Source organism: Vicugna pacos, unplaced genomic scaffold, assembly GCF_048564905.1.
Source record: "Vicugna pacos unplaced genomic scaffold, VicPac4 scaffold_20, whole genome shotgun sequence".
Lineage (NCBI taxonomy): Eukaryota > Metazoa > Chordata > Mammalia > Artiodactyla > Camelidae > Vicugna > Vicugna pacos.
Window position 1 is genome coordinate 14,496,733 of NW_027328741.1, and position 72,089 is coordinate 14,568,821.

The 72,089-nt window shown below is 33.1% G+C and overlaps 1 long non-coding RNA gene across 1 annotated transcript; it reads right to left on the reverse strand.

Annotated features, from left to right (window-relative positions):
- Positions 1–35,220: 35,220 nt before the first annotated feature.
- On the reverse strand, positions 35,221–36,718 carry LOC140694167 (uncharacterized). The gene is made up of 3 exons (XR_012069919.1): positions 36,444–36,718; positions 35,829–35,970; positions 35,221–35,441 (listed from the first exon to the last, which is right to left on the reverse strand). It is a non-coding gene; the product is annotated as an uncharacterized lncRNA (long non-coding RNA).
- Positions 36,719–72,089: the final 35,371 nt, after the last annotated feature.

A 72,089-nucleotide genomic window follows, 5' to 3' on the forward strand; every position in this document is an offset into this window, starting at 1 on the left:
TACTTTGTCTCCTGTAACTTCCTCCAATTTCTGTCTTGCATGACTAGTCCTTGGACTATGAAAAGAGCTAGTTTGTGGTGAAGAGTAAAGACCATAACAAAATAGTTGGTAAACCATGAGAGTTTTATTGTTTCAAGAAAGTGGATTTTGCTTAAAGTCAACATGTATTTTTCATTCACTAAATAATAAAATGCATCCTGTGGCATGTGCTGTGCTTACTGTGCTGATATCCAAGTTAGACAAGGAAAGGGGGATAGACAGAAAACTTCTGAAGGAGGTAGTTTCTGTACTGAGACTGGGAAAATCAAAGTAGGTAAAAGGAGGACATCTTAAGTCCAAGGGTGAGCTGGAGCAATAGTTTTGAGATTTGAGCTAAAATTGTTCACAAGCATTTGCCTGGATGTATCTCCAAATACAGTGAAACATAAAGATATGCCAAGGTAGTCAGATGCCAGATCTATAAAAAAAAAGACTAAACTATGTTGAGTTTGTGGGCTTAGAGTTGGAAAGGCATTAAGTGCCACCCTGAGGACGTAAGCTTGTCTTTGGTTGGAACACAAAAGCAACATAAAGTATTGACTAGAAAATATAGCGTAGACTCTTCAGGGCAGGAAATGAAAGCAACAGTTGGAATGCTTTGAGAACAGCACAAAGAAGATCATAGATAAAATTAATTTTGAAATTCTTCCACATGCTGAATGTGCCATCTGAGACTACACCATGTGACCATTATGATACCAGGGATGACATAAAAGAGACCATGATCCCTGGACAGGTTCCTGCATTTATGTCCTGTTCAAACCTACCCTAACTTAACAATTTTAATACTTTCCAGGATGAACCAGGAACCACTTAGTACTTTTCCAACTCTCTATGTTTTAGTCCTTTTCCAAATTCTTCCATTTTCTCTTCTTCCTTCGAAGAAATTATTTAAATTTACACCCATGTTTTTTCATCAAATGATCATGTCAATTCAATAACTCTTTTTTTCTTAAAATGGTAACTTAGACTCCTGTTTAACTCTTTAACCTATTCTAAAAAATATAAGGAAAATACAAGAACACATCTATGTTTATTGTTCAAATAAGAAAATTGCAGATATTTGTCAACATTTGCCAACATCAATATTAAACTTTGTTATCCTGCATAATCTGGTAGTCCTCTGGTAAATAAGTTGTAGGTAGGATGACGTTCATAAACTGAAGATGGCTGATAAGTTGACCTTGAAAGAGAGGTAGCTGATGTATCAGCTATCACTGGCACTGGAAAACATGGGTTGCTCCCTGGTTGAAGTTTAGAAGAACGACCTTCATTGGCAGATATGTTGTGATATCTATTTGGAAAAGTAGAAGGCTCCACCATCAGTCCAAATAATTCCTCTGTGTGGAAGACAAGATGCTGTACTGAGAAGTAGAAGTTATAATTGTAATGAAGTTCACAACACGGCCATTAGCTTCAGTGTAGCTGCTTTGATATTGCCCGTGGACAGTGGTGAACTGATTTAAAACAGCACATTGATCCACAGCAAATTGTTATGCTGGTCTAACTGACATTGATGATGGAGGAGAAAACTCACCTCTGATTGGCATTGTTGTATCACCAATTATGTGGCTAGTAGAGGGCTTCCTTATTAGTGGAATGTTTAAATTTGGAGAGGGTAAAAATTCACTTTCTCCACTAGTGTCAGCCACAAAATTAGAATTATGATTATGCACAGTACCCCCTGCTTTAAAGTGCTTCTTCTTGAAATCTTCAGCCAATGAAGATACCAGAGAGGCATTTTTAATCCCAACTCTTCTTTTTATTATCACTAAAAGCTGGGGAAAGCCTTGTTTAAGATTTGGATTATGGCAGAACTGCAGCTGCAACTAATGGAGAAAGATTTTAGTAATATTTTAAACGAAAATACAAGACTACAATAAGCCTATCCTATAAAACCTCAGATTTAATGTTGATTATGCAAAGATAATATCATCAAAATATGAACATTGCTGACTATATTTTGAAATTATTTGGAATATACACATTTAAATAGTATATCATCAAATTTAATAAGTTAGTATTTGCAATAACGGTGAAAGCCTTTTTTTAAAAGCAGCTTTAATACCTTTATTTAAAATTCTGGTAAGATTCATAGTCACTGGGAAAGTTTCTCATAATCTTGAATACTTAAGGCATTGTCCTCATTTTTAGAAAAAGTAAAGAATTTTAGCCTTTGTAGTTTTATACAATTTTCAAAATCTAGCTTTACATTTATATTACCATAGGTTGATGTACAAAATAAAATATTATATATGTTACCAAGTCATAACTACAATTACTGAATACCTTACTTAAAACAGAGACTTCTTTTCCTTCTACCAGAAAGTCATCAGGAGAAACAGATCTTTGAATATTCTGCCGCACTTTACTAAACCCATAAATGCTAAGCTGTCTAACTAAATTTTCATACTTCCAGTTTCAAATATTATGAAAGGGGCCCTTCTTTCCAAAATTTCCTTCTTAAAGACACCTTCATCAATCACTATGGAAGTTCCATTATCATCCCACCATATTGATTTAAATTGGTCACTGCCAGCCATTTTCCAGAGTTTTCTTGGAAATGTCAGAGAATGAAAATCATTATCTTCACCTGGTTCCAAGACACAATGTGTGTAACATGGACTTTTAAACCAGGATTCCTCAGACAAAGTCTGAAAATCATTTTCTTCAATCATAGGCCTCAAGACAATACCCCAGAGAATGTTTGATAACACAATAGAGATCTACAGGAGATTCTTGAACCAGTTTGACCATTTTTATGAGACACATCTTGGATTTCTGAAGGATCATGTGACATCTCAAATAACTTTTTCTACAGCTATTTTTCTAATCTGCATGATTTTGAGCACTGCAGCTTCATATGCTGCTCTGGCAGGCCTGCAAAGGTAAACTGCTAGGCCATCACAATGTATCTCAACTTGAGTAGATGTGACATCACAAAACGACAGATCTCCTACAAACTCAAGTGTAACATTCAGCCAGTGATTATTTCTCATTCATCCAGTTAAATTGAAACATATATGATGCTTATTTTTATAGTGTGATCTGCAAATATTATCCCATCAAAATCCTTTTAAATAATTTAATTTTGGGGTCTATGAAATTAAACCAATCTCCATACTTTTGTACAAAAATTTATACCAGATTTGTGAACAGTGTATAAATAATGCACAAAATATATAAAAATAATTTTAAAGTTATGGAATTTAAAGTGAAATTTGTGTAAAACCTGTACAGAGAAGGTATACCTATTTCATTATAATTTGTAATTATAGTGAAACTGAATTTGATTTGGAAATTGAAGAATTTACTTATCTGTTTATTTTACAATAAGTAGCTCTATATTCAAAATATGAGCAGAATAATTATCAGTATATTTGCAATGTTTATAAGTAAATGATAAATATTTATGAAATAAAACTTGATTAAAATAGTGAATCAAATTTAAGAAATCTCAAATGGGGTAATTTTTGTTTTAAATTGTAATTCAATGCTATAAGTAAAACAAGTGAAATTAAGTATTCTACTTTAAAATTACAAAAGAGAAAATCTTATAATATACTTACAAATGTTTACTTTTAACGTTCTTTTACTCAGAGGTTTTTCAGTCCCTAGAAGGAATAAACTTTCTTGTCATCTTTATAATCCATACTCTTGGGGCTTCTGTTAAGTGTTCCAAAATGATGTTGATAAATACACTTATACACAAGATCTTAGTTTCAATAAACAGTGCCTCCATTAATGGGCAAACAAACAATCAAAATCAAAGAAATAACAGTATATGTGGGTTCGGGTGGAAAAGACCAGGTAATGCATTTTAGGAAGCAATATATTTCTCAGTCCTGAAACAGTTGGCATTGATATTATAATGCGGCATTTCAAGGCAAGTGTTTTGTACACTAATTGTTAATAATAGTTAGGTTCTGTATCAATAAACTGTAGTAAATCCAGTTCTACCAAAGTTGTATTCTTTATTTAGACATAAATTCCATAAAACATAAGCCAAATTCAAAATGAGAGATAAAATTTTTAAATAAATAAATGTTCACTCAAGCTACAATGAAAATTTTTCCTTCAGTATGTGTATATTCCATTCTAAGTAAACATTATCAAGCTGAATTCATGGTATATTATATAGCATAGATAAGTTGGAAATAATCCTGATTCATAAATTTTATTAATCATACACCAATATATAAATTTGATACCATCCCTTAAATAACAAAGAATTCAAAAATAACAATCTCAAAATATGTAGGAAAATTATTCACAGATCTGATCTTAAATTTTTTATATAAAAATTCTTAACAAATTTGCCCTTGATAGAATATGACTAAACGTAATAAAAGCCATATATGAAAAACCCATGACAAACATCAAGTTCAATGTTAACATACAGGAAGTTTTTCATTTAGTCCAGTAATAAGAAAAAGGAGCTCATTCTCACAAGTCTTAATTACACTACTAAAAGTTCTAGCCAGAAAAACTAATCAAGAAAAAATATAAAAGGCATTCAACTTGTAAAAAGAAGTACAATTTTTACAGATGATATATTTATATATAGGTAAAAAAGCCCATACACTCCTCTAGTGACCGTTAGAAATAATGAACAAACTTAGTAAACTTGCAGAATACAAAATCAATATACAAATCTCCATTGCATTTTTATATAGTAACAGCATATTATCAGAAAGAGAAATTAGGAAAACAATTGTGTGTAAATTTATACCAAATAGAATAAAATAGGAATACATTTGATAAGTGAAATAAAAGATCTAAACATAGATCTATAAATTACAGGTGGAAGAAATATAAGTAAACATAATAAATAAAAGATATTCTGTGCTTACTGATTGTATACAATGTGAGGAAATACTATAATCTATCTTTCACTTGTTCAATCTCCCAAGCACTACTTATTGAGGAGAATCTCTTTTCTTCATTTCATACTCTTGTTTCTGTATTCATGGGTTAATTGATCATAGGTGTGAAGGGTTATATCTGGTTGCTCTATTCTCTTCTATTGATTACTGTCAGTTTTTGAGCCAGTATCATGTTTAAATTACTAAAGCTTTGTAGGACTGTTTAACATCAGAGAACTTTACACTATTATATTTAATATTCTTTTTCAAGATTATTTTGGCAACCCAAGATCTATGTGGTTACATATAAATTTTGAAATAATTTCTTCTATTTAATGGAAAAATCTCATGGGTATTTTGCCATGAATCACACTAATGTAGATTCCTTTGTGTAGTATGGTTGTTTCAACCACATTGTTTCACTTCATTAACATAAGAGATCTTTTCATTTCTTTTGATCAGTTTTAATTTCCTTCATCAATGTTTTCTATTTTTTAATGTATAAGTTTTCTCCTTATTTGTTAACTTCATTTGTAGGTATTCTTTACATATATATAATTAAATGCATTATATTTTTAAACACGTTTCCCACACAAATGCAACAGGCAGATGGTAGTGGCAAGACATATTCAAAGTCCAGAATGAAAGAAAGCTGTTATCTAAGATAGTATATCAAGCAAGGCTATCCTTTAGAATAGAAGGAGAGATAAATAATTTCCACACAAGCAAATACAAAAAGAATTTAGCAACAGAAAAAGAAATAATGAAACACCTACACTAAAAATAAAGAAGCAGAATGCTATAGAAAAGAGAAAGGCATAATTAGAAAGGCAATAGCTACAGTGACTTACAACAGAATAAACATGATGTTGTAAAACAAGACATCAAAATTTTTAAGGGTTAGAGAGTGCAACAGGACAATACAGAGTATTTTATTCTCATTTCTGTTCTCTTTATGATGCGTTTGAATATGTATTCCTTTCAGGTAATTTAAACAGATATAGTAACGGGTCAATATACATACAAAACAGGGTAACCATAAGTCAAAATCCTACAATGAATTCACAAAGCCAGAAAAAACCCAAGATAATAAAAGAAAACTTATAAAGCCACAAAAAGAAAAAGAAATGAACAAAAAGGAAATACCAAATCAACTGGAAAATGAAGTTCAAAGTGGAAAAAAACACCAGTCTATAAATAATTATCACAAATATTAAAGAACTTACTGCTTCAATCAAAAGATATATATTGTCAGGTGGGATAATATACCAAGACCCTACCTTATGAAGCATACAAGAGACCCACGTTAGAAAGAGGAACACACATCAATTCAAAGTCAGAAGATGGAAAAATATATATTATGCAAATGCACATGACAAGAAAGCAGGAATAACAGTACTGACTTCACACAAAAAAGACTTTACAAGGAAGGCCATAAAGGAAGATAAACAAGGCCATGATATAATGATTAAAGGAGCAATACAAAATGAGGGTATTATACTCATTAATATATATGCACTCAATACAGGAGCACCTAAATACATAATTCAAATACTAATAGATAAAAAGGGAGACATCGATGGGAACACAATCACAGTAGGAGAATATAACTCCCCATTACCATCACTAGACTGGTCTTTCAGACAGAAAATTAATGAGGGAACAAAGATACTAAAAGCTATGATAAAATAATAGGATTTGGTTGATATTTTCAATACACTACTTCTCCCCAAAACAGAATATACATTCTTTTCCAGTGCACATGGAACATTTTCTAGGAAAGTTTATGTACTGAGGCACAGAAGAAGCCTCAACAAATTTAAACACAAAAATCATTTCAAGCATCTTTTCTGAGTATAATGTCATGAAACTAGAAATCAATCACAGAAAAACAGGGAGAAACAATGACAGCATGTAAATTAAAAAACATGGTACTTAAACAAGGGGTGGAGGTAATGAATTAAAAGAAGAACTTAAAAAATATCTTGAGGAATATGACAGAACACTACACATAGTTTTTGGAATACAGTTAAAGTAGGCTTAAGAGGGAATTTCATAGTGACAAGGTCCGCCCCAAAGTAGAAGAGCAATTTCAAATAAATAATCTAACGTTCTTGTAATCTAATCATGAAGTGAAGAGCAAACACAACCAAAAGTCAGCAGAAAGTGGGAAAATAAAGATCAAGGGAGAAAGAATTGAACTAAAGATTAAAAAATAGAAAAAAATCAATCAAACTGTTTTTTGAAATAGTCAACAAAACTGACAAAACTCAGGAAAGGCTCACCAACAAGAATAGAGAGAGAACAGGAATAACATAAGAAATGAAAATGGGGAAACTACAAAGAGTTCATCAAATTTGCAAAACACCATAAGGGAATACCATGAGCAACTGCATGGAAACAAACTGGATAATCTAGAAAAAATGGAGAAGTTTCTTGAAACATTCAGCCCACCATTATTGCATCAAGAAGAAATTGACCATTTGAACAGACAGATCACCAGAAATGGAATAGAATTATGAATAAAATAAAAAATCTCTGCAAACAATAATTCAGACCCAAATACATTCACTGGGGAATTTGACCAAACGTACAAAGAAAAATCCATACCAGTCCTCCTCAAACACTTCCAAAAGCTTGATATGGACAGAGTACTCCCAAACTCACAACATAAGGCCAACATCAACCTGGTAACAAAACGAGACAAAGACACTACCTAAAAAGAAAACTATAGGGGAATATCATTGATAAACATAGATGTAAAAGTCCTTAAGTAATTATTAGCAAACAGAATTCAACAGCATGTAAAAAAAGATCATACACCATTATGAAGTTAAGTACATCCCAGAAACACAAGGATGGTGTAACATATGCAAATCAATCAATCAATTGTGATACAACATATCAACAAACGAGAGGACAAAAAACTACATGATAATCTCAGTAGATGCAGAAAAAATGTTTGATAACATTTAACACCTATCTGCAAAAAAAGTTCTTATCACAGTGGGTAATGAGGGACCATATGTCAAGATAATAATAGCGATTAATGACAAATATGAAGCCAGCAAAATACTCAATGGTGAAAAACTGAAACCCTTCTCACAAAAACCTGAGACAAGACAAGATTGCTCATTCTCACAATTTCAATTCATTATAGTCTTGGAAATCCTAGCCACAATGATCAGGCAAGAAAATTTGATTTCCAATGAAATTATGCAAAACATTTCTTTTTAGGACTGAAACAAATGATCCTAAAATTTACATAGGGTCATTAAATAACCATAGTTTCCAAAGCAATATTGAAGTAAAAGAAAGAGGCGGGAGGAATAACCCATCAGGTCTCCAAACACTATTGCAGAGCTCCAATAATGAAAATCACATGATATTGATACAGAAACAGGCATATGGACCAATGGAACAGAATAGAGATCCTAGGAATAAATATACAGGCCTTTGTTCAATTAATCTTTGACATAGTAGCCAAGAATATGACAGAGAAAAGACCATTACTTCACCAACTGGTGTTGGGATAACTGGATAGAAGCATCAGAGCAATGGAGTTAGAACAATCCTTCACTCCAAACACAAGAATAAACTCAAAATGGCTCAAAGAATTTAATATAAGCAAAATCCAGTAAATCTCCTAGAAGAAAACATAGACAAAACACTCTGAGATAAATCTCAGCAATGATCTCCTAGTATAGACTACCCAGGGAAGGGATGTAAGAGCAAAATTAATAAATGGGACCTAATAAAACTTATAAGTTTTGCACAGCAAAGGGAACCATAAACAAAGTAAAATGACAACCTACAGGATGAAAGGAAAATTTAGAAGTGATGCAACTGACAAAGTCTTAATTTCCAAAGTATAAAGACTTCATACAACCTAACAATAATTAAAAAAAGCAAGAAACCCAATCTGAAAATGTGCAGAAGCCCTAAACAAGCAATTCTCCAATAGAGACATTCAAATGCCACACAGATATATGAAAAAATAAAAATTCTCACTATTATTATCAGAGAAGGGCAATTCAAAACTATAATGAAGTATCACTTCACGGTAGTCACAATGCTCATCATTCAAAAGTCCACTAACAATAAATGCTGGGGAAGCTGTGGAGAAGGGGAAGCTGTGGAGAAAGGGAACCCTCCTACACTGCTGGTTGGAATGCAGTTTGGTGCAGCCACTATGGAAAACATTGTGGATATTCCTCAAAAGAATAGGAATAGACTTACCATATGACCCAGGAATCCCACTCCTGGGTTTGTATCCAGAAGGAAATCTACTTCAGGATGACACATGAACCCCAATGTTCATAGCAGCACTATTTACAATAGCCAAAACATGGAAAGAGCCTAAATGTCCATCAACAGGTGACTGGACAAAGAAGATGTGGTATATTTATACAGTGGAATACTACTCAGCCATAAAAACCGACAACATAATGCAATTTGCTGCAACATGGATGCTCCTAGAGAATGCAATTCTAAGTGAAGTAAGCCAGAAAAAGAAAGAAAAATACCATATGAGATCACTCATATGTGGAATCTAAAAAACAATAACAAAAACAAACAAACAAACACAAACAAAGGATAAATACAGGACAGAAATAGACTCATGTACAGAGAATACAGACTTGTGGTTACCAGGGGGGTAGAGGGTGAGAAGGGAAAGACTGCTATTTCAGTATTGTAAAATAGATAAACAAGATTGCACTGCATATCACAGAGAAATATACAAAAAATATTATGATAAATCACAGAGAAATAAATGTGACAATTATGGTGTATATGTCCATGAATGACTGAAAAATTGTGCTGAACACTGCAATTTGACACGACATTGTAAAATGATTATAAATCAATAAAAAAAGTTAAAAAAAGAATCTAGGAGAAAACAGAAAGAATAAAGAAGAAAATTGAATCAATGTGAGTAAGACAAATAACAAGAGAAACAATAGAAAAGATAAAAAAAAACCAAAGTCTGTTTTTTTTAAACATAAAGTGGACAAAAGTTTAGGTTGGCTAAGAAAATAAAAACTCAAATAAAATTAGAAATAATAGAGAAGATATTACCATTGATGTTTTAGAAATGCATAGCATCATAAGAAATTAACACTAACCAATGATTTGCATGACCTAGAACAAAAGACAAATACCCAGAAACATATACCTTTCAATACTGAATCAAGAAGAAATTAGAAAATTAAATAAAGCAAAAGTGTGCATGAGTAAATCAGTAATCCAAACCTCCCAAACCAGAAAAAATTTACAAGATGACTTTACTGGTGAAGTGTGTCATACATTTGAAGAGAAGTTTTCACCAATTCTTCCAAAAATCTTCCAAGAATTTGAAGGGGGTGATAGATTTCAAACTTCTTTTATGATGCCAGCTTTATTTGCATAACAAAGCTAGAAAGGACATTAGACGCAAAATATGGTATATTACCCCTAATGAATTTATGTGCCAAAATTCTCAACAAAACACAAGCAAAATTAATTCAACAACACATTTAATGTATCATACACATACATGAGTAAACGGATTTATCCCTGGGTTTAAGGATACCTCAAAATATTCAGATCAGTAAAGGTGAAATGCCACACTAATAGAATGAGAAATAAAACTCACATAATAATTTCAATAGGTGCAAAAAGAGCATTGTATATAATGCAACATAATTTTAAGATACTCCCAACAAATTAAATTAACCCTGTCAGTGGCACGATATCATATATACATAAACACTGTGTGGAGAGAAGCAGAGCAGTTCTCTTTTTATTGATTCCAAAAAAATGGTTTATATAGGACATGCACAATACCTCACATATCATCTAATTTATAACAATGTTAATAATTTTAAGATATTTATGTCCCCATGCTCCTGCAGTAAGCACAGGATGTAAATGATCAAGGATTGTTTTAAAGTTCATCACGGAACTTCATTAAGTAGGCCATCTCTTATCCAGCCGGCTGTGCTTGTCTTAGGTTGTCCTTCTATTAGGATTTTACCCAGCATATGCTATCCAGCCATCCATAATGGATACAATGAACAGGTAATTTCTTATCCAGCCTGGATATGTGACATTCCTCAAAGCTTGTTTATCAGTTCAGCCCATGGGCTTATTCTCTAGAGCCTCCAGACAGGAGCCTACACACCCAACATTCCTCGACAGAAAAATGGATGAAGAAAATTTGATGTATATATGCAATGGAATCAATACTTTGCATTAATATCAACAGTGTCAATGGTGTTCCTTTTTTTCCACAATCTCACCAACATATATATTTACTTTCTTTTTGATGAGAGACTTCTGACAATTGTGAGGTCTTGTCTCATTTTTGGTTTATGACTTTCCTAATAATTTATAACTCTGAACATATTTTCATGTGTCATTTAGCCAACTGTATGTTTTCTACAGATAATTGATTCAGATGTATCTATTCAGTTCCTATGAACAGTTTTTTTAATTGCATTGTTTAGTCTTTTTTGTTGTTGTTGTGGGGTAAGATTTTGCCACATATTTGGATTTTAACACTTGATTGGAAATTATCACTTGCAAATATATTCTCCCAATGTGTTGGTTTACTTTTCGTTTTATTGATCATTTCTTCTGCAGTGTAAATCTGTTTAGAGTGATACAATCATATTTTTTTAGATTTGCTTCTGATTCCCTTTTCAGAGGAGGCATATGTAGAATCAATTTAACTCCAATGTCAGAGTGTACTTCTTATATTTTACCCTAGGATTCTTTGTTTTCAGGTTTTATGCTTTATATGCTCAGGAGTGTGATTGCTGGGTCATATGATAGGTCTATTTTAATTATTTAAAGGAACTTCCATACTGTTTCCAAAGTGCTTGCATCAATTTTCATTGCCACCAACAGTGTTGGAGAGTCCCTTATTCTCCACAACTGCCCCAGTCTTTATTATTTGAAGACATTTTGATGACAGCCCTTCTCACTAGTGTGAGGTAAAATATTATATTATCTTTGTCTTGCATTTGTATAATGATTAGCTATGTGAGCATGCTTTTATGTTTCTGATTGTCATCTGTGTGTCTTCTTTAGAGAATTGTCTTCTGCTCATTTTCTGGCTGAGTTGTTTGTAGATTTTTGAAATGGAGTTGTATGAACGATTTTTGTATTTTAGAAATTAGCCTCTTGCTGAATGCATAGTTTCCTAATATTTTCTCCCATTTGGAATTTCATCTTTTCATATTGTTTATTTTGCTGTGTAGAAGGTTTTAAGTTTAATTAGGACGTATTGGATTATTTTGCTTTTATTTTTCTCAGCTTGGGAGATTGACATAAGAAAATTTCGCTACAATTTATTTCTTCATTTGCCTATGTTAGATTCCAGGAGTTCTATTGTGTCATGTATTAGATTCAGATATTTAAAACATTTTGATTTTTTTTGTAAAGTGTGTGGGAGTATTCTAATTTCAATGATTTACATGTAGCTCTCTAGCTTTCTCAACATCACTTGCTGAAGACTGTCTTTTAGGCATTGTATATTTATTTCCCTTTGTCATAGTTTAGATGACCGTAGGTGTGATGTTTTATTTCTGCCTCTGTGTTCTGCTCCAATGATATAGATGTTTGTTCATTTTTCAGAATTGTGCTGTTTTGATTACTGTTTTTGTACTATAGTCTGATATCTGGGAGGGTTATTGGTTATGACTCCAACTTTGTTCTTTTTCCTCATTGATACTTCTGAAGTTCTGGTAATTTTGCAGTTCCATACATATCTTCGGACTGTTTAAGTTCTGTGGAAAATATCATGTAGTTCGATCTGAATCACTTTTTATCTGCAGACATCTTTTGTAGTATGTATATTTTAACAATATTTATTCCTCTAAACTGAGACCTTGAGATTTCTTTCCATTTCTTTGCATCATCTTCAAATTTCTTTATCAGTGCCCTCTGGATTTTATTATCTTGGTTCATTCAAACCTATTCATAGGTTTTTATTTTTGATATGATAGCATATGGACTTTTTAAAATTATGGAATATTTCATTGTTAGTGTAAAGAAATGTGACAGTTTTTGTATATTAATCTTGAATCATGTTACTTTCCTAAATGTATTTATTTGTTTTATTTGTTTTGGTGTGGAGAATCTTTAGGGTTCTCTATATAGATTATCAGGCCATCTAAAATAATAGCAGTTTTACTTCATTCAATCCAACTTGAATAACATTTTTTCCTGTGCAATTGCTGTTGTTAAGACTTCCCATACTTTGTTTAATAGAAATGGTGAGAGTGGGCATCCTTTCCCTATTCCTTAATTTGGGTTTCAGTTGTTCAATTTTGCATATAATGTTGTCTGTGTGTCTGTTATTAATGAGTTTAGTTATGTTGAGATATATTTCTTGAATCCTACTTTGCTAAGAGGTTTCTGTTGTTGTTGTTGCTGTTGTTGTCGCTGTTGTTGCTGCTTTTTTATTTAATAAAATTTGAAGTTTGTGAAATGCTTTTTATGGATTTGTTGGGATGACCACATCAATTCCCCTTTTTCTTTTGTTAATGTGGTGCATCAAACTGATTGATTTCATGTGTGTTCCACCTCTCTTATGACCCTACAATGAATTAAAGTTGATCATGGTGTATAATTCATTTTAGGTATTGCTGGATTTAGTTTGCTAATAATATTTTGTAGAATTTTTGCGTCTATATCAATCAAAGATATTGGCTTGAAATTCACCTTGCCTGTACTTTTTTTGTTGGCTTTGCTATCAGGGTGATGAAAGCTTCATAGAATTAATTTATGAGTTTCCCACATCTTCACTATTATTGAATAGTTTGAAGAGTATAAATTCTGCTTTCTTTTTTTGCACAGTTTTCCACGGGAGCTTTTTAAATCTTCACTAATGTTTAATGATTTTTTTAATGCAGATTCTTCCTTTTTCTAGTAAACAGTTTGCTCAAATTATTTGTTTCTTCTTATCCCTGTCTTTTTCTAGACATTTGTCTATTTCTTCCAAGTTGTCCACTTTATTGGCATGTAAGTGTTGACAAAATGATCCCTTTTTTGTATATCTGAGGGAACAATTGTTATTTCTCCACATTTATTTCTGACTTTATTCCTCTGGAGCATCTCTCTTTTCTTCATGATGCATCTGGCTAGAGGTTTTTTGATTTTCTTATCTTAAAAAGAAAACAAAAACAGAATCTTTGGTTTTACTACTCTTTTGCATAGTTATTTTTCTCTCTAATTTTTATTTACACCTGTAATATTTAGGGTTATGTTTTTCTCATTTTTAACTTTTTTCATTGATTTTTAATCATTTTATAAAGTTGTCTCAAATTGCATTGTAGAGCACAATTTTTTAGTTGCAATGAACATATATAAATTTGCTGTCCCATTTTTTCCCTGTGAGCTGCCATAAGATATTTTATATATTTCCCTGTGCTTTACAGTACAATCCTGTTTATCTATTTTGAAATTTTGACATCCCAGCCTATCTATTCCCACACCCCACCCACCTGGCAACCAAAACTTTGTATTCTCTGACTGTGAGTCAATTTCTGTTTTGTATTTATTTGTTTTATGTTTGGTTTGATTTGTTTTTAGATTCCACACATGCACCTTCTCATATGGTATTTTTCTTTCTCTTTCTGGCTTACTTCACGTAAACTGATTTTCTCCAGGAGCATCCATGTTGCTGAAAATGGCGTTATGTTGTCAGTTCATAAGACTGACTACTATTCCATTGTATAAATATACCACCTCTTCTTTATCTAGTCAACTGTCGATGGACATTTAGGCTGTTTCCTTGTCTTGGCTATTGTAAATAGTGCTGGCTATGAACATTGCAGTGCATGTGTCATCCTGAAGTAGGGTTCCTTCTGGATTTATGCCCAGGAGCGGGATTCCTGGGTCATATGGTAGGTCTATTCCTAAACTTTTGAGGAATCTCCATCCTGTTTTCCACAGTGGCTGTACCAAACTGCATTGCCACCAGCAATGAAGGATGGTTCCCTTTACTCCACAGCCTCCCCAGCATTTGTCATCTGTGCATTTTTCAATGATGGCTATTCTGACTGGTGTGAGGTGATACCTCATTGCAGTTTTGATTTGCATTTCTCTGATAATAAGTGATATTGAACATTTTCGGATGTGCCTTTTGATCATTTGTATGTCTTACTTGGAGAATTGCTTGTTTAGGTCTTCTGCCCAATTTTGCATTGGGTTTTTTTTTTCTTATTCATTTGTATGAGCTGCTTATATACTCTGGAGATCAAGTCTTTGACGGTTTCATATGCAAATATTTTTCCCATTCTGTAGGTTGTCTTTTTATTTTACTTCCGGTTTCTTTACTGTACACAAGCTTGTAAGTTACATGAGGTCTCATTTGCTTATTCTTGCTTTTATTTCTTCTAAGAGAAAATTTTCGAGACTTATCTCAGATAACGTTTTGACTATATTTTCCTCTTGGTGGTTTATTGTATATTGTCTTATGTTTAAGTTTGATCCATTCTGAGTTTATTTTTGTGTATGGTGTTCTAGCTTCATTGAATTACATGCTGCTGTCCAGTTTTCCAAACACCAGTTGCTGAAGAGACTATCACTTTTCCATTGTTATTTCTTACCTCCTTTGTCTAAGATTAATTGACCAAATGTTTTCGGGTTCATTTCTGGGCTCTCTATTCTGTGCCATTGGCCTATATGTATGTTTATCTACCAATACAGTACTGTCATGTTGACTGTAGCCCTGTAGTATTATCTGAATCGTTAGCGTTAAGAAATGCCACTGATATTTGAATCTTAATCTTGTAACCTGCTATCTTGCTGAATTCTTTGATCAGCTATAGTAAATTCATTCTGGATCTTGTAGGGTTTTCTATAAATAGTAGCATATTATCTTCATATAGTTAGATTTTATCTCTCGCTTTCCAATTGGCATCCCTTTTACTTCTCTCTCTTGTTTGATTGCTGTGGTTAGGACTTCAAAGACTATCTTGAGTAGGAGTCATGATACTGTGCATCCTTTTACTGTCCCAGATTTTAGTAGGAAGAATTTGACTTTCTCACCTTTGAGTACTATCCTGGCTGTAAGTTTGTTATCTATAGCTTTCATGATGCTGAGATATATTCCCTCTATGCCCACTTTGGTGAGAGTTTTTATCATACGTGGATGTTGAATTTTATCAAATGCTTTTCCTGCATCTATTGAGATGATCATGTGGTTTTGGTTCTTTCACTTGTTGATGTGCTGTATTACATTGATTTGCATAAGTTGAACCACACCTGTGTCCCTGGCATGATCCCTACTTGGTCATGATATATAATCCTTTTTTTCTGTGTTTGGATTCTATTTGCTACTATTTTGGTTAGGATATTGGCATCTGTGTTCATCAGTGATATTGGCCTATAATCCTCTTTTTTGGTAGTGCCTTTGCCTGGTTGTGGTATCAGGGTGATTGTGGATTCATAGAATTTATTTGTGTGTATTCCTTCCTTTTCAATCTTCTGGAAGAGTTTGAGAAGGACTGGTACGAGTTCTTCTTTGTTTGGTAGAATTCCGCTATGAATCCATCCAGTCCTGGACTGTTATTTGTTGAGAGGTTTTATATTGCTATTTTGATTTCATTTGTAGTGCTCTCTTCAAGGGGTCAGTTTTGTCTTCATTCACTCTTGGTGGACAGTATGCTACCAGAACTTGTCCATCTCCTCTAGGTTATACAGTTTGGTTCCATATACTCTTCATAATATTCTCAAATGATATTCTGTATTTCTATTTTTTGTGGTAATTTCGTGATTCTCCTTTCTTATTTTGCTAATTTGTGCTCTCTCTCTCTTCTTCTATTTGAGATTGGCCAGAGGTTTGTCAATTTTACATACTTTTTGGAAAAACCAGCTTTTAGATTGGTTGACTATTTTCCTATTCTATTTTTAAACTCTATTTTATTTATTTCCTCCCCAATATTGATGATTTTCTTCCTTCCGCTGCCTTTTGGGGTTTTTTGGTCTTGTTTTTCTAGTTCTTTCTGCTGGTGTGTTAGATTGTTTATTTGTGGTTGTTCTTCATTTTAGCACTATAAACTCCCCTCTCAGCACTGCTTTTACTGTGTCCATAAATTTTGTGTGGTTTTGCTTTCATTTTCTTTTCTCTCAAGGTAATTTTTCATTTCAGCTTTGATTTCTTCATTGACCCCTTGGTTTATAATAACATATTGTTTAATCCCCATGTTTTCCTTTGCTGTCCTTTGTTTCTCTGTTGTTGATCTAGCTTCATGGCCTTGTGGTCAGTAAAGATGCTTGAGATAGTTTCTATCTTCTTAAAATTGCTGAGGTTTCTTTTGTGCCCAATTACATCATGAATCCTGGAAAAAGTTCCATGTGCACTTGAAAAGAATGTATATCCTATTTTGGGGGTTTGCAATGTTCTGAAAATATCCACCAAGTTTAATATTTCTATTGTATTTTTTAATTTTTCTGTTACTACATTTATTTTCTATCTCGATGATCTGTCCAGTGATGTTATTACAGTGTTGTAATCTACAAATATGACTACCCCTTTATATCTGTTGGTAATTATTTTATGTACTTAGGTGCTCCTATATTTGGTGCATATGTATTAACAAGTGTGCTATCCTCATATTGTATCACTCCTTCAATCATTATAAAATGTCCTTTATCTTTCTTTATGGACTGTGTTTTAAAGACTGTTTTGTCTGAAATCAGTAATGCAACAACTGTTTTTTGGGTTTTCCAATTGTATGGAATATCCTTTTCCATCCTTTCACTCTCAATCTATATGTGTCCATCTCTCTGAAGTGGGTATCTTGTATGCAGCATATTGAAGGTTCTTGCTTTATTATCCAGCATGCCACTCTATGACTTTCGACTGGAGCATTTAGTCCATTAACATTTTCAATAATTGTTGATAGGCTGTGTTTAAAACTAATTTGACCTTATCTTAGCAGTTAATTTGGTATTTCCTCTTTGTTCCCTTCATCTTCCTTTTAAGGTTTGGTTATTTTCCTTTGTATTATCATGAATTTTATTTAGTTTTAGTGACTCCCTGATAAGTTTTTGTCTTCTTGCTACCCTTTTTTATAATTCCATTAGACCATTACTATAACTTCATTTATTAAACAGATAGTAACATGATCTCAAACTCATCCTACTGAGAACAAAAAATTTTAAAATTAAAGACCAAAAAAAAAAAAATCTCTAGTTTCCTGCCTCCCTCTCCCTCCTCAATGATTGTATGACTTGTTTTAATATTTTGTGTTTATTTTATTTGTAAGTCATTAATTATCACCTTTCAAGCTGTGAGTTTCACATTTCTGTAGCATCCTGCTACTTTTCTTTTTAGAGTATACCTTTCAATAATTCTTTTAGCATGGGTCTAGTGTTGCTAAACTCTTTAAACTTTTTCTTGTATGTGAAATCCTTTTTTTCCACATCTACCTAAAAGGATAGCATTGCTGGTCAAAGTATCTTACAGTATATAATTTTTACATTCAGGGCTTTGAATATATCTTGCCACTCCCATCTGGGCTGTAGTATTTGTGTAGAAAAGTCAGCTGGTAGCCTTATGGGGATTCCCTTGTAACTCATCCTTTACTATTCTCTTGCTCTCTTTAGGATCATTTCTTTATCCTTGTATCTGGCCATCTTAATTATATGTCTCGGTGTGGGTGTATTTGTGTTCTTCCTGTTTGGAACACTCTGAGCTTCCTGTACTTGGATTTCTGATTCCTTCTGTAAGTTTTGGAAGTTCTCAGTCATGATTTCTACAAAAATGTTTGTTATTCCCTTTGATCTTTCTTCCCCTTTTGGAACCTCTATCATGCCAAGATTGGCAGGCTTTCTATTATCCCATAGGTCCCTTATGCTTTTTTCATTTGTTTCTCCTTCTATCTCTTGTAGCTCTTCTCACTGGGTGCTTTCTATTTTCCTGACTTCTAAGTCACTAATTCATTCCTCTGCATTAACAAATCAGCATTGCTACAACTTTAAATTATTCCTTATCTCAGTCAACTGGTTTACTTTTTCTACTCAGCTCTCCTTTAAAGCTTCCATTTCAATTCTGACATATTTTGTATCTCTAAACACTATCTCTTTTATTTCCTTCAGTACTTTGATCACTCCATTTTTGAAATCTTGATCTAGGTGGATACCGATGTCTATTTCACTGATCAATCTTTCAGGGGATTTCTCCTGTACTTTTAATTGGGAATGGTTTCTCTGTTTCTTCAACTTTCTACTACCTCTCTGGCACTGTGGTTTATGGAGTATCAGTTTTCTACTGTGGTCCTAAAGGAGTTAATCTACCTAATGCCTATGTAGTTATACAACTTAGAAAAAGAAAGAGATAGAGAGATAAAGAATTTTAAAGAAGGTAGAAAAAAGGTTTGAAGACATTGTATAATGTGTAATAGAAAAGGAATTTGAAGCAGAATTTTGAAAAATAATTATAATTAAAATATTTTAAATTTTTAAAGGGTTTAAAATGGAGGTATATATAATTCTAGAAGAAGTAAAAATTAAGAGGGTAATAGAAAATGGAACAGGTAAAAACAGATCAACAAAAGGGGGTGGTCAGTGTCCTCCTGGAGAATGTGTACATTTAATGTGAATTCTTACTTTTTTCATCCTGATTTGGAAGCTCATCTTGTTGTTTCCAGAGGCCCTTCATTGGAGCCCTCATCTGGGCTGCTCCCAGGGCATGTCGGCAAGCAGATCGCTCCTACACACAACACTGGGTCTGATGAAGCTCTCTTTACTCTGGGCTGGCTTGACAATGCCCTGCCTGATGCTGCAGGCAGATGTTGCAGAATGACCAGGCAGGATTGGGCATCGTGCCCTCTCAAACCAGTATGGTCAGTAGCTGTATTCCAGCCCAAAATTTGAAGGGCCACATGCCCCCTCAGGTTGCCGATCACTCTGCTGCTCTGTGCTACTTTATGTTCTGCCTTGGGTTTGCATACCGGAAGTGGGCTCAGGAAAGACTGAGGAACAGCCCTGTCCCTGTTCTGGGCCAAAATCCAGCTCCTTGTTTGTCTTGTCAGACAAGTTCTCTGAGGAACCAGACATTAGGTTCCTATCTGCCTCAGGCTGTAGACAAGTCAAAGTCTGACCCTTAAGGCTGCTTAGTCTTTAGGTGTAGATGCAGGTTTTGCAACTGCTGCCACCTGGGTGTAAAGCACCAGAGGGTATGGTGGCTGTGTCTGATCCCCAGCTCTCTTCACCTAGACACTTTTGTGGAATTTCAGAGATGGGGAATGCACCCTTCCACCCACAGGGCACTTCTGCCCTGTTGTTTTATGGAGGGCCCAGGTTGTTCTGCCCTGTGCACCCACAGCCATGACACAAAGCCAACTTCATTTCCTTGGGCCGCCACAGTGCAGCCATCCCCATTTACCACCCAGGTCGGGCAGCATGGACCTGCCCCCAGCTTCCGGGCTGAATCTTCAGCTGAGTGTCACAGGGATCCTCTGTGCCTGTTTAACTTAGTTCTTTCGGTCAACTTATTCTATGTACATTTCCAAGCCTTGGAAGCTCCCCCTCCATCCTGCTGATCTCCCAGTTGTAGAGGGGAGACACAGTGAATGAGCACCAGTCCTTTGCTGTTCCCTCCCTGTTGGACCTGTCCCACTCTGTTTAGCATTTTCTTCTTTCTTTCTTCCTTTTCTCCTACTAGATTTTTCACATCTTTATCTATTGAAGAGGACACTGTTCTTTCAGAGTTTTGCAGGTTCTCTGGTTAGCTGAGCGGGTCTGTGGATGTGAGTCTTGGTGCATTTGTGGGAAAGGGTGAGTTACGATCATTTTTTACTCCACCATCTTTGCCTCCCCCCCAAAAAGTCTCACTTTATTATGGAAGATAAACATAGTCTATAAATAAATGGAAAGATATTCCATGGAAATGACAAGAAAGTGCAGATTGCAATTCTCAACTCATAGAAAATGTTTTAAGAAAGGTGTCAAAATGAAACAAATATGAGCTTATATAAAGAAAAAGAGATAAATAAAATGGGGTATTACACTCATTATATTATATATGGACCAAACACTGTAGATCCTAAATATAAAATGAAATTTTAGTAGACATGAAGGAATTAATTCATTATAGAAGAATAATAGTAGATGAGTTGAACACCTCAATATTCTGATAGCCAGATCATACACAAAGAATATCTGTAAGGAGACAGAGATCTTAATAGTATATTACATCATTTGATCCTAAATGAGCTATTGGACACTGCATCAGAAAAGCAGAACACATAAACTTTTCAAGTGTGCACAGGATGTTATCTAACGAATTAACCACACATTATGTCATTAAATAAGCCTCAGGAACTTTAAGCAAATATAGATTACAGGAAGTATTTTTCCATACACAAAAGTAAGAAACTGTGCATCAACTCTAGAAAGAAGAATAGGAAAAGAACAAACATGAGGAGAAACCATACCCTTTAAAAAATAAAGTAAAACAAGGTCAATGATGAAATCAAAGAGGTAATAAAATTATAACTGGATACAAATTACAATGAAAACACAGCTTCATAAAATGTATGGGATGCAGCAAAGACAAATCTAAGAGGGAAGTTGAGAGCAAATCAGGACTTCTAAAAGGAACAAGAAAAACCTTATAGAAGGGACCATGCATACCACCCAAAATAACAAGAAATAAGAACAAACAAAACACAAAAGCAGTAGAACGAGAAATCTTTAATTATAATGTTGAAAATAAATTACAAATCATAAATCCAACCGCTTTAAATTTTTTTAAAAATATTAACAAACAGGTAAGCATTTAGCCAGGCTTATCAAGAAATACAGGGAGTGGACCTAAACAAAATAAGAAATTAAAGAGTTGAAATAATATCTGATATTACAGAAATACAAAAAAGATTATGAAAGCAGTATGAGTTGTTTCGTGACAACCAACTGGACGACCTAAAAGAAATGGACAAATTTCTATAATGCACAGCCCGCCAACACTGAATAAAAAGAAAACTGAGAACATTAAAAGAGAAATCAGTTTAAGTTAAATAAAATGTATAATTTTAGAAATACCCCATGAACAAAATTCCTGGATGCCTTCACTAATACCTCTTCCCCCCCAACTATTTTAAAAAATGAAGGAGGAAGGAAAATTCCCAGTTATTCTATGAGGCCACTATTACCCTGATAACAAAACCAGTCAAAGACATTACCAAAAAAAAAATGAAAATGAAAATTCAATATCCCTGATGAATGATGATATACATTCAAAAATCCTCAAAAAAATCAACAAATGAATACAGCAATACTTAGAAAGGATTATATATGAAGATCAGTTGGATTTCTTCCAGAGTCAGAAGGATGGTTCAACATACACAAGTCAATCTGCATGACACGAATCTAATAAAGGAAAGACAAAATTCACAAGATCATTACAATACACAAATTATAAGCATATGACAATGTTCAACATACATTCATCATCAGATTTCTCATGAATCTGAGTACAGTGGGAACATCTCTCAACATACTAAAGGCTGTTTATAACAATTTATAATACTCAGGGGAAAGGGTGAAAGCCTTCTAGGTAAATTCAGGAACAAGACAAGAATTCCTACTCCCACCAATTCTGTTCAATAATAAAAGAAGAAAGGAAAAGGAAAAGAAAAAGAAGAAAAAGGAACACAAAATGGAAAGAGGCAAAATTGTCACCAGTACTGATGGAATAACAATCTACATAGAGAGTCCTAAGGGCTCCACATTGACTATTATGAACAATAAATAATTTCATCAAGGGAGCAGGGTACAAGATTAATGTAAAGAAGTCTCTTGCATTTCTCCACATTAACCATGAGATGCCATAAAATGGACGTTGACAGCAATAATAATTAAAACCCCATTCCCTTGAATATCTTGGAAAAAAATGTAACCGCGTATGGAAAGATCTACACACTTAAAATTACAAAACATTGACAAAGAAATTAAAAATGATTCAAAGAAATGGAAAAATGTCTTGTGTTCTTGGATTGAAAGAGTTCATATTGTTAACATGGCCATACTGCACAAAGAGACCTACAGATTTAGTGCAATTCCTGTTACGAAGATGTAGTATTTTCCACAGAACCAGAAAATAAATAACTCTAAGTTTTACATGAAACCATTAAAAATTCCCAAATTGATCTTGAGAAAAAACAACAAATCTGGAGGAGTAACCCTCCCAGATACCTTACTATACTACAAATCCACAGTAATAAAAACTGTATGGCATTGGCACAGAGATATAATCAATAAAAACAGATAGAGAGCCTAGAAATAATTCCACACACCTATGAGCAATGAATCTATGATAAAAGAAGCAAGAGTACACAATGGAAAAAAGACAGTCATGTCAATGGATGGTGTTGGGAAAGCTGGACATCTACATGTAAAACAGTAAAATGAAAGCATTCCCTGACATCATAAACAAAAATAAATTCCAAGTGTATTAAGGACCTAAATGTAACACCTGATACTATAAAACTGCTAGAAGGGAATATAGGTGATACCCTATTGTATATATATCTTAGGAATATTTTCTTATATCAGTCTCCTAAGGCAAAAGTAATAAAAGCAAAAATAAGCAAGTGGGACCTAAACAAACTTGAAAATTTCTGCACAGCTAAGGACACTATCAATGAAATTAAAACACTGCCTGTGTACTTGGAGAACATATTTTCAAACAACGCAAGTGACCTGGGGTTAATAGATGTAGGTTAATAGATGTAACATGGATTTAGGTTGCACAACTGAAGTTGAAAATCAAAAACCCAATCAAAAACAAGAGCCGAGTACCTGAGTTAATATTTTTCCAAAGAAAACATGCAGATGATTAACAGGCAAGTGATAAAATTGCTCAACATTACTAATTATTAGGTAATTGCAAATCAAAACCACAAGGAGGTATTACTTCACACTGGTCGAATGGCTATTATCAAAAAGTTTACAAATAGTAAGTGTTCGAGACGATGTGGAGGTAAGAAATCTCTTGTATACTCTTGGTAGGAATGTAAATTGGTACAACTTCTTTGGAAAAGATTATTCAGATTTCTTTAAAAACTAAAAAGTTAACTACCATAAGACCCAGTAAAACCTCTCCTTGCAAAACTCTGGGGAAAAAGCCCTAAATTGAGAAGAACCAATGTTCACAACAGCACTGTTTATAATATGCAAGACAGGGAAGCAATACAAGAGTCCACAGTAGACTATGGACATAAGAAGATATGATGTTTCTATAAATATGCAATGGAATAATACTCAGCCATGAAAATTCATAACACATTGCTATTTCAGCATCCTGAATGGACCTAGTAAATAATGTGCTTTGTGAAGTAACTTAGACAAAGACAAAAGTATATAATTTAATTTATATGTGGAATCTTAAGAAAAACATATATCTGTGTACATCTATCTATAACTATCTATTGATTGATGATAGATAAATAGATAGAAGGATAATACATGATAGATAGATAGAGAGAGAGATAGAGGGATTGATAGACTGATAGATAGATAGATAGATAGATAGAGACACGTTGGAGAGGTAAATAGATTAGATAGACAAGTCTTAAGCAGACTCAAAGATATGGGAAAAAATTTATGTTTAACAAAGTGGTAGGGAAAGAGATTTCAACAGCAGAATATTGACAGATAGAAAGTAGTTTACAAAAAGGAGAGATGCAACAAGGATAATCTGTATAGATTATGGAAATATACACTATAGCTTAAAATAATTGTATGTTAAAATTATTGTAATAATTCATAATGCAATATAATCTACAAACTGATTAGAATAACTATGCTGTACATCTGAAAATTCATGATATAGTACATCTACTGTACTTCAATTAAAAATAAATAATATCATGTATAATTTAGTCTTTTTTCCGCTGATAGCATCTTCCTTTAATATTGTTTTATTTTTACTCTTTACCTTTTATGATTACGGTTTCAAATTATTTCTTTTACTGTTGTCAAAATGTTAACAGTTTGAATTATCTATATTTATTGCCCCTGATTTCCTATTTTTCTCTGTTTAATCCATACGGTATAGTAACATTTAAAAACATACCCAAAGATACAGTTGCAAATTTCTCGTGGTCTCTCCTTAGCATTTTGGTCAATGTTTTGCACATTTTTGCCATTTTATATTTCTTAGAAGACTTCTTTTCTGCACCTCTTTTAAGGTGTCTCGGTTTTGTTTTTTTCATCACATTCAGGTTTGTTTGTCTGTTAAAGTCTTTATTTTCATTTCATATCTAAGTGATAGCTGTGTAAGTATTATTGGGTGAGTGATTTCGTGTTTCAGTAGTTTGAAATGTAATTTTATTTACCTATGGCCTATGTTTTCTGTTCAGAAATCTGCTGATAGCCTAATGGGGGTTCCTTTGTAGACTATCTTAACTATTTTTAGCTGCCTTTAAAATATTACTCTGTCATTGACTTCCCAATTTGCATATGATGTATCTTGAAGGAGGTCCCTTTGTCTTAAAGTTATTGGTGTTTTGTTGGCTCACGGAATTGTATATCAGTTCCTTACACACGTTCGGGAAGTTATCAACTATTACTTCTTTAAATAAACCATCAGCTGCCTTCTAAATTTCTGCTCCCTCCAGGATTCCATCTAATGTGCACTTCCTGAGGAATCTGATGGCTACTGTAGGATTTCCTCATACTTTAGTATCTTGAATCTCTGCCCTCTCCTATCATTTCTAGTTTTGTATTGGTGTGTTTGCTAATCTCTCTTCCACAAAGACACTCAACTTCCAATGCTTTCTGTTGCATTCTTCATCTCATTTATTAAGTTCTCCTGGTCCTCCAATGATGTTTGGTTACTTTATAGTTTCAGTCTCTTTGGTAATGTATTCCTTATCATCATTTCATTGATTCCTGAGCTCACTAAACTGCTTTCTTAGTTTTGTTTTTGTATTGAGTTTCTGAATGACAACTATTTGTATTCTCTATTAGTTATATGGCAATATTCCATGACTTTAAGTTTGTTTGCTGCATGGTTGACATTGTGTGTGTGTGTGTGCACAGGTGCATGTGCGTGTGTGTCTGTGTCTCTGTTGGTGTCTGTATCTGTGTATCTGTGTATGCATGCCCTATAATGTTACTGTGATAGGTCATGATCTTGATAAGTTATTTCTCTGATGACACTAAATTACAGAATGGGAGTTGGAGCCCTTGCTTTGGTTTTCTGGTAGTTTGCAATATTGTGCAATTTTTGGTTTTACTTACCTGAGCTACCTCTGATAATATTTCAAAATGGCACTTTCCAGTCACTGTCTGGATAAAAGATGTTCTTTCATTGTCACTTCTTAGACTTCTGTGGTAGTTAATGCCACTGTTGTCACTAGGATGGTGAACCCTTCCTATTATGTGATATCCCTTGAGACTCAGTGTACACATTGAAGAAATGTGTAAAGACAGATGGGTATTTGGAATCAGGCAAGTGCCTTTGCTATGTTCAGTGTTGCAAGGTATCTTGTCTCCACCACTGTGAATGGGGATTAGGGGCCATGTCATGAATGTCTGAGTGTCTGTAAGATGGAATTTCTGTCTCCATTGTGGCTCCCTCCAAGTTACATGTGACCATGAGTACTGGTGCAGATGGAGGCTGAAGCTGTGTGAACCACTGAGACCCTGTTTCTACTAGGTTCTTCAAAATTGAGGACTCATATATCCTAGTCAGGGGGCCTTGGTTGCAGACACCAAATCTGCTCTTCCGTCAGTTCAGTCTCTTTTGTGTGTTTTACTCCACCAAACTTTACCTGTTCACATGAATTCCAGAGTATTGTTTTGTGTTGTATTTTTTGTTGTTCAGATGTGAACCTTTTATTGACTGTAGATGTAAGGGGAGAGACAAAATTTGTTTAAACTTATGTCAAGTTTAAAAGTATACACTTTTTCAATTAAAAGCTTAAATTCTGCTAAGGACATTATGAAAACAGTAAAGAAAGTGAATAAATCACCTGCCTTATATCAGAGTACTACAAAATATTTTGATTTTGCTGGGGTTTTTTTTTTAATGTTTTTCCCGTCTACATGCACATTTTACTATATAATATCCCTGTAATCTCTTTAAAATCAATTTAATTATTAAAATATTTCTCTGTGCTGTAAATATAGCCCTGTTGGTTTTCTAATTTATTACTAGTAGCTTAAACATTTCTGTCTTCTCCATCCTTATTCCCTGTCCCCACAGGAAAACACTGCTTGGTACATTACACATATATATGTGATTCTGTTCCTGTTTTTTTATGATTATTTCTGTTTTATCTTTATTTTCCTCATTTAAGTGACAACATAGAGTGTTTTTCTCTGTATGACTTATTTTCCTATGTGCAACACTTTCTGGGTCCAGTCACATTGTTCCAAATGGCAGCATTTTTTTTTAATATGACAATGACTAAATATTTTTTATTTTATCTATATCTCACATCTACTTCAGCCAGTCATCTGTTGATGGGCAGTTGAGATGTGCATCTGTCCTTGGCTATTATAAATGATGATGTTAAGAACACTGGGGGAAATATATTCTTTAATGTTAATGTTTTCATTTTTTTTTTGAGATTTATACCAAAAACTGGAATTGCTGCAACATATAATGCTTCTATTTCTAGTTTTCTGAGCGCTGTCCACGCTATTATAATAGTGGATGCATTTATTTATATTTCCACCAACAGTGTACCTGGGTTCCCTATATCGACATTCTTATTAATGTTTGTCATTTGTAGACTTTTTGTTAATAGCCTTTTTTGTTGCTGTGGGATTATATTTCATTCTGGTTTTGATTTATGATTTCCTAATGAATAGCAAAGTTATGTTTCTTATACATGCATGAAAATCATCCACATGTCTGTTTTTGAAGTTTCAATGAATATCTTTCCACTGTTTTTAAGTTGGGGTCTTTGTTTTTTAACTATTGTGCCTAATATGCTATATATATATATTATGGATATTAATACCTTGTTGGTTTCATTGTATGAAACTCTTCCTACTATTCTGTGTGTTGTCATAAGTCTTGCTGAAGGTTTCCTTTGCTATGCAAAAGGTTTTGCATTTCACACTTATACAAGAAGTGGAATCGCTGTGTCATACAGTACATCTATTACTTCCTCAGTAAAAATAATATCTGTTATTTACATTTTACATTTTTTTAACTTAGGATATAGATCAAAAGTAAATATTGCTATGATTTATCTCAAAGGCAGTTCTGCTCCTGTTGTAGGTCAGATATTGTATAGTTTCAGGTTTTACATTTTGGAAATTAATCCATTTTTTTCTTATTTTGCATAATATGGAAGGAATTGCTCTTACATCTATCTTTTACATGTAATTTCCAGTGTTCCCAGAACTACTTGTTGAAGAGACTGCCCTTTTTCCATTGTATACTCTTGCCTCCTTCATTGTAGACTAAATGACCACATGAGTGTGGGTTTATTTTAGGACTCTTTAATTTGTTCCATTAATCTATGGGAATCTTTTAGTGATATATTTTGATGGTTTGATTACTGTAACTTTGTAGTATATTCTTAAGTCGAGGAGGATAATACCCTTAGCTTTGTTCATTTTTCAAATATAACTTCAGAAAATTTGGGTCTTTCACAATTTTGTATAAATTTTATTATTTTTTTCCTTGTTTTGTGAAGAAACATATGGATTCTGTGAGAATAGAAGTTTACTAAAAGGAAAAACCTGAGAAAAATTGTAATGTTTGGAGAATAAATCATACAATATTAAACAACAAATGGATTGCTGCATAAATCAAAGAAAAAATACATAAAGAAATATTACAACAAAAACAAAGTCCATGGGGTATAGCAAAAGCAGTATTAATAGGGATGCTTATAGCAAAATAATCCCACATATACAAATAAGAAACATCTCTCACTTATAATCTTACAAGCAAAAGATGTAGAAAAATAATAAACAAACTTGTTAGTAGATGGAAAGACACCTGGAAGGTCAGAACAGAAATAAAAAAATAAAGATTAAAAATAGAAATATCTAATCAAACTACATAATGGCTTTTGAAAGATAAATATATCTGATAAATTTAACAAGACTCATGAGCAAAAAATGGAGTACAGATTAAAAAGCTCCAAAATAAATGAGAAGTTACATCTTATATCAAAGTAACAGAAAGCATCATAAGATGATACAACAAATTATAGGCCAATTAAAATGGTGTCCCTAGAAGAAATGGACAATTTCTTAGAAAGACCTAATCTCCAGGATGGAATGAGAAATAGAATATATTAACAGATTATCACTAATGAAATTGAATAAGTAATTAAATAAAATCCCCCAGAAACAAAATTCCAGGCCTAGACAGCTTCACATGTGACTTTTGCCAAACATTTAGAGAAGAGCTATCACTTATACTTCTCAGAGATTTCCAAAAATTTGAAGAGTAAGGAAGTCTTCCTATCCCAATTTTGGTATCATACTACTACTAAATCAGGTACAAATATCTCATAATATTACAGGTTAAATACTACTGATAAGCAGAGATGCAAAAATCATCACTAAACTGTTACAAAGCAAACAAAATATTAAAAGGATTATACAGTATGATTAAGTCCCTATTATCCCAGGGATGCAAAATTGATACATTACCCACAGATTAATCAATATGATACACCAAACTAACAAATTGAAAAATAAAAAGTATATGGTCACCTCAAAAGAGACATAAAATGTTTTGACAAATTCAGTATCTATTTATGATTAAATTTCTCCTAAAGTGGGCGTGAAGAAACATACCTCAACACAGTTAAAGTCATATATGACAAGAACTCAGCTAACATGACACTCACGAATTAAAAGCTGAAAGCATCTCCTATAAAAGCAGGAAGAAGACAACAATGCTCACTCTTACCACTGTTATTCAATATACTATTGGAAATTCTAGCCATAGCTATCCAAAATAAAAGTAAAGAAAATATAGCTATTTCAGAAAAAGGAGTAAAAGTATCTGTTTACAGATGAAACACTTTAAACAGAAATCTTAAAAAAGACGCCACAAAAGTACTAGGGCTTATCAATGCATTTGTTAAAATTTCCGAATGTAAAATTAACATACAGAAATCTTGCATTTCTACACACTAACAACAAGCTAACTGATAGAGAAAGTGAGGGAACTGTCTCATTTACAGTTGCATTACAAATAAAAAATCAAGAAATGTATCCAACCAAGCAGGTAAAATAACAGAAATTGAAGATAATGCAAACAGATGAAAGGATATACTGTGTTCATGTATTAGGAAAAAAATATTGTTTAAATGACAGTACTAGCCAAGAAAATACACAGATTAAGTACAGTGCCTATCAAAATACAAAGTGCATTTTCAGACACTTACAAAAATAATTCTTAAATTTACATGTAAACATAAAAGAGTTGAAATCACTAGAAAAAAAAGAAAACAAACAAACTAAAACACAAACAACTGTGACAAAGAACAAAGAGGAAGTACCACTGTCCCTGATTTTAAGTTATAATACAAAGCTACAGAAATGAATATGGTAGTGGCACAGAACAAACAGAATAATGGAACACAACAGAATGCCTAAAAATGAAATCAGCGAGTTATGGTCATTTAGCCCATTACAAAAAAAAATGAATATACAGTGGTGGAAAGGTAATCAACAGGTACAGGAAAATTGTCAACATCACTAACCATCAGAAAAACGCAAGTCCAAAACACAATGAGATTTTATGTCACTCCTGTCAGAATGACAATGATAAAAAAGATAACAAATATAAATATTGGTATGGATGTAAGAAATAGAATCCTGATGCAATGCTTGAGAGAATGTAAATTTGTGCTGTCACTGTGGAAAATACTATGGAGTTTTACCTAAAAATTAAAAATGAAATATGATCCAACATTTCCATATCTGGATACTTATTCCAAGAGAATAAAAACACTAATCAGAAAAGATAAATTGAACCCTATATTCACTGTGCCATTATTTACAATAGCCAGGATATAGAAGCAAATTAATTGCTCATCAATAAATGATGGATAAAAAAATGTCTGTTATTAGTGTGTATATCTAACCATCTATTAACTAAAGATTTATCTATATTTGTATATATATATATATATGCACACACACTAAATATATATATGTATATTTATATATATGCACACACACACATAAAAATACAACGGGTCATTACTCAGCTCTAAAAATAACAAGTTCTTGTCATTTGCAACAAATGGGTATACCAAGAGGGTAACATGCTAAGTGAAATAAGTCAGACAGATAATGACAAATGCTAAATTATTTTAACCATATTTGGAATTTAACACAAATTAACATAACAAAAGAGAAAAGGAGTTATACATATAGAAAGAAACAGGTTGTTCACAAGAAGGAGGGAAATGTGGTGAAGAAAAAGAAAGAGTTGAGGAAAATTAAGACAGAAAATTTTCCAGTTGCAAATTAAATGGGTCAAGGACAAGAAATGTACTGTATGGGGAATAGTCAATAACTATGAAATATCTTTAAATAGCAATATATCATAACTAGATTTATTCTTGTGATCAGTTTGAAATGTATTTAAATTTTCAAACATTATGTTATGTAGAGAAACTAACACAGTGTTATACATTAAAGAACACTTCAAAAACAAACAAACATACTTATAGAAAAAAACAGATTTGTAGTTAACAGAGGCAGGGGTTGGGAAAGGAGAATAAGATTAATGCACTCAAAATATACAAACCTCCAGCCGTTAAATAAACATTTTGAAAGGATGCTATGTATTAACATGATAAATACAATTAATACTGCTTTATGTAACATATGAATGTTGTTATGAGGGTAGACCATAAGCTTTCTCATCACAACCAAAAGACAAATTGTATATCTTTAATATTTTATCTAAATGAGATAATGAATTCTCCATAAAGTTGCTATAATATTTACTTCTTGTCACATGTAACTCAAATATCTACCCAATGCACCTAAACTTACACAATGTTTTATGTCAATTATATATCAATAAAAGCAGAAGGAAAAATGGAAAGACAATGATCATTGATTCCCATGTCATTTCTCATGATTGTTTTGCAGCAAGTAATCTTGAGTCATGATAGACTTATCCTAGATAAAGATACTAATAAATAAGTGATTCTAATAAATTATACATAAAGATACTAATATAAATAGTGTTTTACCATGCCTTAAACTTTCTTTATGATAACAGCCCACTGATTCTGTAGGCATCAAAATTGCACTCAGTGTATTCATCTGAGATTAGGGAATGGATACAAAAGTTAACCATGACTGCTCTTGCTTTGAGTGATAAAGTTCACTGTCTCTGACCAAAGGTCTCATCTCCCCAACAGCATCAGTAAGAAAGGAACATGCTAGGTTGCTAAAAATCTCAGCATGGTAAAATCTCAAAACTCCTAAAATTCTTAACTGTTTTGCAATGGGAATGCAATACTGACAAAAATTTGATTTTGGATAACAATATGGTGTTTTCTCATGGTTGCATTAGGGGATGTGAGGAAAATCCCTGAGATCCACAAGAAACATCCTCGCTCAAGTGCTGGCAAAGAACTGTAAATGTTCTGCATTATTAGGACTGAGGACTGCTTTCAAAATGATGACTATGCTCACTGTATTCCAGGTAGTCCAATAAAAGAAAGGTTATTGCTATTTGTAGTTGAACTGGAATACATCAGTCGTTCAGTCTCTATAAATTAGTCTATGGGTGTTCAAAGCCAAAAGAAGTCATGTCAACAAAGAGAATTAAAAGAAAAATAAACTTGGACATAAGCTTAAATTAAAAAGGAGACACAGTCCTGTGCTGGGCTCTGGGGACTGGAGAATGTATATGCCACAGTCCAATTCAAGGGTTCAGTGGCTTGGCCCTAGCATCAGCTCGGGATTCAATGAACAGGTAAAAATTAGTATACTGGGAGAAATATAATCTACCTCTCCTTGATCAGAAGAAAATATGATGGCTCATTGAAACTCTTAATTCACAAAGATTCTGCAAGATGCAGAGGAACAATTCACTGATGACTCAACTAAAACAAACTTATTTACAGCTTAACAATCCATCTTCACACACACACACAGTGGTAGACTGATTTGAAGTATTTAGTGGAAAGAATTCACTGGACAGATCAGAGAATCGTTTTCAAATCACCAGCCAACATTTGTACTTTTGCCAATAGTCTAGTTTTCCCAGATAGAAAAGTAGAGATGGAGAAACAAACAATATTCTTCTTTAGGGTTTCTAATTTTGAAAGTAAACTGTAGCTTTTGACTTATCAGTGTAGAACCTTGTTATGATGATCACGGTAAGACCCACTGTGTGATAAGAGAGCTGAAAACTAGCTGCTGAACCAGTCCATCTGAACCACAGACTGCTAATGTAAGCAACAACGTAGCCAACATGAGAGTTGAGCTGACAAACTTTAAAGCTTGATGTTTCTGTTATAGGAAAACCACTGCTGTCCAGACACAGATCTCCTACTGCATGTGGCTCTTTTCTTTTCTTGGTAAAGCTCATATTTGTGGAATGTTGCTAGAGCTTATCTTGGCACATTTGCCCATTCTTCAGATTATCAAAGTCTTTCTTCACAACTGGTGACACATTTTCAGGAATCAATGTTGCCATTCTAGTATTATCAGCTGACACAGGCTGCATGATTGTGAGCAGAAGCCTTAGGCTCCCTGACCTTGCCTACAGTTTTTCCAGAATTTCAGCTCATTTCACATTCTGAAAATGCTTCACCTTTTATTTTAAATTAATGGGAGATAGTCAAAGTCTTCCATGAATATTTTATAATTCCTAATATCTGCAGAAATTTGGTATTCTTGCAGTTGGACAAAGTTTTAATTCCATCACCCTCACCTCCTTTAGTCCACACAGTTTGATTGCAATTTAGTTACAGAATATGAGCACCCCAACCAAGGGGCTAGTACCTCTTAGACACTTCCACTGTGAAGGTTAGAAGGGGCACAAGTTATGTGGGGTGTATAAGCCTACATTAAATATTTGCAATAGCACTGTCTCTTCTGTAAGACAATTAATTAGAAAGCAGTATAGTTATTGGTATGGGGAAGAGAATCAGCTATTTTGCGGTGGTTGGGTGATGAAGAGACAGGAAAAAATCCAGCAAATGAGAATGGAATGCTTTAGGCCTCTGGAGGCATGAATTAAGTAGAAAATAATACTTTGTCTCCTGTACCTACCTACACGTTCAGTCTTGAGTGACTAGTCCTTGGGCTACAAAAATAGCTAGATTGTGGTGAAGAGTAAAGACCATAATGAAATAGTTTGAAAACCAAGAGAGTTTTGCTGTTTCAGGAAAGTAGATTTTGCTTAAAGTCAACATGTATTTTTCATTCACTAAATACTAAAATGCATCCTGTGGCATGTGCTGTGCTTACTGTGCTGGTATCCAAGTTAGACAAGGAAAGGGGGACAGACAGAAAATATCTGGAGGAGGTGGTTTCTATGCTGAGACTGGGAAAGTCTAAGTAGGTAAAAGGAGAACATCCTAAGTCTAAGGATGCGCTGGAGCAAAAGTTGTGAGGTTGGATTTAATATGGTTGATAAGCATTTGCCTGGATGTAGTTCCAGAAACAGTGAAACATAAAGATATGCCAAGTTAGTCAGATGCCAGATCTATAATGAAATGACCAAACTATGTTGAGTTTGTGGGCTTAGAGTTGGAAAGGCATTAAGTGCCACCCAGAGGATGTAAGCTTGTCTTTGGCTGGAACATAAAAGTAACATTAAATATTCACTTGAAAATATAGTGTAGACTCTTGAGGGGAGGAAAGAAAGCACCAATTGGAATGCTTTTATAACAGCACAAAGAAGACCATAGATAAAATTAATTCTTAAATTCTACCCTTTGCTGACTGTGCCATCTGAGACTACATCATGAGACTTTTTGATACCATGGATGACATAATAGAGACCATGATCCCTGGGCTGGTTCCAGCATCTATATCCTGTTCCAACATATCCTTACTTAACACTTTTAATACTTTCGAGGATGAACCATAAACCACTTAGTAATTTTAGCTCTCTCCATGTTTTAGTCTTTTTCCAAATTCTTCAATTTTCTTTTATTTCTTACAGAAATTACTTAAATTTACACCCATATTGTTACATCAAATGATCATATCAATCAAATATCTCTTTTTTCTTTAAATGGTAACTTAGTCTCCCATTTAAATCTTTATCTATTTTAAAAAAACATAAGGATAATAAATGTACACATCTATGTTAATTGTTCAATAAGAAAATTGCTGATATTTGATAATATTTGGCAACATCAATTTTAATCTTTGTAATCCTGCATAACCTGGTAGTCGTCTGGTAGATCAGTTGTAATTAGGGTGACGTTCATAAACTGAAGATGGCTGTTGAGTTGGCCATGAAAGGGAGTTAGCAAATATATCAGCTATCACTGGCACTGGAAACCGTGGGTTGATACCTGGTTGAAGTTTAGAAAACCACCTTCATTGGCAGATATGTTGTGATATCTATTTGGAAAAGTAGAAGGCACCAACATCAGTCCAAAATAATTGTTGTGTTTGGGAGACAAGATGCTGTACTGAGAAGTAGAATTTGTGGTTGTAATGAAGTTGACAACACGGCCATTTGCTTCAGTGTAGCTGATTTGAGAGTGCCCATGGACAGTGGTCAACTGATTTAAAATAGCACGTTGATCCACTGAAATTTGTTTGGTGGTCTAAGTGACATTGATGATGGAGGAGAAAAGTCACCTCTGATCGGGGTATTTGTATCATCAATTATGTGGCTAGTAGAGGGCTGTCTTATTAGAGGCATGTTTAAATTTGGAGAGGGTAAAAATGCACATTCTCCACTAGTGTCAGACACAAAATCAGAATTATGTTTACCAACATTACCCCCTCCTTTAAAGGGCTTCTTGTTGAAATCTTGAGCCAATGAAGATACCAGAGAGGCATTTTTAATCCCAACTCTTCTTTTTATTCTCAATAGAAGCTGGGGACTGTCTCGTTTAAAATTTGGATTATGGTATAAGTGCATCTACAACCAAAGTAGAAAGATTTTAGTAATATTCTAAACCAAAATACAAGACTAAAATAAGCATAACTTATAAAACCTCAGATTTCACGTTTACTATGCAAAGATAATATCATCAAAATATGAACATTGCTGACGATATTTTGAAGTTCCTTATTTGGAAAATACACATTTAAATAATATAGTCATCCAATTTAAGAAGTTAGCATTTGAAGTAATGGTGAATGCCACTTTTGAAAAGCAGCTTTAGTACCTTTATTTAGATTTCTGTTAAGATTCATAGTTGCTTGCAAAGTTTCTCATAATCTTGAATAATTAAGGCACTGTTCTCATTTTTTAAAAAAATTAAGAATTTTAGCCTTTACAGATTTATACAATTTTCAAAATCAAGCTTTACATTTATATTATCAGAGATTGATGTACAAAATAAAATTTTATATCTAAGTTACCAAGTGATAACTAAAATTTCTGAATACCTTGCATAAAACAGAGACTTCTTTTTCTTCTTCCAGAAATTCAGCTAGACAAGCAGATCGTTGAAATTTCTGCCACACTTTACAAAGCCCATAAAGATTAAGCAGTCTAATAAAACTTTTTCATACTTCCAGTTTCAAATATTCTGAAAGGGGCCTTTTTTTCCAAAACTTCCTTCTTAAAGACAACTTCATCAATCACTATGGAAGTTCCATTATCATCCCACAAGATGGATTTAAATTGGTCACTCCCAGCCATTTTCCAGAGTTTTCTTGGAAATGTCAGAGAGCAAAAAATAATTATCTTCATCTGGTTCAGAGACACAATATGTGTAACATGGTGTTTTTATCAAGGATTCTTCAGACAAGTCTGAAAAACATGTTCTTCAATCATAAACCTCAAATCCAAGTCCCCAGAGAATGTTTGATCACAAAATAGATATCTACCGGAGTTTCCTGAACCACTTGGTCCAACTTTAGGAGACACATCTTGAATTTCTGAAGTAATATGTTCCATGTCAAATAACTTTTTCTAAAGCTACTTTTCTAATCTGCATGATTTTGAGCACTGCAGCTTCAAATGCTGCTTTAGCAGGCCTGCACAGTTAAACTGCTAGGCCATGAAAATGGTTCTCAACCTGAGTGGCTGTGACATCACAAAATGACAGGTCTCCTAGCAACCCAAGTGTAACATTCAGCCAGTCTTTCTTTCTCATTCATCCAGTTAATATGAAACATATAGGACGTTTATATTTATAGTGTGATCTGCAAATATTTTCACCACAAACTCTTTTTAAATAATTTAATTTTGCGTTTTATTAAATACAAACAATCTCCTTCGTTTTGTACACAAATTTATACCAGATTAGTGAACAGAGTATACATATGCAAAAAATAAAAAAATTATTTTAAAGTTTTGGTATTTAAAGTGAAATTTGTGTAAAACCTTTACAGAAAATGTATAACAATTTCATTATCTGTTGTAATTAAAGTGAAGAAAATTTGATTTTGAAACAGAAGTATTTATTAATCTGTGTACTGCAATAAGTAGCTCTATATTCAAAACATCAGCAGAATAAATATCAGCTTATTTGGTATGTTTATAAATAAATGGTAAATATTTATGAATAAAAATTTTATTAAAGTAATCAATCAAATTTAACAAATCCCAAAGGCGGGAATTTTTGTTTTAAATTGTAATTCAGTGCTATATGTAAGCAAATGTAATTTAATATTCTACATTAAAATTACACAAGAGAAAATCTTACTGTACACTTACAAATGTTTATTTTTGCCATTCTTTCACTCAGAGGTTTTTCAGTCCCTAGAAGGGATAAATTTTCTTGTCATTTTTATATTACATAATCTTGTGGCTTCTGTTAAGTGTTCCAAAAAGATGTTGATTAATACATTTATGCACAAGGTGCTGGGTTCTATAAGCAGTGACTCCATTAAGGGGCAAACAATCAATAAACAAAGAAATAACATTATATGTGGGTTGGGGTGGAAAAGACCAGGTAATGCATTTTAGGAAGCAATATGTTTCCCAGTCCTGAAACAGTTGGCATTATTAGTATAATACGGCATTTTAAGGCAACTACTTTGTGCACTAATTGTAAATGATAGCTATGTTCTGTATCAGTAAACTGTAGTAAATCAAGTTCTACCAAAAGTTATATTTTTTATTTAGAAATAAATTCCATTAAACATAAGCCAAATTCAAAATGAGTGAAAAATTTTTAAATAAATAAATGTACACTCAATCTACAATGTAAATTTTTCTTTCAGTATGTGTATATTCCATTCTAAATAAATATTAGCAACTTGAATTCATTGAATATTATAAGTATTATAAACTATAGTTAAGCTTGATTTGGTCTTGATTCATAAATATTATTTAACATATGCAAATCAATAAATGAGATACCATCCCTTAAATAACAGAGAAGTCAAAAGTAACAATCTCAAAAAATGTAGCAATGTTATCGACAGAACTGATCTTAACTTTTGTATACAAAAAATTCTTAACAAATTCTCCCTAGATAGAATATAACTAAAGAAAATAAAAGCCAGATATGAAAAACCCAAGATTAAGATCAAGTTCAATGTTAACATACAGGAAGGTTTTTCACTGATCCAGTAATACAAAAAAGTAGCTTATTCTCACAAGTCCTAAATTACACTACAAGAAGTCCTAGCCAGAAAAACTAGTCAAGATAAAATATGAAAGGCATCCAACTTGTAAACAAGTAGTACATTTATACATATGGCATAATTATACATAAATGGAAAATTCAATAGACTGCTCCAGTGACTGTTAGAAATAGTCAACAAACTTAGTAAACTTGCAAATTACAAAATCAATATACAAATATCTGTTGCATTTTTAAATACTAACAACACATTATCAGAAACAGAATTTAGGAAAACAATTGTGTGTATATTTATACCAAAAAGAATAAAATAGGAATAAAATTGATAAGTGAAATAAAAGAACTAAACAATTTCTATAAATTAAAGGTGCAAGAAATTAAGTAAACAAAATAAATAAAAGATATTCTGTGCTCATAGATTGTATAGAATGTGAGAAAATACTCTAATCTATCTTTCACATGTTCATTCTCCCCAGCACAACATATTAAAGAGAATTTCATTTCTTCATTTTATACTCTAGCTTCCTTTTTCATGTGTTAATTGATCATAGGTGTGAGGGATTATATCTGGGTGATCTACACTCTTCTATTGATTGGTGTCTGTTTTTGATCCAGTATCATGTTGTTTAAATTACTAAAGCTTTATAGGACTCTTTAACATCAGAGTATTTTACACTATTAGATTTAATACTCTCTTTCAAGATTATTTTGGTAACTCATAATCTTTGTGGTTACATATAAATTTTGAATTTATTTGTTCTATTAATGGAAAAATCTCATGGGTTATTTGACATGAATCACACTAAATGTAGATTGCTTTGTAGTATGTTTGTTTCAACCACATAGTTTTGCATCATTAACATAATAGATCTTTTCATTTTTTTGGATCAGATTTAATTTCTTTCATCAACGTTTTCTATTTTTTAATGTATAGGTTTTCATCTTATTTGTTAACTTCATTTCTAAGTATACTTTACATATGTATATAATTATATACATTATATTTGTAAACACGTTTCCTACAGAAATACAACACGCAGAAGGCAGTGGCAAGGCATATTCAAAGTCCTGAATGAAAGAAAGCTGTATTCTAAGATAATATATCAAGCAAGAATTTCCTTTAGAATAGAAGGAGAGATAAATAACTTCCATAAAAGCAAATACTAAAAGAATATAGCAACAAAAAAGAAATAATGAACGATCTACTCTAAAGAAAAGAAGAAGGATGCTATAGAAAGGAGAAAGTCATAATTAGAAAGGCAATAGCTACAATGACATACAATAGAATATACATGATGTTGTAAAACAGGACATCAAAATTTTTAAGTTTCAGAGAGTGAAACAGGACAATACAGAGTATTTTCTTCTTGTTTCTCTTCTCTGTAGGAGGGGTTAGAATTTGTATTCCTATCAGCCAAAATTAACAGATATAGTAAAGGCTCAATATACATACAAAACAGGGTAACCATAAGTCAAAAGCTTACAATGAAGTAAAAGAGCCAAAAAGAAACCAAGATAATAAAATAAAACTTATCAAGCCACAAAAAGAAAAAGAAATGAACAAAAAGGAAATACAAAATCAACTGGGAAATGAAGTTCAAAATGGAAATAAACACCAGTCTATCAATAATAATTACAATTGTTAATAGACTAAGTGCTTCAATCAAAAGATATATAGTGTCAGATGGGATAATATAACAAGACCCTACATTATGAAGCATACAAGGGACCCACTTTAGTAAGAGAAACACATATCAATTTAAAGTCAGAAGATGGAAAAATATATTCCATGCAAATGGACATGACAAGAAAGCAGGACTAGCAGTACAGACTTCACACAAAATAGACTATATATGAAAGGCCATAGAGAAAGATAAAAAAGGACATGATATAATGATTAAAAGAGCAATACAAAATGAGGGTATTATACACATTAATATATATGAACTCAATATAGGAGCACCTAAATACATAAAGCAAATACTAATAGATAAGAAGAGAGAAATTAGAGGGAACACAATCACAGTAGGAGACTATAACTCCCCATTTCCATCACTAAACAGATCTTTCAGACAGAAAATGAATAAGGGAACAAAGATACTAAAAGATACGATGAAATAATTGGAGTTGCTAGATATTTTCAAAACAGTACTTCTCCCCAAAACAGAATATACATTCTTTTCCAGTGCACATGGAACATTTTCAAGGAAAAATTATGTACTCAGGCACAGAAGAAGCCTCAACAAATATAAGAAGATAAAAATTATTTCAAGCATCTTTTCTGAGTATAATACCATGTAACTAGTAATCAATCACAGAAAAAAAGTGAGAAAAAATGACAACATGTAGATTAAACAACATGGCACTAAAACAAATAGGGGAGGTGAAGAAGTAAAATAAGAAATTAAAAAATATCGAGAAATATGACAAAACACTACGTAAAGTTTATGGAATACAGATAGAGCAGGCTTAAGAGGGAAGTTCATAGTGACAAGACCCTCCTCAAAGAAGACGAGTAATTTCAAATAAACAATCTAACGTTCTATGTACACTAATCATGAAAAGAAGAGCAAACAAAACCAAAAGTCACCAGAAAGAGGGAAATACTTAAGATCAAGGAAGAAAGAATGGAAATAGCGTTTAAAAAATAGAAAAAATCAAACTCTTTTTTGAAATAGTAAATGAAATTGACAAAACTATGGAAAGACTCATCACCAGAATTGAGAGAGAACACAAATAACATAAGAAATGACAATGGAGAAACTACAAAGTGTACAACAAATTTGCAAAATATCATAAGGGAATACCATGAGCAACTGTATGGAAACAAACTGGATAACTAGGAAGAAATGCAGAAGTTTCTGGAAACATTCAGCCCACCATATTTGCATTAAGCAGAAATTGAGCATTTGGACAGACAGATCATTAGAAATTGAATAGAATTATCAATAAAATAAAAAATCTCTGCAAACAAAATTCAGACCCAAATAGCTTCACTGGGGAATTTGACCGAACTTTCAAAGAAAAATGCATAGCACTCCTCCTCAAACTTTTCCAAAAGCTTGATATGAAGAGAATACTCCCAATCTCACACCATAAGGCCAACATCAACCTGACACCAAAACCAAAGACACTGCCCCAAAAGACAAAAAAAGGGCAATATCATTGATAAACAAAGATGTTAAAGTCTTTAAGAAATTATTAACAAACAGAATCCAACATCATGTAAAAAAAAGATTATAAACCATGGTCAAGTTAGGTTCATACCAGGAACACAAGCATGGTTGAACATATGCAAATCAGTCAATCAATTGTGATACACCATATCAACAGAAGAGAGGAGAAAAAAACCACATGATCATCTCAGTAGATACAGAAAAAGCATTTGAAAATATTTAACACTTATTTGAAATAAAAATTCTTATCACAGTGGGCATAGAGGGATGATATCTAAACATAATGAAAGCTATTTATGACCAACATATAGCCAGCAAAATACTCAATGGTGAAAAACTGAAACCCTTCTGACAAAATCCTGAGACAAGTCAAGGTTGCCCATTTTCACAATTTCAATTCAATATAGTCTCGGAAGTCCTAGTCACAATGATCAGGCAAGAAAAAGAAATAAAATTATTCAGACTGGAATAGAAGAGGTAAAATTGCCATGATATACACACATGTCACTATATAGAGAAAACTGTAAAAGCTTCACAAAAAAATACTTAGGCTAAAAATCAAACTGGGCAAGGTACCTAGAGTAATGTACAAAAACCAATTACATTTCTTTACACTACCTTTGAATCAACAGGAAAACAAAGTATAGAAACAACTGCTTTTATAACTGCACCCAAAACTATTAAATGCTTAAGAATAAATCTGACCAAGGAGGTAAATATCTTATACATGGACAACTAGTAAACATTGATTGAGGAAATCAAAAAAGATTTGAAGAATTAAAAAGAGACCCAATGGACTTGTAATGGAAGAAACAAAATTGTTAAAGTGGTCATACTGCCCAAGGCAATCAACAGACTTAATGTGATATCCTATCAAATTATGCAAAACATTCCTTTTTAGGACTGAAACGAATGCTCTTAGATTTACAGAGAGTCATAAAAGGTCCATAATTTCCAAATCAATATTCAAAAAAAAGAAAGAGGATGGAGGAATAAACCACCAGGTCTCCATACACTATAGTAGAGCTATAATAATCAAAATGACAAGATATTGGTACAGAAACAGGCATATGGAACAATGAAACAGAATAGAGGGCCTAGGAATAAGTCTACAGGTCTCTGATGAATTAATCATTGACAGATTAGCCAAGAATACGACAGAGAAAAGACCATCTCTTCACCAAATGGTGTTGGGAAACCTCGATAGCAGCATACAGAGCAATGGAGTTAGAACACTCCTTCACTCCATACACAAGAAAAAACTCAAAATGACTTGAAGACTTAAATGTAAGGCAAGACACAGTAAATCTCCTGGAAGAAAACATAGGCAAAGCACTCTGACATAAATCACTGCAATGATCACCTAGAACAGCCTACCCAGGTAATGGATGTAAGAGCAAAATTAATAAATGGGACCTATTTAAACTTACAACCTTTGCAAAGCAAAGGGGATCATAAACAAAACAAAATGACAACCTACAGGATTAAAGAAAATATTTAGAAGTGATGCAACTGACAAAGTCTTATTTTCCAGAATATAAAGAATTCATACAACATAATAATAATAAAGAACAACAAGAAACCCAATCTGAAAATTGGCAGAAGCCCTGAACAAACAATTCTCCAATAGAGACATACAAATGCCACACAGATATAAGAAAAAAAATTGCTCACTATCATTATCAGAGAAGGGCAATTTAAAACTATAATAAAGTATAACCTCCCAACAGTCACAATGGCCATCATTCAAAAATCCACGAACAATAAATGCTGGGGAAGCTGTGGAGAAAGTGAACCCCCCTACACAGATGGAAGTAATGTAGATTGGTGCAGTCATTGTGCAATACAGGATGGGGATTCCTGAAAAGAATAAAAATAGACTTAACATACGATTCAGCAATCCCACTTCAGTGTATATATCAAAGAGAACTCTAATTCAAAAAGACACCTGCACCCCAATGTTCTTAGCAGTGCTATATACAACATCCATGACATGGAAGCAACCTAATTGTCCAACAGCAGATGACATAATTAAGAAGTTATGCTGTATTTACACAATGCAATAATATTCTGCAATAAAAGATGATAAAACAATGACTTTTGCAGCAAAATGGATGTCCCCAAAAACTGTCATTCTAATTGAAGAAATCCAGAAAGAGAAAGAAAAATAACACATGACATGACTTATGTGGAATCTCAAAAAAATTTTGGACGAGAACACAATGATTTCATCTACAAAACTTAAGCATACTCGCAGACCTACTAAACAATTTTATGAATACTGAAAAAAGGGGCTGTGAGAGGATATATTTGGGAGCTTCAGATTTATAAATGTTATACACTATATAAAAAATAGATTTTTTCAAAATATCTTCTGTATGACACAGGGCAGTAAGTTAAATATCGTGAAGTAACCTTTAATAGATACACAAATGTATACATGTACAGGAACACTGTGCTATAACCACAGATTGAAACATTGTAAATGACAGTATTTCAATGATAAATAAATTACAAAATATGTAAATAAATAAATAAATTAAATAAATAAATAAATAAATAAAATCTAAATAAAAAATATTTAGCAATAAATGAAATACAAAGATTCTCACTACTTAAATTTTCACCTCAAAATCTAGGAAAAAACAGAAAGAATAAAGAAGAAAATTGAATGAATGAGAGTAAGGCAAATAACAAGAAAAGCAATTGAAAATATAAAAAAATATACCTAAGTCTGTTTCTTTTAAACACAAAGTGGACAAACGTTTAGGTTGGCTAAGAAAATACTCAAAACATCTTAGAAATAAAATAGAAGATATTATCACTGATGTTGTATAGATGCAAAGCAACATAAGAAATTGCCACTAGACAAGGATCTGAATGACTTAGAACAAAAGACAAATTCCCAGTTACATATGTCTTCCAATACTGAATCAAGAAGGAATAAAAAAGTTAAATAGAGCAAAAGTGTGAATGAGTAAATCAATAATCTAAATTTCCCACACCAGAAAAAATTAGAAAGACGAATTTACTGGTGAATTCTGTCATACATTTGAAGACAATTTTTCACCAATTCTTCCCCAAATCTTCCAAGAATTTGAAGGGGGTGAAAGATTCCAAACATGATTTATGATGCCAGCTTTACTTGCATAACAATGCTAGAAAGGACATTAAATGCAAAATATAGAATACTATCCCTGATGAACTTATGTGCCAAAATTCTCAACAAAACACAAGCAAAATGAATTCAACAACATTTAATGTATAATACACATACATGAGTAAAGGGATTTATCCCTGGGTTAAGGATACTTCAAAATATTCAAATTAATACAGGTGACATGCCACACTAATAGAATGAGAAGAAAAACTCATATAATCATCCCAATAAGTGCGGAAAGTGCCTTGTATATAATGCAACATACTTTTAAGATACTCCTAACAAATTAAATTAACCCTGTCATTGGCATGATATCATATACACACAGACACTGTGTGGATAGAGTGAAGCAGTTCTCTATTTATTGATTCTTAGAAGGGTTTATATAGGACATGCACAATGCCTCACATATCATCTAAGGTTTAACAATGTTAACAATCTTAAGCTCTTTATGTCCTCATGCTCCTGCAGTAAGCGCAGGATATTAAATGATCACGGATTGTTTTAAAGTTCATCACAGAACTTCATTAAGTAGGCCATCTCTTATACAGCCGTCTGTGCCTGTCTTAGGTTGTCCTCCACTGAGGATCTTACCCAGCATATTCTATCCAGCCATCCATAATGGATACATTGATTAGGCCATTTCTTATCCAGCCTGGATATGTGACATTCCTCACAGCTTGTTTATCAGTTCATCCCATGGGCTTATTCTCTAGAGCCTTCAGACAGGGGCCTACAAACCGAACATTCCTTGACAGAAAAATGGATGAAGAAAATTTGATGTATATATGCAATGCAATCAATACTTTGCATTCCGATCAACAGTGTCCATGGTGTTCCTTTTTTCCACAATCTCACCAATATGTATTTGTTTTCTTTTTGATGAGAGTCTTCTGACAAGTGTGAGGTCTTTTCTCATTTTTGGTTTATGAATTTCCTAATAATTTATAACTCTGGTCATACTTTCATGTGTCATTTAGCCAAATGTATGTTTTCTACAGAAAATTGATTCAGATCTATCTATTCAGTTCCTATGGACATTTTTTTTAATTGGATTGTTTGGTCTTTTTGTTGTTGTTGTGGGGAAAGAGTTTGCCATATATTTTTGATATTAACACTAGATTCGAAAATATAACTTCCAAATATATTCTCCCATTGTGTTTGTTGACTTTTCATTTTATTGATCATTTCTTCAGCAGTGTAAATCTGTTTAGAGTGATACAATTGTATTTTGTTAGTTTTGCTTCTGCTTCCTTTGTGAGAGGAGAAATATGTAGAATCATATTAAGTCCAATGTCAGAGTGTACTTCTTATGTTTTACTCTAGGATTCTTTGTTTTCAGGATTTATGTTTTATATGCCCAGGAATGGAATTGCTGTGTCATATGATAGGTCTAATTTTATTATTTAAAGGAACTTCCATACTGGTTCCAAAGTGGTTTCACCAATTTTCATACCCACCAACAGCATTGGAGAATACCATTTTCTCCACAACCACCCCATTCTTTATTATTTGTAGACATTTGAATGACAGCCCTTCTCAATAGTGTGAGGTAAAATATTATTTTATTTTTGTCTTGTCTTTGTATAATGATTAGCAGTGTGAGCATGTTTTCCTTTTCCTGTTTGTCATCTGTGTGTCTTATTTAGAGAATTGTCTTCTGCTCATTTTCTGTCTGAGTTGTTTGTAGATTTTTGAAATGGAGTTGTATGAACGATGTGTATATTTTAGAAATTAGCCTCTTGTTGATTGCATTGTTTCCTAATGTTTTCTCCCATTTGGAAGAACATCTTTTCATTTTGTTTATTTTGCTGTGTAGAAGCTTTTCAATTTAATTAGGACCTTTTTGTTTATTTTGTTTTTATTGTTTTCAGCTTGGGAGAGTGACATAAGAAAATTTTGCTGCAATTTATGTCTTGTTTTGCTTATGTTAGTTTCCAGGAGTTTTATTGTGTCATGTATTAGTTTCAGATATTTAAATCATTTTGAGTTTATTTTTGTACAGTGTGAGGGATTGTTCTAATTTCATTGATTTACATATAGCTGTCTAGCATTCTCAGCATCACTTGCTGAAGACTGTCTTTATGGCATTGTATATTTTTGTTTCCTTTGTCATCGTTTATTTGACCATATGTGTGATATTTTATTTCTGCCTCCATGTTCCATTCCAGTGATATAGATGTTTGGTTGTTTTTCAGCACTGTGCTGTTATGATTACTGTCTTGTTGTAATATACTCTGTGATCTTGGAGGGTTATGGGTTATACCTCCAACTTTGTTTTTTTCTCATTGTTTCTTTTGCAGTTCCATACAAATCAAAGGACTGTTTTTGGTTCTGTGGAAAATATGTAGTTTGATCTGAATCACTTTATATATGTAGACATCTTTTGTAGTATGTATATTTTAACAATATTATTTCCTCTAAACTAAGACCTTGATATTTCTTTCCATTTCTTTTCATCATCTTCAAATTTCTTTATCAGTGTCCTATTCATTTTATTATGTAGGTTTTTTCATAGGTTTTTCATTTTTTGATCTGATTTCATATGGATCTTTTAAAATTATGGTATATTTCATTGTTTGTGTAAAAGAGTAACAGTTTTTGTATATTAATCATGAATCATGCTACTTTGATAAATGTCTTTAATAGTTTCAGTTGTTTTGGTTTGGAGAATCCTTAGGAATCACTATATAGTTTATCATGTCATCTAAAATAAAAACAGTTTTACTTCATTCAATCCAACTTGCATAACATTTTTTCTTGTCCGATTGCTGTTGCTAGAACTTCCCATACTGTGTTTAATAGAAATGGTGAGAGTGGGCATCCTTGCCTTATTCCTTAATTTGGCTTTCAGTTTTTCACTTTTGCATATTATGTTGTCTGTGGGTCTGTAATTAATGACTTCAGATATATTGAGATATATTTCATGAATCCTACTTTGCTAAGAGGTTTCTGTCATTGTTGCTGTTGTTGTTGTTGTTGTTGTTGTTGTTGCTGTTGCTGCTGTTGTTGCTCTCTTAATGAATAAATGTTGAATTTTATGAAATGCTTTTTATGGATTAGGATGACCATGTCATTTTCTCTTTTTCTTTTGTTAATGTGGTTTATCAAACTGATTGATTTGTGTATGTTGAACCTCTCTTGTGACATTTCAATCAATATAAGTTGATCATGGTGTATGATTCATTTTAGGTATTGCTGGATTTAGTTTGCTAATAATATTTTGTAGAATTTTGCTTGTAAATCTATCAAATATAATGGCTTAAAGTTCACTTTGCCTGTACTTTTTTTGTTGGTTTTGCTATCAGGTTGATGAAAGCTTCATAGAAATAATTTGGGAATTTCCCACATCTTCACTATGTTTGAATAGTTTGAAGAGTATAAATTCTGCTTTGTATTTTTGTACAGTTCTCCACGGGAGCTGTTTAAATCTGCACTTCTATTCAACATTTTTTAAAATGCAAATTCTATCTTTCTTCTAGTAAACAGTTTGTTCAAATTACTTGTTTCTCCTTATCTATGTCTCTTTCTAGACATTTGTCTATTTCTTCTAATTTGCCCAGTTTATTGGCATGTAAATGTTGACAGAATGATCCCTTTTATGTATATCTGAGGTAACAATTGTTATTTCTCTTCTTTTATTTCTAAATTTATTTCTTTGGAGAATCTATCGTTTCTTCATGATGCACCTGGCTAGAGGTTTTTGAATTGCTTATCACAAAAACAAAACATATAAGAAAATCTTTGATTTTGTTACTCTTTAGCATATATTTTGTTCTCTGTAATTTATATTTACACCTGTAATATTTAGGATAATTTCTTTTCTATTTTTAACTTATTTCATTGATTAACAGTAATTTCACAAAGTTGTCTACAATTCCAGCGTACAGTACAATTTTTCAAATACAATGAGCATATGTACATTTATTGTCCAATTTTTTCATCTTTGAGTTGCCGTAAGATCTTTTATACATTTCTCTATGCTATACAGTAGAATCCTGTTTATCAATTCTACAATTTTGGTCTCTCAGTCTATCTCTTCCCACCCGCCGCCCCATGGCAACCAAAACTTTGTATTCTATGTGTGCAAGTCTATTTCTGTTTTGTATTTGTGCTCTTTTTGTTTTGTTTTGTTTTGTTTTTAGATTCCACTGATGAGCCATCTCATATGGTATTTTTCTTTCTCTTTCTGGCTTACTTCACTAAGACTGATTTTCTCCAGAAGCATCCATGTTGCAGAAAATGGCGTTATGTTTTCGGTTTATATGGCTGACTAGTATTCCATTGTATAAATATGCCATTTCTTCTTTATCCAGTCAACTGTCAATGGACATTTAGGCTGTTTCCATGTCTTGGCTATTGTAAATAGTGCTGGCTAAGAACGTTGGTGTGCAGGAGTCATCCTGAAATAGGGTTCCTTCTGGATTTATGCCCAGGAGTGGGATTCCTGAGTCATACGGTAAGTCTATTCCAAGGCTTTTGAAGAATCTCCATCCTGTTTTCCACAGTGGCTTCACCAAACTGCATTGCCACCAGCAATGAAGGACTGTTCCCTTTATTCCACAGCCTCTCCAGCATTTGTCATCTGGGGATTTTTGAATGATGGTCATTCTGACTGGTGTGAGGTGATACCTCACTGTAGTTTTGATTTGCATTTCTCTGATAATCAGTGATATTGAGCATTTTCTGATGTACCTCTTGATCATTTGTTTGTCTTCCTTGGAGAATTGCTTGTTTAGGTTTTCTGCCAATTTTCGCATTGGGTGATTTATTTTTCTTTATTAAGTTGGATGAACTGCTTATATTCTCTTAAGATCAAGCCTTTGTCGGTTTCATATGCAAATTATTTTCCCATTCCGTAGGTTGTCTTTTTGTTTTACTTCCGGTTTCATTACTGTGCAGAAGCTTGTAAGTTTCATTAGGTCTCATTTGTTTTTTCTTTCTTTTATTTCTTCTACAAGAAAATTTTCGAGACTTATGTCAGTTAATATTTTGCCTATATTTTCCTCAAGGTTTTTTGTATCTTGACTTATCTTTAAGTCTTTGATCCATTCTGATTCTATTTTTGAGTGTGGTGTTCTAGCTTCATTGGGAGTTTTCAAGCTTCATTGATTTACATGCTGCTCTTCAGTTTTCCCAACACTATTTGCTGAAGTGTCTGTCTCAATTCCATTGTATTTTCTTGCCTTCTTTGTCGAAGATTTATTGACCAAAAATTTGTGGGTTCATTTCTGGGCTCTCTCTTCTGTTCCATTGTTGTATATGTATGTTTTCCTACCACTACATTGCTGTCATGTAGACTGTATCTCTATAGTATTTTCTGAATCGTTAGTGTAAGAAATGCCACTGATTTTTGAACCTTAATCTTGAAACCTGCTACCTTGCTGAATTCTTTGATCAGCTTTAGTTGTTTTTGTCTGGATCTTGTAGGGTTTTCTATAAATAGTAACATATTTTCTGCATATAGTGAGACTTTTGCCTCTTCCTTTCCAATTTGTATCCCGTTTACATCTCTCTCTTATTTGATTTCTGTGGCTTGGTATTCCAAGACTATCTTCAGTTGGAGTGATGATAGTGTGCATCCTTGTCTTGTCCCAGATTTTAGTGGGAAGGATTTAACTTTCTCACCATTCAGTACTATGCTGGCTGTAGGTTTGTTATCTATAGCTTTCATGATGCTGAGATATGTTCCCTTTATGCCCACTTTGGTGAGAGTTTTTATCATACGTGGGTGTTGAATTTTATCAAATGATTTTCCTGCATCTATTGAGATGATCATGTCGTTTTGGTCCTTTCTCTTGTTGATGTGCTGTATTACATTGATTGACTTACATATGTTGAACCATCCCTGTGTCCCTGGCATGATCCCCACTTGGTCATGATGTGTAATCTTTTTTCTGTGGTTGGATTCTATTTTCTACTATTTTGGTGAGAATTTTGGCGTCTGTGTTCATCAGTGATATTGGCCTATAATTCTCTTGTTTGGTAGTGCCTTTGCCTGGTTGTGGAGTCAGGGTGATTGTGACTTCACAGAATGACTTTGAGGGTGTTCCTTCCTTTTCAATCTTCTGGAATAATTTGAGAAACGCTGGTATGAGTTCTTCTTTGTATTTTTGATAGAATTCCTCATTGAATCCGTCCGGTACTGGACTTTTATTTGTAGGGAAGTTTTATATTGCTCTTTTGTTTTCATTTCTAGTTCTCTGCTTGTTCAAGGGATTAGTTCCTTCTTGATTCACTCTTGGTAGACAGTATGTTTCCAGAAAATTGTCCGTCTCCTCTAGAGTATCCAGTATGGTTGCATAAACTTTTAATAATATATTCGTATGATATTCTGTATTTCTATTTTATTTGTTGCAATTTCTCCATTCTCCTATCTTATTTTGCTAATTTGTGCTCTCACTCTTTTCTTCTTGTCGCAATTGGCCAGAGGTTTTTTGGTTTTACTTATTTTTTTAAAAAACCAGCTTTTTGATTGGTGATTTTTTTCCTATGGATTTTCCAATGTCTATTATATTTATTTCCTCCCCAATATTTATGATTTCCTTCCTTTTGCTGCCTTTTGGCGTTTTTTTGTTCTTCTTTTTGTAGTTCATTCTGCTGGTGGGTTAAATTGTTTATTTGTGATTGTTCTTCATTTTTGAGGAATTCCTGTATCACTATAAACTCCTCTCTCAGCACTGCTTTTGAAGTGTCCCATAAATTTTGTGTGGATTTGCATTCATTTTCTTTTTTCTCAAGACACTTTTTCATTTCAGCTTTGATTTCTTCACTGACCCATTGGTTTTTTAATAACATATTGTTTAATCTCCATGTTTTCCTTTTGTTCTCCTTTGTTTCTCTGTTGTGGATTTCTAGCTTCATGTTACTGTGGTCAGTAAAGATAATTTCTATCTTCTTAAAACTGGTGAGGTTTCTTTTGTGCCCAATTATATCATGAAACCTGGCAAATGTCCCATGTGCACTTGAAAAGAATGATTTACTATTTTGTGGAGGGTGCAATGCTCTAAAAATATCCACCATGTGTAATATTTCAATTGTATTATTTAACTTCTCTGTTTCCTAATTTATTTTCTGTCTCGATGATCTGTCCAGTTATGTTAATGCTGTGTTTAAATCTCCAAATATGATTAGATTCCCATCACTCTCCCCCTTTATATCTGTTAGTAATTATTTACTCTATTTAGGTAGTCCTCTATTTGGAGCATATGTATTAATGAGTGTTGTATCCTCATCTTGTATCACTCCTTCAATCATTATAAAATGTCCGTCTATATCATTATTTATGGTCTTTGTTTTAAAGACTCTTTTGTCAGAAATCAGTACTGCAACACCTGGAATTTTGGCTTTTCCATTTGTATGGAATAAATTTTCCTTCCTTTCTCTCTCAATCTATATGTGTTCTTCTCCCTGAAGTGGGTCTTTTGTATGTAGCATGTTGAAGGTTCTTGTTTTATATCCAGCCTGCCACTCTAAGACATTTGACTGGAGCATTTAGTCCATTAACATTTACAATAATTGATGATATGTTTGTGTTTATTGGCATTTTGACCTTATCTTTGCAGATAATTAGGTATTTCCTCTTGGTTCATTTCATCTTCCTATTATGATTTCATCATTTTCCTTTGAATTAACATGAAATTCATTTAGTTTTAGTGACACCCTGATAAGTTTTTGTCTTGTTGTTACCCTTTTATATTTCTTTTAGACCATTATTAAAACTGCTTTTATTAAACTGATAGTAAAAAGATCTTAAACCCATCCTACCAGGAACAAAAAATTTTAAAAGGAAAGACCAAAAAAAATTCTCTATTTTCCTGCCTCCCTCTCCCACTCTCAATGATTTGTATGTCTTGTTTTAAAATTTTGTGTTTATTTAAATTTATAATTCATGAGTTATCAATTTTCCAACTGTGAGATTCACATTTCTGTAGCATCCTACTGCTTTGCTGCTTTTCTTTTTAGAGTAGACCTTTCAATATTTCTTTTAGCATGGGTCTAGTGTTGCTAAACTCTTGTAGATTTTTTCTGTCTGTGAAATCCTTAATGTCTCCTTCTACCATAATGTATAGCCTTTCTGGTTAAATTATCCTAGGGTATATCATTTTTTCATTCAAGACTCTGAATATATCTTGCCACTACCTTATGTCCAGTAGTATTTGTGAAGTGAAATCAGCTGGGAGCCTTATGTGGATTCCCTTGTAACTCACTCTTTGCTATTCTCTTGCTTCCTTTAGGATCATTTCTTTATCATTGACTCTTGCCATCTTAATTATATGTCTTGGTGATGGTGTACTTGTTTTCTTCCTGTTTGGGGCCCTCTGAGCTTCCTGTACTTGGATATCTGATTCCTTCTTTAAGTTTGGGAAGTTCTCAGTCATGAAGTCTTCAAAAACCTTTGCAATCCCCGTTGATCTTTCTTCCACTTCTGGAAATTCTATCATACCAAGCTTGGCATTCTTTCTATTATCCCATAGGTCCCTTATGTTTTTTTCATTTCTTTCTCATTGTTTCTCTTGTAGCTCTTCTGATTGGGTGTTTTCTATTGTACTGTCCTCTAAGTCAGTAATTCATAACTCTGCATTATCTAGTCAGCTTTGCGATACCTTTAGATCATTCCTCATGTCAGTGAATGAGTTTACCTATTCTTCTCAGCTCTTCTTTACAGCTTCCATTTCATTTTTAACATATTTTATATCTCTAAACACTATGTTTTATTTCCTTCAGTAATTTGATCACTTCTTTTTTAAAATCTTGATCTATTAGGCTATTGATGTCAATTTCACTGATCATTCTTTCAGGGGATTTCTCTTGTTCTTTTAATTGGGAATGGTTTCTCTGCTTTTCATCTTACTCCTACCTCTCTGGCACTGTGGTTTGTGGAGTATCAGTTACCTACTGTGGACCTAAAAGAGTTTCTTTACCTAGTGTCTATGTAGTAATACAACTTAGAAAAGAGAAAAAAGAGAGAGAGAGAGACAAAGAATTTTAAGAAGGGGGAAATAAATGTTTGAAGACATTGTATAATGCATAATAGAAGTGCAAGTTGTAGCAGAGTGTTGAAAAATAATAATAATAAAAATATTTTTAAAATATTTCAAAGGGATGAAAATAGGGGTATATATAATTGCCTAAGAAGCAAAAATTTTAGGGTAAGAGAAAATGGATCAGGAAAAATAGATTAAAACAAGGGGGTGGTCTGTGTCCTCCTGGACACTGAATATTTAATGTGAAGTCTTTCTGTATTCATCCTGTTTTGGAAGCTAATCTTCCTGTTTTCAGATGCCCTCCATTGGAGCCCTCAACTGTGCTGCTCCCAGTGCCTGTCGGCAAGCAGATTGCTCTTACCCCAGACACTGCATCTGGAGCAGATCTCTTTACTCTTTGCTGGCTTGTGACTGCCCTGCCTGATGCTCCAGTCAGATGTTGCAGGCTGACCAGGCAGGAGTGGGCATCATGCCCTCTCCTATCACCATGGTCAGGGGCTGCATTCCAGCAGAAAAGTTGGGGGACCACACGTCCCCTCAGTGTGCCAGTCACTCCACTGCTCTTTGCCACTCTATGGCCTGCCTCGGGTTTATACACCAGAAGTGGGCTCGAAGGAGGCTGAGGAACAGTCCTGTCCCTGGTCAGGCCCAAAATCCAGGTACTTGTTTGTTTTGGTGAAGCAAGTTCTCTGAGGAACCAGGACAGAAGTATCCTATCTGTCTCAGGCTGTAGAGAAGTCTCCATCTGGCCCTTAAGGATGCTAAGTCCTTAGACATGGATGCCGATTTTGCCCCCACTGCTGCCTGGGTGCAAAGCACCAGAGAGTATGGTGGCTGTGACTGAGCCCCAGCTCTCTTCACCTAGAAACTTTTGTGGATTTTCAGAGATGGGAAATGCAGCCTTCCACCCACAGGGCAAATCTGCCCAGTTGCTTTATGGAGGGCCCAGGTTGTTCTGCCCTGTACACCCACAGGGATGGCACACAGCACCCTCCATTCCCCAGACTGCTTCAGTTCAGCAATTCCCATCTTCCACCCAGCTTGTGCAGCATGGCCCTGCCCCCAGCTTCTGGGCTGCATTTTGGGGTGTGTGTCTGTGACTGTTTAATGTATTTCTGTCAGTCAACTTATACTATGTACATGTCCAAGCCTTGGAGACTCCCCCTCTGTCCAGCCAAAATCTCAGTTGGAGAAGGGAGACCTAGTGAATGAGCACCAGTCCATCTTTGTAGCTCCCTCCCTGTGGGACCTGTCCCACTCTGCTTTGCCTTTTGTTCTGTCTTTCTTCCTTTTCTCCTACCAGATTTTACGCATCTTAACCTATTGAAGAGGACAATGTTCTGTCAGAGTTCTGCATGTACTCTGGTTAGCTGAGTGGGTCTGTGGATGTGAGTCTCGGTGCATTTGTGGAAAAGGGTGAGTATCGAGCATCCTTCTACTCCACCATCTTGGCCTCAAACCTGAAAATGTCTCACTTTAAGGTGGAATATAAACACAGCCTGGAAGTAGTTGGAAGAGATATTTCATGGAAATGATAAGAAAGTGCAGATTGCAATGCTCAACTCATACAACATATGTTTCAAAATAAGGGCCACAATGAAAGATATATATGAGATTATATAATGAAAAAGAGATCCATATTAAAATAGGGTATTACACTCATTAAATTATATATGGGCCCAACACCATATATCCTAAGAATATAAAGAAATATTAGTAGACATGAGGGAATTAATTGATTACAAAAGAATAATAGTAAATGAATTTAACACCTCACTATTCTGATAGCCAGATCATCCAGGAAGAATATCTATAAGGAAACAGAGGTCTTAATAATATATTAGATCATTTGAACCTAACTGGGTTATTGGACACGGCATCAGAAAAGCAGAACACATAAACTTTTCAAGTGTGCACAGGATGTTATCAAAGGAATTAGCCACAAATTATGTCATGAAAAGTGCCTCAGGAGCTTTAGGCAAATATAGATTACAGCAAGTATTTTTCCATACACATAAGTATGAGACAATGCATCAACTCAAGAAAGAAGAACAGGAAATGCACAAATATGCGACTAAACCACATCCTTTAAAAAAATAAAATAAAACAAGGTCATTGATGAAATTAGAGAGGGAATAAAATCATACCTAGAGGCAAATTACAATGAAAACACAGCTTCATTAAATGTATGGGATGCAGCAAATACAAATCTAAGAGGGAAGTTCAGAATGATTATGGCCTTCTACAAGGAACAAGAAAAACCTCACATAAAGGACCATTTATACCACCCAAAATAACTAGAAATAAAAACAAATTCCAAAGGCATTAGTATGAGAAATCTTTAATTAGTAGGTTGAAAATAAATGAAATAAAAATCAAAAAAAAAGTTAAAATTCCTAAAATTATGAGCTATTTTTTCCTTAAAAATATTAACAAACTGGTAAGCATTTAGCCAGGCTTATCAAGAAATACACAGAGTGGACCCAAACAAAGTAAGAAATGAAACAGTAGAAATAACATCTGATATTACAGATATACAAAAATAGATTATGAAAGCCCTATGAGCAGTTATGTGACAACAAATAGGATAACCTTAATGTAATGGTCAGATTCTAGATATGTGCAGCCTACCAACACTGAATAAATAGAACACAGAAAACTTGAAAAGAGCTAACAGTGTAAGTTAAATAAAATGTATAATTTTAAAAACACCCCTTAAACAAAATGCCTGGTTGCCTTCACTAAAACCTCTTTCCCCCAACTATTTAAAAAAATGATGGAGGAAGGACAATTCCCAAAGTTATCCTATGAGGCCACCATTACCCTGATTAAAAAAACCAAAGATACTACCTAAAACAAATGAAAATGAAAAGCCAATATCCTTGATGATTATACATTCAAAAATCCTAAAAAGAACATCAACAAATTAATCCAGCAATACATAGAAAGGATTATATACAATGATCAGTTGGATTCCTTCCAGAGTCACAAGGATGGTTCAACATACACAAGTCAAGCAGCATGACACATATCTAATAAAGGAAGGAAAAAATTCACAGGACCATGTTAATACACACAGAAAAAGGATTTCACAAATTTCAATATACATTCATGACCAGAACTCTCATGAAAGTGAGTATAATGGGAATATCTCTCAGCATAGTAATGGCCATTTATAACAATTAATAATACTCAGGGGGAAAAGCTGAAAGCCTTCTGGGTAAATATGGCAATAAGACAAGGACTCCTACTATCACCACTTCTGTACCATAGTAATACAAGAAATGAAAAGGAAAAGAAAAAGAAGTAAAAGAAACACAAAATGGAAATAAAGAAGCAAAATTGTCACCAGTACTGATGGCATAACAATCTACACAGAGAATCCTAAAGGCTCCACACTGACTGTTATGAATAATAAATAATTTCAGCAAGGGAGCAGGGTACAAGATTAATGTAAAGAAGTCTCTTGCATTTCTACACATTAATCATGAGATACCCTAAAATGGACATTGAAAGCAATACTATTTAAAATCCCATCCCCTGAATTATCTTGGAATAAATGTAACCACATATGCGAAAAATCTACACATTGAAAATTATAAAATATTGAGAAAGTATTTAAAAATGATCCAAAGAAATGGAAAGATGTCTTGTGCTCTTGAATTGAAAGAGTTCATATTGTTAACATGGCCATACTACACAAAGAAACCTACAGATTTTGTGGAATTTCTGATATGAAGCTTTAGAATTTTCCAAAGAAACAGAAAAAATAACTCTATGTTTTACATGAAACCATTAAAAATTGCCAAAATGATCTTGAGAAAAAACAACAAATCTGGAGATATAAACCTCCAAGGTACCTTAATATACTACAAAGCTACAGTAATAAAAACAGCATGGCATTGTCACAGAGATATAATCAATAAAAACAGAGAGCCTACAAACAATTCCACACACCTATGAGTAATGAATCTATGATAAAAGAGGCAAAAGTACACAATGGAGAAAAGACAGTCCGTCAATGGGTGGTTGGGAAAGCTGGACATCTACATGTAAAACAGTGAAAGGAGAGCATTCCCTGATATTATATACAAAAATAAACTACAAGTGAATTAAGGACCTATATGTAAGCTCTGATAGTATAAAACTGCTAGAAGGGGATATAGGTGATACAATATTGGTTATATACCATAGGAATATTTTCTTGTATCAGTCTCTTAAGGCAAAAGAAATAAAAGCAAAAATAAGCAAGTGAGACCTAAAAGAACTTGAAAACTTCTGCACAGCTAAGGACACTATCAATGAAATGAAAATACTGCCTGTGTAATTGGAGAACATATTGGCAAACAATGCAAGTGACCAGGGTTTAATAGATGTAGGTTAATAGTTGTAACATGGATTTAGGTTACACAACTCAATTTGAAAAGTAAAAACCCAATCAAAAACAAGAGCAGAGTAACTGAGTTAATATTTTTCCAAAGAAAACTCACAGATGAGTAACGGGCAGGTGATAAAAATGCTCAACATCACTAAATATTAGGTAATTGCAAATCAAAACCAAAATGAGTTATCACTTCACACTATTAAAACGGCTATTATAAAAAAGTCTACAAATGGAAAGTGTTGGAGATGATGTGGAGAAAAAAAATCTCTTGTATACACTTGGTAGTAATGTAAATTAGTACAGCTTCTATGGAAAAGAGTATCCAGATTTCTTTAAAACCTAAAACAGAACTACGATATGAAACAGAGATACCTCTCCTAGAAAAAATCGGGGGAAAAAACCCTTAATAGAGCAGAATCAATGTTCACAACAGCACTGTTTTTAACATGCAAGATTGGGAAGCAATCCAAAATTCCACAGAAGAGTATGGACTTAAGAAAATATGATGATTCTATAAATATGCAATGTAATATTAGTCAGCCATGAAAAAGCATAACACATTGCTATTTCAGCATCCTGAATGGGCCTAGTAAATATTGTGCTTTGTGAAGAAACTCAAAGACTAAAGTATATAACATAATTTATATGTGGAATCTAAAGAATAACAAATATCTATGCACATCTATCAATAGCTATCTATTGATAGATGACAGATAAATAGAAGGATAGATACATATATACATGGTAGATAGATAGATAGATAGATAGATAGATAGATAGATAGATAGATAGATAGATAGACAGACAGATAGATAGACAGACAGATAGATTGATTGATAGAGACATGGTTGAGAGAGAGATTAGATAGACAAGACTGAAACCGACTGAAAGATATGGGAAAAAATTTATGTTTATCAAAGTGGAAGGGAAGGAAAATTTTATGATACGATATTGAGAGATATAATGTAGTATACATAAAGGATAGAATCAACAAGGAGAATATGTATAGATCAGGGAATAATACAAAATAACATAATAATTGAATGTTAAAAGTATTGTGATAATTTATAATGTTATATAATCAAAAAAGTGGTTGGAATCTCTATGCTGTACATCTGAAACTACACAATATAGTACATCTACTCTACTTCAATTAAAAATAAAACATCTCATGTATAATTTAGTCTTTTTTCCGCTGATAGAAGCTTCCTTTATTATTTATTTATTTTTACTCTTTACCTTTTATGATTATTGTCTCAAATTATTTCTTTTACTCTTCTGAACATGTTACCAGATAGATTTATATATATTTATTGCCCCTGATTTCGTATTTTTCACTCTTTAATCCATATAGTATAGTAGCATTTAAGAACATACTCAAAGAAACAGTTGCAAATTTCTCGTGGTGTCTGCTTAGCACTTTGTCCACTGTTTTGCATATTTTTGCCATTTTATATTTCTTAGAAGAGCTCTTTTCTGCACCCCGTGTAAGGTGTCTCAGTTTTGTTTTTTCATCTCATTCAGGATTTGTTTGTCTGCTAAAGTCTTCATTTTTTCACTTTATATCTAAGTGATAACTGCAAGGTAGAGTATTCTTGGGTGAGAGATTTCTTATTTCAGTAGTTTGAAAATGCCATTTCATTTACCCTTGGCCTATGTTTTCTGCTGAGAAATCTGCTGAAAGTCTAATGGGGGTTCCTTTGTAGATTATCATAACATTTTTTGGCTACCTTTAAAATTTTACTCTGTCATTGACTAGCCAATTTGCATATGACATATCTTGAAGGAGGTCTATTTGCCTTAAAGTTATTGGTGTTTTGTTGGCTCATGGACTTGTATATCAGTTCCTTACACATTTTCGGGAAGTTATCAACTGTTACTTATTTAAATAAACCAACAGTTACCTTCTAACTTTCTTCTTCCTCCAGGATTTCACTCTAAAGTGCACTTCCTGAAGAAGTCTGACGGCTATTGTAGAATTTCCTCACTTTTTAATATCTTGTATCTCTGCACTCCTCTATCATTTCTAGTTTTGTATTGGTGAGTTTGCTAAACTCTCTTCCACAAAGGCAGTCTGCTCCCAATGCTTTCTTTTGCATTCTTCATCTCATTTATTAAGTTCATCTGGTCCTCAAATAATATTTGGTAATTTTTTAGTTTCAGCCTCTTTGGTAATGTATTCCTTATCAGCATTTAATTTATTCCTAAGCTCACTAAATTGCTAACTGAGTTTTGTTTTTTGTATTGAGTTTCTGTATGACACCTATTTGGATTCTCTATTAATTATATGGCAATGTACCATGACCTTAAGTTTGATTGCTGCAGGGTTGACATTGTGTGTGTGTGCATGTGTGCTTATACGTGTGTGTCTGTGTCTGTTTTGGTGTCTGTGTCTGTGTATCTGTGGGTGTGAATGCACTATAATGTTACTGTGATTGGTCATTATCTTGGTAAACTATTGCTCTGATGACACTAAATAACAGATTGGGAGTTGGAGCCCTTGCTTTTGTTTTCTGGTAGTTTGCAATATTGCCTAATTTTTGGATTTACTTACCTGAGCTACCTCTGATATTATTTCAAAATGTCACTTTCCAGTCACTTCTGTCTGGATAAAAGATGTGCTTTCATTGTCACTTCTTAGACTTCTCTGGTGGTTAATGCCACAGTTGTCACTGGTATGGTAAACCCTTCCTTTTATCTGATATCCTTTGAGACTCAGTTTACACATTGAGGAAAGGTGTAAAGACATGAGGGTATTTGGAATCAGGCAAGTGCCTTTCCCATGTCCAGTTTTGCAAGGTAACTTTTCTCCACCAATGTGAATGGGGAGTTAGGACAGTGTCATGAATGTCTGAGAGTCTGAAGGATGGAAATTCTGTCTCCATTGTGGCTCCCACCTAGTTACCAGTGACCATGAGTGCTGGTGCAGTTGAAGGCCGAAGCTGTGTGAACCACTGAGACCCTGTTTCTACTGGGTTCTCTGAGCCTGTGAGCTCATATACCCTAGTAAGTTGGCCTTGGTTGCAGGCACCAAATCTGCTCTTCCCTCAGTTGAGCCTCCTTTATATGTTTTAGCCCAGCAAACTTCAGCTTTACACATGCGTTATGGAATATTGTTTTGTGTTGTAGTTATTTTTTTGAGATGTGAACGTTTTACTGACTGTAGATTTAAGAGGAGAGACTAAAATAGCTTAAACTTATGTCACTTTTTTCAAAGTATATACTTTTTCATTTAAAACCTTAAATTTTAATTAGGACATTATAAGAACAGTAAAGAAAGTGAACAAATCATCTCCCTTCATGTCATAGTACTGCAAAATATTTTGATTTTCCTGGGTTATTTTCTTCATTGTTTTTCCCACATACATGCACATTTTACTAAAACATATGCCTATAATCTCTTTAAAATCATTTAAATTATTAAAATATTTCTCTGTGCTATAAATATAGCCCTCTTGCTTCTCTAGTTTATAACTGGTAGCTTGCATATTTCGGTCTTCACCATCCTTCTTGTCTGTCCCTAAAGTAAACCACTACTTGGTACACTGCACATATATATGTGATTCTGTTCCTGTTTCTTTATGATTACTTCTCTTATATCTTTAGTTTCCTCATATAAGTGATAACATAGAGTGTTTTTCTCTGTATGACATATTTTTCTATGTACAACACTCTCTGAATCCAGTCACATTTTTCCAAATGGAAGAATTTTATTTTTTGTTAGGACAATGATTAAGTATTTATTATGTTATCTATATCTCACATCTACTTCAGTCAATCATCTGTTGATGGGCAGTTGAGTTGTGCATCTGTCCTTGGCTATTTTAAATGATGATGTTAAGAACATTGTGGGTAATATAACATTTAAAGTTATTATTTTCATTTTTTTACAGATTTATATCTAAAACTGGAATTGCTGCAACATATAATGATTCTCTTTCTAGTTTTCTGTGCACTGTTTACACTTTTATAATAGTGGATGCATCAATTTATGTTTCCACCAACAGTGTACCTGGGTTCCCTTTCATTGACATTCTTATTAATGTTTATCATTTGAAGGCTTTTTTAATAGCAATTTTTGTTGCTTTGAGATTATATTTCATTCTGGTTTTGATTTAAGATTTCCTAATGAATAGCAACGTTATGTTTCTTTTTATGTGAAAGAAAATCATCCACTTGTCTGTTTTTGAAGTTTCCATGAAGATCCTTAAACTGTTTTAAAGTTGGGGCCTGTGTTTCTAAATATTAAGTCTAATATGCTACATATATATTATGGATATTAACACCTTGTTGGTCTCATTGTGTGAAATTTTTCCTTGTATTCTTTGTGTTGTCATATGTCCCGTAGAAGGTTTCCTTTGCTCTGCAAAAGGTTTTGGACTTTAAACTTATACAAGAAGTAGAATCCCTATGTCACATAGTACATCTAATTTTTCATAAATAAACATAAAACTATTATTGATAATTTTATTTCTTTTTTTTTACTTAGGAGACAAATCACCAATAAATATTGCTATGATTTATCTCAATGTCAGTTCTCCTCATGTTTTTGGTCAGAAATTGTATAGTTTCAGGTTTTATATTTAGGAAATTATTCCATATTTATCTTTTTTTGTATTCTATGAAAGTAAGTGCTCATACATCTTTTTTTACATGTACTGTCCAGTTTTCCCAGAACTACTTGTTGAAGACACTGCCTTTTTTCCATTGTATACTCTTACCTCCTTCATTGTAGAATAATTGACCATATGTTTGTGGGGTTATTTTCAGACTCTTTATTTTGTTCCATTGATCTATGCGTGCCTTTTAGTGATATATATTCATGTTTTGATTACTGTAGCTTTGTAGTACTTTATAAATTCAGGGAATATAATACCCACAGCTGTGTTCAATTTTCAAAGATAATTTTAGAAAATTTGGGTCTTCCCTATTTTTGTATATATTTTATTATTATTCTTCTTGTTTTGAGAAGAAACATATGGATTCTGTGAGAATAGAAATTTATTAAAAGTAAAAACTTAAGAAAAATAGTAAAATGTGGAGGATAAATCATACAATATTAAACAAACAATGGATTGCTGTAAAAATCAATGGAAATATATATTGAGAAAAGTGACAAAGAAACAAAGTCCATGGGGTATAGCAAAAACAGTATTAATAGGGAAGCTAACAGAAAAATAATCCCACTTATATAAATAAGAAACATCTCTCTCTTATAACATAATCTTACAAACAAAAGATGTATCAAAATAAGAGAAAAATTGTTAGTAGAAGGAAAGACAGCTGAAAGGTCAGAACATAAATAAATAAAATAATGATTAAAAATAGAAATATTCAATCATACTAATAATGGTTTTTGAAAGATAAATAAAATTGATAAACTTTAACCACACTCATGAGAAAAAAAGAACACAGATTAATAAGCTCCAAAATAAATGAGAAGTTACAGCTTATATCAAAGCATTATAAAGCATCATAAGAAGATACAACAAATTATATGTAAATAAAATGGAAACCCTAGAAGAAATACACAATTTCTTAGAAAGACACAATCTCCAGGATGGAATGAGAAATAGAAAATATGAACAGATTACCACTAATGAAATTGAATTAGTAATTAAACAAAATTTCCCAAGAAACAAAATTCCAGGTGTAGACAGCTTCACAGTTGAATTCTGCCAAATATTTAGAGAAGAGCTATCACCTATACTTCTCAGAGAATTCCAAAAATTTGCAGATTAAGGAAGGCTTCCTACCCCACCTTTTTGTATCACACTACTACTAAAACTGGAACAAATACCTCAAAAAATTACAGGTTAAAAACTACTGATAAGCATTGATGTAAAAATCATCATTGAAATTTTAGCAAAGCAAAAAATGCATTATCAGGATTATATACTATGATTAAGTCCATTTAAATCCAGGGATGCAAAGTGATACATTACCTATAAATTAATCAATATGATACACCACACTAACAAATTAAATAATAAAAATTATATAGTCACATCAATAGAGTCATAAAATATTTTGACAATTCATTAACAATTTAAGATTATATTTCCCCTCAAATTGGGCATGAGGAAACATACCTCAACACAGTTAAAATCATATATGACAAGAACTCAGCTAGCATGACACTCACTGATTAAATGGTGAAAGCTTTACCTGTAAAAGCAGTAAGAAGACAAGAATGCTCACTCTTGCCAATTTTATTCAGTATAGTATTGGAAATTCCAACCATAGCTATCCAAATAAATGTAAATATAATATAGCTAATTAAGAATATGAGTAATAGTATCTGTTTGCAGATGACATACTTTAAACAGAAATCCTATAGATGGCACCTCAAAAGTAATAGGGCTTATCAATGCATTTGGTAAAATTTCAGAATGTAAAATTAACATACAGAAATCTTGCATTTCTTCACACTAACAACAAGCTAACAGATAGAGAAAGTGAGGGAACTGTCTCATTTACAGTTGCATTACAAAAAAAATCTAGAAATATATCCAACAAAGGAGGTAAAAGACCTGTACACAGAAAACTATAAAATATTTATAACAGAAATTGAAGATAATGCAAAGAGATGAAAGGATATACAGCGTTCATATATTAGGAAAAAAATATTGTTTAAATGACAGTACTAGCCAAGAAAACACGTTAATTAAATTCAGTGCTTTTCAAAACAACAAGGGCATTTTCAAAATTTACAATAAATAATTCTAAAATATACATGTAAACACAAAAGTGTTGAAATCACTAAAGAAAAGAAAAGAAAAGAAAACAAACAATAAACACAAACATATTTGACAAAGAACAAAGAAGATGTATCACTTTCCCTGATTTAAAACTATAATACAAATCTACAGTAATAAAAAGAATATGGTAGTGGCACAGAACAAAGAAAATAATGGAACAAAAAGAATGCCTGAAAATGAAATCACACAGATTTGTTCATTTAGCCAATTACAAACAATGAATTTACAGTGGGGGAAAGGTAAACAACAGGCATATGAAACCGTTCAACAACACTAACAATCAGAAAATTGCAAGTCCAAAACACAACAAGATTTTAGGTCAGTCCTGTCAGAATGAATATAATCATAAAGATAACAAATATTAGTGTTGGTGAGGATGTAAGTTAAACAACCCTGATGCACTTCTGGAGAGAAAGTAAATTTGTGCAGCGACTGTGGAAAACAGTATGCAGTTTTATCTAAAAATTAAAAATGAAAGATAATCCAACATTTCCATATCAGGATACTTATTCCAAGAAAATAAAAACAGAAACTAGAAAAGATAAATTCAAACCTATATTCACTGTGGCATTATTTACAATAAAGGGGATATAGAAGCAAATTAATTGTTCATCAATAGATGATGGATAAAGAAAATGTGTGTTTATAGAATATATATATACACATCAATATATTTTATTTTTATATTTTATAGATTTATCTATCTATTTATCTATCTATCTATATAAATGCACACACAAAGATAAAAATACAATGTGTTATTACTCACTTATATAAAGAATAAGTTTTTCATTTGCAACAAATGGGTAGACCAACAGTGTAAAATGCTAAGTGAAATAAGTCAGAAAGAGAATGACGTATGCTGTATGATTTTACTCATATATGGAATTTATAAGAAATGAACATAACACAACAGAAAAGGAGCATGTGGATTACTGATATTTCATCCACCAAACAAGGCATATATACACTTAGAAATATTTACTCTGACTTCGTAGATTTTTCTATCACCAGTTTCTAAAATCAGACAAATTTCACCAAGAAACACTCTTCGAGCGAATTCTCCCCAATACACATGTAATTTACATAGTTTAGATAACCATGACATTCCGTGTTCCGAACATGTTTCATGCATCATGGATTCGACAACCATGCATTTCTGAGTTGTGAACATGTGGATTACTGATGTTACAAACACCAAACAAGGAATAGATGCACTTTGAAATATTTACTTTGACTTCGTAGATTTTTCCTATCACCAGTTCCAAAAATTAGACTTTTTTTCACAGAAAAACACTCTTGGAGTGAACTCTACCCAATAGATATGTAATTTACATAGTTTCCCTCACCAAGACATTCCATGTTCCATACATGCTACATGCATGATGGATTCGACAAACATGAATTTCTGAGTTGTGAGCATGTGGATTACTGATCTTTCATCCATCAATAAAGGAATATTTACACTTAGAAATATTTACTCTGACTTCATAGATTTTTTCTAACACCAGTTTCAAAAATAAGATATTTTCACAGAAAAACACACTTGGAGTGAGTTCTACCCAATACAAATATGATTTCCATAGTTTCAATCAACATGACATTCCGTTATCCGAACATGATTCATGCATCATGGATTTGACAAACATGCATTTCTGAGTTTGTAGCATGTGGATTATTAATCTTTCATCTACCAAAAAAGGCATATTCACACTATGAAATATTCACTCTGACTTCATTGATTTCTCCTATCATTAGAATCAAAAATCAGAAATATTTCATTGATAAACACTCTTGGAGCGGTTTTTAACCAATGGATATGTTATTTATAGATTCCATCAACATGAAATTCTGTGGTCCGAACATGATACATGCATGAAGGATCCGACAAACATGCATTTCTGAGTTGTGAGCATGGGGATAATAGATCTTTCATCCACCTAACCAGGAATATTTGCACTGAGAATTATTTACTCTGACTTCACAGCTTTTTTCTATATCCAGTTTCAAAAATAAGACATTTTTCACAGAAAAACACTCTTGGAGCAAACTCTATCCAATACATATATGATTTCCATAGTTTCCATCAACATGAAATTCTGTGGTCGGAAAATGATTCATGCATGACAGATCAGACAAACATGCATTTCTGAGTTGTGAGCATGTGGATTAATGATCTTTCAACCACCAAACAAGGCATATTTGCACGAAGAAATATTCACTCTGACTTCGTTGATTTTTCCTATCATTAGAACCAAAAATCAGAAATATTTCACAGTAAAATACTCTTGGAGCAATTTTTAACCAATGGATATATAATTTACATAGATTCCATCAACATGAAATTCCGTGGCAAGAACATGATACATGCATGACAGACCCGAAAAACATGAATTTCTGAGTTGTGAGCATGTGGATTAATGATCTTTCATCCACCAATCAAGGCATATTTACACTAAGAAATATTTACTCTGACTTCGTAGATTTTTCCTACCACCAGATTCAAAAATCAGACATTTTTCACTCAAAATACTTTTGGGGAGATTTCAAACAAAAAGATATGTAATTTACATAGATTCCATCAACATCAAGTTCTCTGTTCTGAACATGCTCCATGCATTATAGTTTCAACAAACATGCATTTTCAGTTCTTAGCAGGTGGATTACTGATCTTTCATTCTCTATTCAAGGCATATTTACATATAGAAACTTTTACTGAAATTCGCAGGTTTTTCCTTTCAGGAGTTCCAAATTGGTTCCTTTTTCACAGAAAATCCCTCCTGGAGCAATATTTACCCTATAGATATTTAATTTGAATAGATTCCCTCAACATGACTTTCCAAATTCCGTACATGATACATACATGACGGATTCGACAAACATACATTCCTGAGTTGAGAGCATGTGGATTACTGATCTTTTATCCTCTATACAAGGTATACTTCATCTAGAAACGTGTACTCAATTTCAAAAGTTTTTCCTAACACCAGGTTCGAATTCGTGCATTTTTCACAGAAAAATTCTCCTGGAGCGATATCAACCTAATAGATATGTAATTTTCATAGATTGGATCAACACGATATTCCGGGTTCTGTACTTAATACATGCATGACTTATTCAACAAACATGAATTTCTGAGGTGTGAGCATGTGGATTAATGACCTTTCATCCACCAAACAAGACATATATACACTTAGAAATATTTACTCTGACTTCGTAGATTTTGTCTATCACTAGATTCCAAAATCAGACATTTTTCACCAAGAAACACTCTTTGAGCAAATTCTCCCCAATACACATGTAAATTACATAGTTTATTTAACCATTACAATCTGTGTTCCGAACATGATTCATGGATCACGGATTAGACAACCATGAATTTCTGAGTTGTGAACATGTGGATTACTGATGTTTCAACCACCAAACAAGGTATATATGGACTTTGAAATGTTTACTTTGACTTCATAGGTTTTTCCTATCACCAGTTTAAAAAATCAGACTTTTTTCACAGGAAAACACTCTTGGAGCGAATTCTACCCAATAGAAATGTAATTTACATAGTTTCCCTCACCAAGACATTCCACGTTCCATACATGCTTCATGCATGATGGATTCGACAAACATGAATTTCTGAGTTGTGAGCATGTGCATTACTGATCTCTCATCCACCAAACAAGGCATATTTACACTTAGAAATATTTATTCTTACTTCGTAGCTTTTTTCTATCACCAGTTGCGAAAAGAAGTCATTTTTCACTGAAAAATACTCTTGGAGTGAATTCTACCCAAGACAAATATGATTTCCATAGTTTCCATCAACATGACATTCCGTTATCCGAACATGATTCATGCATCATGGATTTGATAAACATACATTTCTGTCCTTACATGATACATGCATGACGGATTCGACAAACATGAAATCCTGAGTTGTGAGTATGTGGATTATTGATCTTTCATACACCAAAAAAGGTAGATTTACACTAAGAAATATTAACTCTGACTTCTTACATTTTTCTTATCACCAGTTTCAAAAATCAGAATTTTTTCACAGAAAAATCCTTTTGGAGTGAATTGTACACGATACACATGTGATTTACATAGATTCCAAAATTTCATTCAGTGTTCTATACAAGCTTCATGCAAGATGGATTCAACAAACAAGGCTTTCTGAGGTTTGAGCATGTGGATTACTGACCATTCATCCACCAAATAAGACATATTCACACTTAGAAAAGTTTACTCTAACTTTGTAGATTTTTTCTATGACCAGATTCAAAAACCAGACATTTTTCACAAAAAAATACTTTTGGAAAGTTTTCTAACAAATAGGTATGTAATTTACATAGATTCCTTCAACATGACATTCCGTGATCCGAACATGTTACATGCATGATGGATCTGACAAACATGCATTTCTGAGTTGTGAGCATGTGGATTAATGAACTTTCATCCACCAAATAAGGCATATTTACACTAAGAAATATTTACACTGACTTCATAAATTTTTCTTAGAACCAGATTCAATAATCAGACATTTCTCACAGATAAATACTTCTTCAGAGATTTCTAACAAACAGGTATTTAATTTACATAGATTCCATCAACATGACATTCTCTGACCTGAACATGCTACATGCATGATAGTTTCAACAAACATGCATTTCTCTGTGGTTAGCAGGTGGAGTACTGATCTTTCATCCTCTATTCAAGGCATAAGTACATATAGAAACTTTCACTGAAATTCACAAGTTTTTCCTAACACAAGTTTCGAATTGGTTAATTTTTCACAGAGAAACCCTCCTGGAACGATTTTTACCCTATAGATATGTAATTTGAATAGATTCCATCAGCATGACATTCTGTGTTCCATACATGGTACATGCATGACTGATTCGACAAACATGCATTCCTGAGTTGAGAACATGTGGATTACTGATATTTCATCTTCTATACAAGGTATAATTTCATCTAGAAATGTGTACACATTTTCAGAACTTTTGACCAACACCAGTTTCGAATTCATACATTTTTCACAGAAAAATAATCCTGGAGTGATTTCTACGCAATAGATATGCAATTTACATAGATTAGATCAACATGACATTCCTGGTTCCGTACATGATGCATGGATGAATAATTCGACAAACATGCATTTCTGAGTTGTGAGCATGTGTATTACTGATCTTTCATCCAACAAACAAGGCACATTTACAATTAGAAATATTCACTCTAACTTTGTAGATTTTTTCTATCACCAGTTTCAAAAATCAGTCATTTTTCCCCAAAAAAACATTCTTTGAGGAAATTCTCCCCAATAAACATGTAATTTACAAAGTTTAGATAAAAATGACATTCCGTGTTCCAAACAAATTTCATGCATCACAGATTGGACACACATGAATTTCTGAGTTGTGACAATGTGAATTACTGATCTATCATCCACCAAAAAAGGCATATTTGCACTTAGAAATATTAAATTATATTTCGAAGATTTTTTCTTTCACCAGTTTGAGAACAAGATGTTTTTCACTGAAAAATAATTTTCGAGCGAAGTCTAACCAATACACTTGAAATTTACATAGATTCCATCCACATGAAATTCTGTGGTCTGAACATGATACATACATGACAGATTTGACAAACATGCATTTCTGAGTTGTGAGTATGTGGAATATTTATTTTTCATCAACCAAAGCATATTTAGACTAAGAAATATTAACTCTGACTTCTTAGCTTTCTCCTATCACCAGTTTCAAAAAATCAGACTTTTTTCACAGAAAACACTCTTGGAGCGAATTCTACCTTATGGACATGTGATTTACATAGATTCCATCAACATGTCATTCCGTTTTCCATTCATGCTACATGCATGATGGATTCGACATACAAGCATTTCTGAGTTTTGAGCATGTGGATTACATATCATTCAACCACCAAAAAGGCATATACACACGTAGAAATATTCACTCTAACTTTGTAGATTTTTCCTATGACCAGATTCAACAATCAGACATTTTTCACAAAAATACAATTTTGGATAGATTACTAACAAGTAGGTACATAATTTACATAAATTACATCAACATGACATTCCATGTTCCGAACATGTACATGCATCAGAGATTCGACAAACATGCATTTCTGAGTTGTGAGCATGTGGATTACCAAACTTTCACATCTATACAAGGCATATTTATATCTAGTAACGTTTACTCAGTTTCGCAAGCTTTTCCTGACACCAGTTTCGTGTCCTTGCATTTTTCACAGAAAAGTACTCTTGGAGCGATTTCTACCCAATAGATATAGAACTTAAATAGATGCCATCAACATGATATTCCGTGTTCTGAACATGCTACACGCATGATAATTTCAACAAAAATGTATTTCTTCATCGGGAGCGGGTGGATAACTGATCTTTAGTCCTCTATTCAGGGCATATTTACATATGTAAACTGTTAATGCATTTCACAGATTTTTCATAACACCAGATTTGAATTGGTTCAATTTTAACAGAAAAACCCTCCTGGAGCTATTTCTACCCAATAGATATGTAATTTTCATAGATCCCATTAAAATAAATTTTCATGTTCTGAATATTAAACATGCAAAACAGATTCAACACACGAGCATTTCTGAGTTCACAGATTGTGGATTAATGATTACTCATCCTTTATACAAGGCATATTTACATCTAATAGCGTTTACATAATTTCACAAATTTTCCTGACACCAGTTTCTAATTCGTGCATTTTTCACAGAAAAATACTGCTGGAGGGATTTCTACAAAATAGATATGAAATTTACAAAGATTCCATCAACATGTCATTCTGTGTTCCAAACATGCTGCAAGCATGAAGGATTTGACAAAAATACATTTCTGATTTGTGAGCATGTGGATTACTGAACTTTCATCCACCAAACAAGGCATAATTGCACATAGAAATATTCAATCTGATTTCAGAGTTTTTCCTATCACCAGATTCAAAAATCAGAGATTTTTCACAGAAAAATGCTTTTGGAGAGAT